Source organism: Meriones unguiculatus, chromosome 7 (genome assembly GCF_030254825.1).
Source record: "Meriones unguiculatus strain TT.TT164.6M chromosome 7, Bangor_MerUng_6.1, whole genome shotgun sequence".
Taxonomy (NCBI): domain Eukaryota; kingdom Metazoa; phylum Chordata; class Mammalia; order Rodentia; family Muridae; genus Meriones; species Meriones unguiculatus.
The window spans coordinates 65,212,667-65,284,755 of record NC_083355.1 but is presented as its reverse complement, the minus strand read 5'-3'; the positions used below and the strand labels follow the sequence as shown (position 1 = coordinate 65,284,755).

The following is a 72,089-nucleotide window of genomic DNA, read 5'->3' as shown; positions in this document are numbered from 1 at the left end:
GCAAGAGTGTTGTGCTCACCTGCAATAGGTTACCACTTGGGCACAGGGATACACAGCTGCAACCTCAGACCTACAAAAGCCTGAGAGCCATTAGAGCAGCCCTCATACACTACTCCATGGTGCGACCAGTTAACCCCAGCTAAACTGATAAACTGTGGGACTCCCTGGTTCTTCAAGAGGGCTGCACCCTCAAGAGCAACAGCTGCAGCTCACTAAATTCAGAGCAAGAAAGTTGGAAGCAGGATAGCCATCTCTAGGACTTCTCCTGATGAGAGGAGAGCCTTCCTGAATACCACAGTTATCACATAGGTCCATATGCCTGAGGTGAACTGTGACAATTTTTGAAAAGCACAACCATTCACTTGGCCATATCCAAATAGCTGAGGAGATCTCCTTCAGAACCCTGCCATGGGGATTCTCCCCACCCCAAGACCCAGCAGGCAACAGAAATTAACAGACAACACCTGAGATAGCCATAAGGGTAGAGGCCAGTGTAAAACACAACCAACAAAAGGCAAAGCAGTATGGCATTCCCAGAGCCCAGTTACTAAGGCGCAAGTAACCCTGGACACCCTAACATAAGTGAAATTCAAGAAGATGATCTTATATCTATTCTTATGAAGAGGTTAATGGAGGAAACAAATAAATTGCATAAAGAATTAGAGGAAGATACCTTAAAACAGATTACAGCCATCCCTAAAGAAATACAGAAAGATGCAGGCAAACACTTTGTGGCTTTCAGAGAGGAAATGATTAAATCACTGAAAGAAATAAAAGAAACAGAAAAATATTCAAACAAACAGGTGAAGGATTTGAAGAAAAAACAGGAAAGTATAGTCACAGAGGTGAAGGAAATCAACAAAACGGTTCAAGATCTCATGATAGAATTGAAAAAATTAAAGAAAACATAAACGCAGGAAATCATGGAGAGGGAGAAAATGGCAGGGAAAAAAGGAACTACAGAGGGAAGCATAACCAACAGACTATGAGCGATGGAAGAAAAAAATTTAAGGTATGGAAGATACAATGGAAGAATTCAATGTATCCATGAAAGAAAATAATAAATCTAAAAAATTTCTGACATAAATCATCCCAGAAATCCAAGACAACATGAAAAGGCAAAACCTAAGAATTATAGGAATAGAAGGAAAAGAACAGTCCTTCCTCCAAAGCCCAGAAAATACTTTCAACAAAATCATAGAAGTTAATTTCCCCAACTTAAAGGAGAGGCCTATAAAAATACAAGAGGCCTACACAACACCTAATAAATTAGGCCAGAGAAGAAAATCCTCCTACCACATAATAATCAAAACAGTAAGTATACAGAACAAAGAAAAAATACTAAAAGCTGCAAGGGAAAAAAGCCAAGTAACATTAATGGCAAACCCATCAGTATCACACCTGACTTCTCAACAAAGACTATGAAAGCAAGAGGGCCTGGAAGGATATCACACAGACCCTAATAGAACAAAGATGTCAGCCGAGGATACTATACCCAGCAAAACTCTCACTCCTCATAGATGGAGAAAACAAGATACCCAATGACAAAAACAAATTTCAACAATACCTACACACAAATCCAGCATTACAGAAGATACTAGAAGGAAAAATACAGCCCAAGAAAACTAACTATTTTTAAGAAAACACAGGAAATAAATAACTTCACCACAGGAAAACAAAAAGTAGCCAAACACACAAAAATACTACCATAGCCAACATCAAAATCAAAGAATCTAACAGCCACTGGTCATTAATCTCTTTAAACATTAATGGAATCATTTCTCCAATAAAAAGACACAGACTAACAGATTGGGTGTGTAAACAACACCTAACAATTTGTTGCATTCAAGAAACACACCTAAGTCATAAAGAGAGACATTACCTGAGTGTAAAGGGCTAGACGATATTTTTCCAAGCAAATAGACCTGAGAAGCAAGCAGGCATAGCCATTCTAATTTCTAATAAAATAGACTTTCAATCAAAATCAATCAAAAGAGATGGAGAAGGACACTACATACTCATCAAGCAAAAATTAAACAAAGAAGACATCACAATCCTGAACATCTATGCCCAAAATACAAGCGCTCGACCTCAACAACAGAAAGAGTAAATAGCCTACATACACATGGAAACTGAACAACTTGCTACTAAATGACAGCTGGGTCAAAGAAGAAAAAAGAATGGAATTAAGGACTTCCTAGCATTCAATGAAAATGAAGGCACAACAAACCCAAACTTATGGGACACAATGAAAGCAGTGCTAAGAAGAAAGTTCATGGCACTAAGTGCCTTCAAGAAGAAATTCAAAACATCTCATTTAAGAAACTTAATGGCTCACTTTAAAGCCCTAGGGAAAAAAAAAAGAAGCAGACCCACGAAAGAGGAGTAGATGGCTGGAAATAATCAAACTCAGGACTGAAATCAATAAATTAGAAACAAATAAAACAATTCAAAGAATCAATGAAACCAAGAGTTGCTTCTTTGAGAAAATCAACAAGATAGACAAACCCTTAGCCAAACTAACTAAAAGGCAGAGAGACACTATCCAAATCAACAAAATCAGAAATGAAAAGGGGGGCATAACTACAGACACTGAGGAAATCCAAACAATAACTAGGTCTTACTTCAAAACCCTATATGCCACAAAATGTGAATATCTAAGTGAAATGGACAATTTTCTTGACCGATTCCACTTGCCAAAGCTAAATCAAGAACAGATTATCAATTAAATAGTCCTCTATCCCCTATGGAAATAAAAGCTGTCATCAAAAGTCTCCCATCCAAAAAAAGCCCAGAGCCAGATGGTTTCAGTGTAGAATTCTACCAGACCTTCAACAAAGAGCTAACAGCAATCCTTTTCAAACTATTCCACAAAATAGAAACTGAAGGAACACTACCACACTCATTCTATGAAGCCACAGTCACCTTGGTACCTAAACCTCACAAAAAGCCAACAAAGAAAGAATTTCAGGCCAATCTCCCTTATGAAGATCGATGCAAAAATACTCAACAAAACACTTGCAAACCGAATACAAGAACACATCAAAGACATTATCTACTACGACCATGTAGGCTTCACCCCAGGCGTGCAAGAGTGGTTCAGTATCCGGAAATCCATCAATGTGATCCACCACATATGCAAACTGAAGGAGAAAAACCACATGATTGTCTCCTTAGATGCTGAAAACTCATTTGACAAAATCCAACATCCATACATGTTTAAAGTCTTGGAAAGATCAGGGACACAAGGCACATACCTAAACATAGTAAAGGCAATATACAGCAAGCCTATAGGAAACATCAAACTAAATGGAGAGAAATTTAATGCAATTACACTGAAATCAGTGACAAGGTAAGGCTGCCCACTCTTTGCATATCTCTTCAATATAATACTTGAAGTCCTTGCCAGAGCAATAAGACAATTAAAGGAAATCAAGGAGATACAAATTGTAAAGGAAGAAGTCAAAATATCATTATTTGCAGATGATATGATAGTATACCTGAGTGACCCCAAAAATTCTAACAGGGAACTCATACAGCTGAGAAACACCTTTATCAAAGTGGCTGGATACAAAATTAACTAAAAAAAAAAATCAGTAGCCCTCTTGTGTACAAAAAAACAAAAGGCTGAGAAAGAAATTAGGGAAACAACACCCTTCAAAATAACCACAAATGACATAAAATTCCTTGGTGTGACCCTAACCAGGCAAGTTAGAGACTTGTATAAAAAAATTTCCAGTATCTGAAGAAATAATTAGAAGAATATATCAGAAAATTAAAAGATCTCCCATGCTTGTGACTTGGCAGGATTAATATAGTAAAAATGGCTATCCTACCAAAAGCAATCTACAGATTCAATGCAATTCCCATCAACACAATTTTTTACAGATCTTGAAATAAAAATTCTCTACTTCATATGGAATAACAAGAAACTCAGAATTGCTAAAACAATTCTGTAAAATAAAAGATCTTCTGGAGGTATCTCCATTTCTGATCTCAAGCTGTACTATATTCCAGTACATGGTACTGGCATAGAAACAGAATGGTGGATCAATGGAATCCAATAAAAGACCCTGAAAGAAATCCACAAACTTATGGACACCTGATTTTTGACAAAGATGCCAAAACCATTCAGTAGAAAAAACAACAACTACAAAAAACAGCATCTTCAACAAATGGTTCTGATCTAACTGGATGTCTACATATAGAAAAATGGAAATAGATCCATACTTATCACCCTGCACAAAACTAAAGTCCAAATGGATCAAAGATCTCAATATAAAACCAGACACACTAAACCGCTTAGAAGAAAAGGTGGGAAAGAACCTTGAACTCATTGGCACAGGAGACAACTTCCTGAACAGAACACCAACAGGACAGGTTCTAAGAGCAACAATCAATAACTGGGACCTCATGAAACTGAAAAACTTCTGTAAAGCAAAGGACATTGTCTTCAGAACAAAATGACTGCCCAGAAATTTAAAAAGGATCTTCACCAACCCTATATCTCACAAAAGGCTAATATTCAGTATATATAAAGAGCTCAAGAAGTTAAACAGCCAAAAATCAAGAAATCCAATTAAAAAGTTGGGTTCAGAGGTGGGACCTGGGGCATCAACCCGCATGCAATCAGACATGCTCTTCTCTGGGTCGAAAGTGGCTGACCCTGAGTGCAGTGCTTAGCCTCACATCCTGAGCGTAACATTTTAGCTTTTTATGGTAGCCAACCATGCTTGGGGAGACTGTCCTGCTTCAATGGCTGTAAAGGCCTGAATGGTCATGGCTACATATCGGACGGGTTTGATGCTCTTTGGGTGGATGACACCTAAATGAACATTGGTACAAAGTCCCAATTTATTTCTAATATCAGAGATCAGACCTCTACTCTTGCCTGATGTGTCTAAAACAAAAAGGGGGAACTGCAGAGAGCTGCGTAATGCCGCACCTTAAAGATGGAGCTGGTTTCTGCCTTCCACCTTCCCGATGGTGAGTGCTCTCTGTCACGAACAACTCCACATTTGGCTAAGGCTGAGGATCTGGCTTGCTTCCATGTATATGGACCTATCTGCATTGCCCACATGGCATGCTGGGGTTGGCTACCCAGAGGCTATTTAAGCTGTGGGCTGGCTTTCCCCAGGGTCAGATGATTGTTCAAGGTTCCTGAATAAACTGCATTGAAAAAACAAAGTTGGGTTCAGAGCTAAATGGAGAATTTTCAATAGAGGAATATGGAATGGCTGAAAAACACTTAAAGAAATGCTCAGTGTTCTTAGTCATCAGGGAAATGCAAATCAAAATGACCCTAAGATTTCACCTTACACCCATCAGTTTGGCTAAGATAAAAAACACAAGTAACAACACATGCTAGAGAGGATGTGGATAAAGGGGAACCCTTCTCCACAACTGGTGGGAATGTAAATTTGTACAACCACTCTGGAAATCAATAAGGTGCTTTCTCAAACAAAGAGGAATAGCACTTCCTCATGATACAGGTTTACCACTCCTAGGCATATATCCAAAAGATGTTCATGTGCACAGTAAGGACAGTTGCTTCACCATGTTTCTAGCAGCTGTATTTTTAATAAACAGAAGCTGGAAACAAGCCAGATGCCCCTCAACTGAGGAATGGATATAGAAATTGTGGAACATCTCTACAATGGAATATTACTCAGCAATAAAAAACAAGGAAATCATGAAATTTGCAGGTAAATGGTGGGAAGTAGAAATGATCATCTTGAATAGCTATTCGAGAAGCAGAAAGACACACAGGGTATATACTCACACATTAGTGGACATTAGACATATAATATAGGATAAACCTACTAAAATCTCTACATCTAAAGAAAACAATCAAGAAAGAGGACTCTAGCTATAATGCTCAATCCCCATTCAGAAAGGCAAAGAGGACAGACATCAGCAGAAGGAGAAAAGAGAGAACAGTACAGAAGCCTGCCTCACAGGGACTCTGAAAGTCTCTACCCAGCATCAAAGCAGATGCTGAGACTTATGATGAACCTATGGGCCGAGTGCAGGCAATATTGTGAATGATGTGGGAAACAGACTTCAAGACGACAGGAGCTACAAAAGGAGAGCAACAGAACCAAAAAATCTGGGCACAGGAGTCTTTTCTGAGACTGATACACCAACCAAGTACCATGTATGGAGATAACCTAGAACCCCTGTGCAGATGTAGCCCATGGCAGTTCAGTGTCCAAGCAGGTTCCATAGTAATGGGACAGGGACTATCTCTGCCATGATCTGATTGGCCTACTCTTTGATCACCTCCCCTGAGGGGGGTGCAAGCATATCAGGCCACAGAGGTAGACAATGCAACCGCTCCTGATGAGACCTGATAGACTAGGATCAGAAGGAAGAGGAGGAAGAACACCCCTGTAAGTGGACTTGCGGAAGGGCATGGGTGGAGAAGGGGGGTGGGGAGGTGGGATTGAGAGGGGAGAAGGGAGGAGGCTACGGGGGGATACAAATCAAGTGTAATTAATAAGAAAAGTTTAAAAAAGCTAATAAAAACTAAAAATATTAAAAGCGAAAAAGAAAACAACATGACATCCACATGTGGCAATGTAAATCAATAGGATGGATAACACAGTACTTAAGCCATTGCAAAGCCATGGATAATTGCAGAAAAAGTCAGTTTTCAGTTAGACATGTCTTTCTGAATTATGTCTTCTGCTTTGTTGACAGATGTATGGACCATCACATGCTCAATGTGTTCATATGCATGAAAACAACTGAGGTAGTCATTGATCTGAATTAGTTCTTGAAATTGAAGATCCCCTTTATTAAACTTGGAGCAGTTTAGCAAGGACCTGCATTTGTTAACCTTATGTTTCCTGGGACAGTTTCTCCACTGTGCTATTGTGTGGATTTTTAGCATCAGAGTATAATAGTTATGTTGATATCTTGTAGATAAATGTAGGGACTTAGTACAGTAGGCAGGCCTTCAGAAATTCAAATAAAGTCCAAGCTGTCACTTTACATTTTCTCTTTACTTCTTAGTCTAGAGGTTAAAGCTGCCAAAATTGGCATAACAGCCTTAACCTTAGGCATGCTATGGAATTCTAGTCATGTTGTTTGGGAGTGAAGACCACATTTCTGTGGCACCTAGGGTAGAGAAGACATTCCTAAGAACAAGTTTAGAAGAATCAGCCCTGAGCAGGCAAATGTTTATACTAGTTACAGTTTATTCATTCTATATGCCAGCTGTAGCTCCTTCTCTCATTCCCTCCCAACTCCACCCTTTCTCTCTCCATTCCTCCCATGTCCCTCTCCAAGTACACTGATAGGGTGGTTCTCCTCTCCTTCCATCTGACCCTAGCTTATCTGGTCTCACCAGGACTGGATGCATTGTTTTCCTCTGTGGCCTGGTAAGGCTGTTCCCCCATCAGGGGGAGGTGATCCAAGAGCTAGCCACTGAGTTCATGTTAGAGACAGTCCCTGTTCCCCTTACTAGGGTACCCACTTGGATACTGAGCTGCCATGGGCAACACCCTGGTTGGAATATCAGTCTCAGAGAACACCCCTGTGCCTAGATTTTGTTGTTGTTGTTTCTGTTGCTCTCCTTGTGGAGTTCCTGTCTTCTCCAGCTCTTACTGTCTTTCCCTTCTTTCATAAGATTCCTTGCACTCTGCCTGAAGCTTGGTTATTAGTCTCAGCATTTGCTTTGATACACTGCTATGCTTCTGATCTTAATCAAGTCAGAGAGTAGGGCTGGGGAACAAATTAGAGTTACTTTCATTAACTACAGTAGAAAGAAGTAGAAAAGGTGCTGAGTATGAGCAATTGTGTCCAGGGAGGTGAGAACCTGTGGGGACACTTCAGCAACCAGAGAATTCCTTCCCACAATAGCAGGGACCCTTGATCCCAGAAGACCCCTGAATAATTTCTCTGGATATTTCTGTATCTCTTTCTTCTTTAATTTCCAGGATAGTAAAACTATAATAAAAATCTTCTGCCAGGGCTGCCAAAATGGAGCTAAACCAGGTGCATTTGACACCATCTCCTATTTCAGCAGTTTTGTAATAATGGACACCAACAATGAATACTAGAGTTTTTGTTTTTTGTTTTGAGTACACTTGTGGCTTTATGGGTGCAATTGGCTCCACTCATGTGTCAACAACAATCACCTTATTTAATAGAGAAAATATGTTGCAATAACTATTGACTAGGCTATTTTTGTTACATTATTTGATCTGTTGCCACTGAAGAGCAATTTCATAGTAAGTCAATTACAGCACTCCTAAAAAAAATAGGTGGTTGCACTTTTCCTTCTGCCATCATCACGGCATGGAATGATCTTACTTCTTTTAATATTTCAGGTCATATAAACATTTTTTTCTTATCTTGATTAAGTTCACTATTCCAATGGAGATACCTTTTAATTATTTTATTCAATTGAGAGGACAAGGTAATTTATGCTAATAAAAACTCATATTGTAGTTAACAGCATAGCTGAAGTTGTTCATAGGGCTCATTTAGTTGAATGTTATTTGCTTTAATCTTTAAATAAGACAGTTTGGATGGTTTTGTTTGTACTTGGGGTCTGTCTATAATCTATACGTATCCTTTATATCTTTACAATGGAAAGAAGTTGGAGGAGTAAGTAGTTTTAATTTTTGGGAGCATAATTTTCTTTTATGTCTTTAGGACTATTGCTACTTAGGAGAAAGGGGAAGGTTAATAGTTGATCTGGTTTGTAGAATTTCCTGAATAAATAAAAAGAATTTCCTGAAAAAATAAAAGAAGCCTAATTTTGGAAATAGGCTGGATGTTTAGTAGCACTTTTCCCATTATTGTCTTTGTGTAAAAACTCTATATATTTTGCTAATTTAAAATTTTACTACTGCTGTTCCAAATGGTGCTGAGACAGAAAGTAATAATAGTCATCACAAAACAATTAGACTTGGCTTGATGTCAAAATTTACTACAGAAAAATCATTTTAGTTATTTAAAAAAATGCAACTACCTTAGTAAAAATCATCCTCTTTTTAGTCCATACATAATTGTTGATTACTTGCTGTTGCATCCCAAGAATTCCATTTGTTACTTCCTACCCCTAAAAGCAACAGAACATGATGAGTGGTTAATTTTATAAAATTTATGTGTACTATAAGATTTACACAAACCCAGCTGACCATTTTGTATATAAAATGGGAGGGTTTTTAACAAATGAATTGTCAAGTAACCTCTACACCAAGATGCAGAAAAGATTGTTTCCCCAAACCATCCCTCTCCCATCTCTCCCTCACCACTTCTACCCTTAACCCTGACAACAATACCATATTCTTCATTGTCACAGAAGCTGACTTGTCCATGATGTGGAGCCATATATCATTTTGGGTTTGGCTTCCTTCACCACCATGTTTTTCAGATTTATCTGTGCTGCAGTGTGTTTTAGTATCTTGTGGCTCCACTTCATTGCTGATGTGCTGTCCTGCCTTTCCATTTAACATGTTAAATACATTTGGGTTTTATCTTACAAGTGATCACAAATGAGCTGACTGTAAATGCTGGCATACAAGTTTTGGTATGAGCAGGCTTTTAGTGTTCTTGCATAAATACCTAGAAGTGGGATGGCTCTGTTATACCGTAGTATAATTTTCACTTTATTGGAAATTTGTAGACTTTCTTTTAAGGCCAACACACCATTTTTCAGTCCTGTAACTGAGGCGTGAACATTATAGCATCTCTGTATTCTCATCAACACAAAACTGTTGAAGCAGCTTTCCATTCCTTTCACTTTCAAGTAGGTGAACAGTATATCTCATCTTTTTTTTTTTTTTTTCAATGCAGTTTATTCAGGAACCTTGAACAATCATCTGACCCTGGGGAAAGCCAACCCACAGCTTAAATAGCCTCTGGGTAGCCAACCCCAGCATGCCATGTGGGCAATGCAGATAGGTCCACATACATGGAAGCAAGCCAGATCCTTAGCCTTAGCCAAATGTGGAGTTGTTTGTAATAGAGAGCACTCACCATCGGGAAGGTGGAAGGCGGAAACCAGCTCCATCTTTAAGGTGCGGCATTATGCAGCTCTCTACAGTTCCCCCTTTTGTTTTAGACGCATCAGGCAAGAGTAGAGGTCTGATCTCTGATATTAAAAATAAATTGGGACTTTGTACCAATGTTCATTTAGGTGTCATCCACCCAAAGAGCATCAGACCTGTCTGATACCTTTTTCTCAGAGGCAGGACCTGGGGCATCAACCCACATGCAAACAGACTTGCTCTTCTCTGGGTTGAAAGTGGCTGACCCTGAGTGCAGAGTAACATTTTAGCTCCCATGCTTGGGGAAACTGTCCTGCTTCAATGGCTGTAAAGGCCTGAATGGTCATAGCTGCATTATGCTGTTATGAGACTCTAATCTTGCATATATACCACAGGCAAACCAAGGAGACCAACACCAGAAGGCCTGCTAACGCTCCCATGCCCGCCCATTCCTTCAGATGATTCATGGCTGCAGCAATCCATGATGATAATCCTGTGGCTAGTCTTGAGTCCACTCTGGTAGAATTTACTGTGACAATGGCCACTCTCAGCTGCTCCATCGTAGTATCGAATTCTCCAGTCCAATTACCTAAAATATAGCTAAACAATTGTTTAGACAGATTTGCAGCACAGGAAAAATTCTCATGTTGTATGCTAGTGACACAAAGTCCAGCATACTTCCATTGGCAGCCAAGTTGAGCGATTTGCCATAGGGTATCAATTTGCTCCTGCACGAGGTCAATCCTCTGATTGAACATCATCAAGCCTCCTTTTAGCTGAGCATTAATTCCTTTTTGTACATCTAAGGCATGAGCTACATTGGCTAAAAGATTATTCAGGGTCTGAGCAGTCTGCACAGTATGACTCATGGCTAATGGCCCGGTGATAGCTCCAACAGCCGCCAATGAAATGGCAGTAACAATGGCGGCTGTACTTCCAAGATCCCTTTTCTGTCTGAACAGAGTCATAGCGTGAGGGGAGTATCTCTCATCTTAAATTGCATTCTCTAATGAATTGTGTTGCATTTCTTTTTGTTTTACACATTTCCTGTCTGTGTGCTTACTTTGAAACAGTTTTTCAAAAATTTTTCTTAGTGACTTCATTTTCATTTATTATTTGAATTTAGAGATTGCTTCTAGTTTGGATAAGTCATTTGTCAGATATTTGATTGGCAAATGCCTTTCCCAGTCCCCCCACTTATCTGTTCATTCTCTGAGCATGGTCCTTTACAGAGCAAAGTTTTCATTTTGATGTTGAACTTACACTGTTTTCTTTGACAGATCATAACTTACTGTCATATTGATGTCCATAACACATCATCATAAATAAATTTATTTTTGTTTTCTTTGCAAGGGCTACAAAGTTAGGTTTTAAATTTACGTATGCTACATTTTTTTTTTTTCAATGCAGTTTATTCAGGAACCTTGAACAATCATCTGACCCTAGGGAAAGCCAGCCCACAGCTTAAATAGCCTCTGGGTAGCCAACCCCAGCGTGCTACGTGGGCAATGCAGATAGGTCCACATACATGGAAGCAAGCCAGATCCTCAGCCTTAGCCAAATGTGGAGTTGTTTGTGACAGAGAGCACTCACCATCGGGAAGGTGGAAGGCGGAAACCAGCTCCATCTTTAAGGTGCGGCATTATGCAGCTCTCTACAGTTCCCCCTTTTTGTTTTAGATGCATCAGGCAAGAGTAGAGGTCTGATCTCTGATATTAGAAATAAATTGGGACTTTGTACCGATGTTCATTTAGGTGTCATCCACCCAAAGAACATCAGACCCGTCCGATACCTTTTTCTCAGAGGCGGGACCTGGGGCATCAACCCACATGCAATCAGACATGCTCTTCTCTGGGTCTACAGCGGCTGACCCTGAGTGCAGTACTTAGCCTCGCATCCTGAGCATAACATTTTAGCTTGTTATGGTAGCCAACCATGCTTGGGGAGACTGTCCTGCTTAAATGGCTGTAAAGGCCTGAATGATCATGGCTGCATTACGCTGTTGTGACACCCTAATCTTGCATATACACCACAGGCAAACCAAGGAGACCAACACCAGAAGGCCTGCTAACGCTCCCATGCCCGCCCATTCCTTCAGATGATTCATGACTGCAGTAATCCATGGTGATAATCCTGTGGCTAGTCCTGTGTCCACTCTGGTAGAATTTACTGTGATAATGGCCACTCTCAGCTGCTCCATCGTAGTATCGAATTCTCCAGTCCAATTACCTAAAATATAGCTAAACAATTGTTTAGACAGATTTGCAGCACAGGAAAAATTCTCATGTTGTATGCTAGTGACACAAAGTCCAGCATACTTTCATTGACAACCCAGTTGAGCCATTTGCCATAGGGTATCAATTTGCTCCTGCACGAGGTCAATCCTCTGATTGAACATCATCAAGCCTCCTTTTAGTTGAGCATTAATTCCTTTTTGTACATCTAAGGCATGAGCTACATTGGCTAAAAGATTATTCAGGGTCTGAGCAGTCTGCACAGTATGACTCATGGCTAATGCCACAGTGGTACCTCCAACAGCCGCCAATGAGATGGCAGTAACAGTGGCAGCTGTAGTTCCAAGATCCCTTTTCTGCCTGAAGAGAGTCATAGCGTGAGGGGCATCAATGGGCACAGGCACCCAGCGAGGCATGTGAGTAACCAGGGCATACCTAAATTCACTAGCATTCCAGCATTGGGCAAAAAAGCAAGTATCATCACCACAATTACTTGGCTCTATCTGGCTAATAATGAATAAAAATGGGGGATATAAACAAACAGGTGTGGGCTTATAGGAAATATTATGAGAAGCCTTAACCCCCTCGTTGGAACATCTTGCATCAGTTCTAGAACTAGCAGTGGTGGTGTCTGAGGTCTGAGTAGGTTCAGGATACCATTGCCCCCAGGGGCGAGACATGCTCCATGTAAATTGACTAGCTCCATGTTTTGCTCCACTTTTGAAAGTCATTTAAGGTTCTTAAATTATTTCTCCCCCCCTTTTTTTTAAAAATTTTTCCTCAATTACACTTTATTCATTCTGCATCCCCCTAAAAGCCCCTCCCTCCTCCCCTCCCAATCCCACCCTCACTCCTCCCTCTGCATGCATGCCACTCCCCAAGTCCACTGATAGGGGAGGTTCTCCTCTCCTTTCTGATCTTAGTCCATCAGTTCACATCAAAAGTGGCTGCATTGTCCTCTACTATGGCCTGGTAAGGCTGCTCCCCCCCAGAGGGAGGTGAGCAAAGAGCAGTCCAATCAGATTATGTCAAAGGCAGTCCCTCTTCACATTACCATGTAACCCAATTGGACTCTGAACTGCCCTGGGCTACATCTGTGCAGGGGTTCTGGGTTATCTCCAAGAATAGACCTTGGTTGGAGTATGAGTCTCTGGGAAGTTCCCTGTGTTCAAATTTTCTTGTTCTGTTGCTCTCCTTGTGGAGACCCTGTCCTCTCCAGCTCTTACTATTTCCCAGTTCTTACATAAAATTCCATTCACTCTGCCCAACACTTGCCCATCAGGCTCAGCATCTGCTTTGATAGTCTGAAGGGCAGAGGCTTTCAGAGGCCCTCTGTGGTAGGTTCCTAGTTTGTTTCCTGTTTTCTTCTTCTTCTGATGTCCATCCTCTTTGCCTTTCCGGATGGGGATTGGACATTTTAGTTAGGGTCCTCTCTCTTGCTTAGTTTCTTTAGATGCACAGGTTATAGTGGGTTTGTCCTATGTTGTATGTCTATATGAATGAGTATATACCATGTGTGTCTTTTTGCTTCTGGGACAACTCACTCAGGATGATCCTTTCCATATCCCACCATTTACCTGCAAATTTCATGATTTCCTTATTTTTCATTGCTGAGTAATATTCCATTGTGTAGATGTACCACAATTTCTGCATCCATTCTTCAGTTGAGGGGCATCTGGGTTGTTTCCAGCTTCTGGCTATTACAAATAAAGCTGCTACAAACATGGTTGAGCAAATGTCTTTTTTGTGTACTTGAGCCTCTTTTGGATATATGCCTAGGAGTGGTATGGCTGGATCATGGGGAGGCACTATTCCTAGTTGTCTGAGAAAGCGCCAGATTGATTTCCAGAGTGGTTGTACAAGTTTACATTCCCACCAGCAGTGGAGAAGGGTTCCCCTTTCTCCACAACCTCTCCAACATGTGTTGTCACTTGAGTTTTTGATCTTGGCTATTCTCATGGGTGTAAGGTGAAATCTCAGGGTTGTTTTGATTTGCATTTCCCTAATGGCTAGTGAGGTTGAGCATTTCTTTAAGTGCTTCTCTGCCATTCGGTATTCCTCTACAGAGAATTCTCTGTTTAGCTCTGTTCCCCATTTTTTAAGTGGATTACTTGGTTTGCTGCTTTTCAGCTTCTTTAGTTCTTTATATATACTGGATATGAGTCCTCTTTCAGATAAAGGGTTGGTGAAGATTCTTTCCCAATCTGTAGGCAGTCGCTTTGTTTTGGTGATGGTCTCCTTTGCTTTGCAGAAGCTTTTCAGTTTCATGAGGTCCCATTTATTGATTGTTGCTCTTAGAGCCTGTGTTGTTGGTGTTCTGTTCAGGAAGTTTTCTCCTGTACCAATGAGTTCTAGGGTATTCCCCACTTTTTTTTCTAGCCGATTTAATGTTTTAAGGTTTTATGTTGAGGTCTTTGATACACTTGGACTTCACTTTTGTGCAGGGTGATAAGTATGGATCTATTTGCATTTTTCTACATGTAGACATCCAGTTGGACCAGCACCATTTGTTGAAGATGCTGTCTTTTTTTCATTGTATGGTTTTGGCGCCTTTGTCAAAGATCAGGTGTCCATAAGTGTGTGGGTTTATTTCTGGGTCCTCTTTTCAGTTCCATTGATCCAGTATTCTGTTATTATGTCAGTACCATGCAGTTTTTAAAAGTGTTGCTCTATAATACAACTTAAGATCAGGGATGGATATACCTCCAGAAGATTTTTTATTGTAGAGGATTGTTTTAGCAATTCTGGGCTTCTTGTTATTCCATATGAAGTTGAGAATTTTTCTTTCCAGGTCTGTAAAGAATTGTGTTGGTAATTTGATGGGAATTGCATTGAATCTGTAGATTGCTTTTGGTAAAATGGCCATTTTTACTATGTTAATCCTGCCAAGCCATGAACATGGGAGATCTTTCCATCTTCTCATATCTTCTTCTAATTCTTTCTTCAGAGACTTGAAATTTTTTTCATACAAGTCTTTGACTTCCTTGGTTAGGGTTACTCCGAGGTACCTTATGTCATTTGTGGCTATTGTGAAGGGTGTTGTTTCCCTAATTTATTTCTCAGCCCTTTTGTCTTTTGTATATAGGAGGGCTACTGATTTTTTTGAGTTAATTTTGTATCCAGCCACTTTGCTAAAGGTGTTTATCAGCTGTAGGAGTTCCTTGGTAGAGTTTTTGGGGTCACTCACGTATACTATCCTATCATCTGCAAATAGTGATAATTTTACTTCTTCCTTTCCAATTTGTATCCCCTTGATCTCCTTCAATTGTCTTAATGCTCTAGCAAGGACTTCCAGAACTATGTTGAAGAGATATGGAGAGAGTGGGCAGCCTTGTGTTGTCCCTGATTTCAGTGGGATTGCTTTAACTTTCTCTCCATTCAGTTTGATGTTGGCTATAGGTTTGCTGCATATCACCTTTACTATGTTTAGATATGTGCCTTGTATCCCCGATCTCTCCAATACTTTAAACATGAATGGATGTTGGATTTTGTCAAATGCTTTTTCAGCATCTAGGGAGATTATCATGTGGTTTTTTTCTTTCAGTTTGTTAATATGGTGGATCATGTTGATGGATTTCCATATATTGAACCACCCCTGCATACCTGGGATGAAGCCTACTTGGTCATGGTGGATGATATCTTTGATGTGTTCTTGTATTCGGTTTGCAAGTATTTTGTTGAGTATTTTTGCAGCAATCTTCATAAGGGAGATTGGCCTGAAGTTCTCTTTTTTTGTTGGGTCTTTGTAAGGTTTAGGTACCAAGGTGACTGTGGCTTCATAGAATGAGTTTGGTAATGTTGCTTCTGTTTCGATTTTGTGGAATAATTTGAAGAGAACTGGAGTTAGCTCTTTTTGAATGTTTGGTAGAATTCTGCGCTGAAACCATCAGGTCCTGGGCTTTTTTTGGATGGGAGACTTTCGATGACTGCTTCTATTTCCTTGGGAGATATAGGACTATTTAATTGATTTACCTGGTCCTGATTTAGCTTTGGTAAGTGGAATCGATCAAGAAAATTGTCCATTTCATTTAAATTTTCAAATTTTGTTGCATATAGACTTTTGAAGTAAGTCCTAATGATTGCTTGGATTTCCTCAGTGTCTGTAGTTATGTCCCCCTTTTCATTTCTGATTTTGTTGATTTGGATGGTGTCTCGCTGCCTTTTAGTTAGCTTGGGTAAGGGTTTGTCTATCTTGTTGATTTTCTCAAAGAACCAGCTCTTGGTTTCATTGATTCTTTGAATTGTTTTATTTGTTTCTAATTGATTGATTTCAGCCCTGAGTTTGATTATTTCCAGCCGTCTCCTCCTTCTTGGTGTGTCTTCTTTTTTTTCTAGGGTTTTTAAGTGAACCATTAAGTTGCTTGAATGCGCTGTCTCAAATTTCTTCTTGAAGGCACTTAGTGCTATGAACTTTCCTCTTAGCACTGCTTTCATTGTGTCCCACAAGTATGGGTATGTTGTGTCTTCATTTTCATTGAGTTCTAGGAATATTTTAATTTCTTTCTTTATTTCTTCCCTGACCCAGCTGTCTTTTAGTAGCAAGTTGTTCAGTTTCCATGTATGTGTAGGCTTTTTGCTATTTTTGTTATTACTGAAGTCCAGCTTTATTCCATGGTGATCAGACAGGATACAAAGGATTATTTCAATCTTCTTGTATCTGTTGAGGCTTGCTTTGTGACCAACTATGTGGTCTATTTTGGAGAAGGTTCCATGAGGTGCTGAGAAGAAGGTAAATTCTTTTGTGTTTGTGTGTAAGGTTCTGTAAATGTCTGTTAGGTCCATTTGATTCATGACCTCTGTTAGAGATATTGTTTCTTTGTTTAATTTCTGTTTGGTTGACCTGTCCTTTGTTGAGAGTGGGGTGTTGAAGTCTCCCACTATTAGTGTGTGGGGATCCATGTGTGGTTTAAGTTTTATCAATGTTTCTTTCACAAATGTGGGTGCTCTTGTATTTGGGGCATAGATGTTCAGGACTGTGATGTCTTCTTGGTGGAATTTTCCCTTGATGAGTATGAAGTGTCCTTCCCCATCTCTTTTGATTAATTTTGGTTGAAAGACTATTTTATCAGATATTAGAATGGCTACTCCTGCTTGCTTCTTGTGTCCATTTGCTTGAAAAGCCGTCTTCCATCCCTTTACCCTCAGGTAATGTGTATCTTTGTGACTTAGGTGTGTTTCTTGTATACAACAGATTGCTGGGTTTTGTTTACGCATCCATTCTGTTAGTCTGTGTGTTTTTATTGGAGAAATAAGTCCATTGATATTGAGAGAGATTAATGACCAGTGGCTGTTAGATCCTTTGAATTTGATGTTGGCCGTGGTCATATGGTTATGTGCTTGGTTGCTTTTTGTTTTACTCTAGTGGGGTTATTTACTTTCTGTGTTTTCTTGAATGTAGCTAGCTTTCTTGGGTTGTATTTTCCCTTCCAGTGTCTTCTGTAATGCTGGATTTGTTTGTAGGTATTTTTGAAATTTGTTTTTGTCAATGAATATCTTGTTTTCTCCGTCTATGAGGACTGAGAGTTTTGCAGGGTATAGTAGCCTGGGCTGACATCTGTGTTCTCTTAGGGTCTGCATGATATCAGTCCAGGCCCTTCTGGCTTTTATAGTCTCTGTTGAAAAGTCAGGTGTGATTCTAATGGGTTTGCCGTTATATGTTACTTGGCCTTTTTCTCTTGCAGCCTCTAGTATTTTTTCTTTGTTCTGTATACTTATGGTTTTGATTATTATGTGACGGGAGGATTTTCTTTTCTGGTCTAATTTATTGGGTGTTCTATAGGCCTCTTGTATTCTTATTGGCCTCTCCTTTATGTTGGGGAAATTTTCTTCCATGATTTTGTTGAAAATATTTTCTGGGCCTTGGTGCAGGGAATCTTCTTTTTCCTCTATTCCTATTATTCTTAGGTTTTGTCTTTTTATGTTGTCTTGAATTTCTTGGATGGTCTGTGTCAGGAATTTTTTAGATTTAACATTTTCTTTGACAGATACATCTATTTCTTCCATTGTATCTTCCATACCTGAGATTCTTTCTTCCATTCCTTGTATCCTATTGGTTATGCTAACCTCTGTAGTTCCTGCTTTCTTCCCTAAGTTCTTTCTCTCCACAATTTCTTCCATTTGTGTTTTTTTTTTAAATTTTTCCAATTCTATCTTCAGGTCTTGAGCTATTTTGTTGGTTTTCTTCCCCTGTCTGACTGTATTATTATGTTTTTCCATCAATTCCTTCAGCTGTTTGTTTGAACAATCCACTGTTTCTTTTATTTCATTCAGTGATTTAAGCATTTCCTCTCTAAAGGCCACAGACTGTTTGGCTGCAGCTTTCCATATTTCTTCACGGATGGCCATAATCTCCTTGTCTTTAATTTCCTCCATTTCTTTATGGATAGCCATGATCTGTTTGTTTTTATCTTCTTCTAATTCTTTTCGTATTTTATTTGTTTCCTCTTTTATCTTCTTCATGAGCATAGATGTTAGGTCATCTCCTTGAATTTCATTTATGCTGGGGTGTCTAGGGCTATTTGCCCCTGGATAACTGGATAGCTGGGTTCTGGAGATGCCATATTGCTCTGGCTTTTGTTGGTTGGACTTTTACACTGTCCTCTACCCATTGAGCTATCTTAGTTGTTTGAATTTAGTTTCTGGTTGTTCCTGGACTCTTGTAGTGGAGAGAATCCCTTTGGCAGGAAGATGGTTTTTCCTGAAGGAAGGCTTTCCAGCTTTTTGGGTATAGTCACTGGATGTCCGGTGTTTTTCAGGAGTTGCTACAGCTCACCTCAGGCATAGAGACCTGGGTAGTAACTGTGGTCCTGATTAGTCGAGAGGGCTCTCCTCTCACTGGGAGAAGTCCTGGAGACAGTTGCCCTCCTTCTGGGTTTCTTGCTGTAAATTTAGTGATCAACTGCTGTAACCTGTGTGTCCCGTGGTTTGGTCGGTTTTGTTAGGGATAACTGGTTGCCCCTTGGAGCAGTATCTGGGGGGTTGATCTCAGGGTTCCCGGTCTTTTGTAGGTCTGAGTTTGGGGCTCTGTGCCCCAGAACCCAAGAGGTAATTTGTGGCGGGTGAGTACTGCTCTGGTGTCTTGCGGCGCACAGTTCTGCCTGTAAGGTGTATTTGGTACAATGCAGGCCTCTGGGCTGGTGGAGCGTGCGCCCGCCTGCTAGTCTGCTGAAGCTGAGTTTCCGATCACTCTGTGCTCCCTGTTTGGGCCCAGATCTGTGATGGCTGGGTGTACTCACCTGTCTGCGATCTGCAGGCTGCTAGACTTTCCCTAGGTGACCCCAGCAGCACGGTTTCTTCCTTCCCTGTGGGGTCCTCTTTGGACAGGGGTTCCCAGTCCCTGTTGTACTGTGGCGCACAGGTTGTCCGTATCTCTGAGCTGAGCGCGCAGATCTCTGCGTGGCAGGAGCTCAGTTGTGTTGGCGGTGGGTACCCGCCGTCCTAGCGACCTTCCGGGGATAGACTGGGTGACCTGTGATCAGTCTGGCAACTTTGCTTCCCAGTGGGGTCCCCCCACGGCTGGGACTCTCAGCCTCAGGCACCCTTGTGCTGATGGATCAGCCTGGGAAAGTGATTGGGACAGGGATGCTTGTGGCTCTAGCCCGGAGACACAAAGCCCGCGTTACCCGGGATTTCTTCCGTGTTCTGGCTGGGTAGCCATGAGTGGACCCCACCAATTCCCACACCGTGGGAGCCTCCCCTCACCTGGGAAACACGATTGATGTAGTTTCAGGGCCCAGAGTTCTGTCTCCTGGTCTCTGCATGGCGAGTGCTGTCCTGCTTCTCAAAAGCGGTGCTCTCCCGGCGACGCCATCTTGGCTCCCCAAGTATGCTACATTTTAAGTTATGTTTTCTATATGATTTTAAGTCCTTTTTTCTTATATAAATCTCTTTTTCCCCCTCAGAAAGTATTTTAAAAGGCATAGTAATTTTCTTTTGAATTGTGTCTGTGTTTTCAATCGAATGTGATTGTCTGCATGTGCTAAGTTTTTAGATGGGTCCATTACACTGAATGAACAACGTACCTTTCTATCAATACCATACCATTTTCTTTTTAAAAATTTTATATTAATTATAGTTTATTCATTTTTGTATCCCAGCTGCAGTAATCCCCCTCATTCCCTTCCAAACCCACCCTCCTTTCCTCATCTCCCCCCATGCCTTTCTCCAAGTACACTGTTAGGGGAGGTTTACCTCCACTTCCATCTGACCCTAGCCTAACAGGTCTCATCATCACAGTCTTCATTGTCTTCCTCTATGGCCTAGAAAGGCTTCTTCCCCATTAGGGCGAGGTGATCAAAGAGCCAGGCCAATAAGTTCATGTCAGAGACAGGCCCTGTTCCTCCTGTACCTACTAGTCGGTACTAGGGTACCGACTTTGATACTGAGCTACCATGGGCTACATCTGTGCAGGGGTTCTAGGTTGTCTCCATGCGTGGTCCTTGGTTAGAATATCAGTCTTAAAAAGACCACTGGTCCCAGATTTCTTGGTTCTGTTGCTCTCCTTGCGGAGCTCCTGTCCCCTCCAGTTCTTTCTATCTCCCCCTTCTTTCTTAAGATTCCCTGCAGTCTGCCCAAAGTTTGGCTATGATTCTCAGCATCTGCTTTGATACCCTAATGTGTAGAGTCTTTCAGAGTCCCTCTGTGGTAGGCTCCTGTCCTGTTCCCTCTTTTCTCCCTTTTCCAATGTCCATTCAGTTTGCCTTTCTGAGAGAGGATTGATCATCTTGCTAAGGATCCTCCTTCTTGCTTAGCTTCTTTAGGTGTACACATTTTTTGGTATGATTATCCTATATTATATGTCTAATACCCACTTATAAGTGAGTATATACCATCTGTGTCTTTCAGCTTCTGGGATGCTTCACTCATGATGATGATCTTTCCAGTTCCCACCTTTTGCCTGCAAATTTCATGATTTCCTTGTTTTTAATTACTGACTGCTATTCCATTGTGTAAATATACCACAATTTCTGTATCTATTACTCAGTTGAGGGGCATCTGGGTTATGTCCCGGTTCTGACTGTTACTAATAAAGCTGTTACAAACATGGTTGAACAAATGTCTTTGTTGTGTGAGCATCTTTTGGATATATGCCTAGAAGTGGGATAGCTGGATCTTGAGGAAGCACTATTCCTAATTGTCTGAGAGAGCATCAGATTGATTTCCAGAGTGGTTGTACAAGTTTACATTCCCAGAAGCAGTTGAGGAGGGTTACCCTTGCTCCATATCCTCTCCAGCATTTATTGTCACTGAGTTTTTTGTTTTGTCTATTCTGATGGGTGTAAAGTGAAATCTCAGGGTCATTATGATTTGCATTTCTCTAATGACTAAGGATGTTGAACATTTCTCTAAGTGTTCTCTGCCATTCGATATTCCTCTATAGAGAATTTTTTGTTTAGTTCTGTACTCCATTTTTTAATTGGATTATTTGTTTTGTTGCTTTTAACTTATTGAGTTCTTTGTATATTCTGGAAATTAGCCCTCTGCCACATATAGGGTGGTTGAAGATCCTTTCCCAGTCTGTAGGCTGTCATCTTGTTCTGATGACAGTATCCTTTGGTTTATAGGAGCTTTCCAGTTTCATGAGTTTCCATTTATTGATTATTTTTATATTTTTTAACTTTTTTATTAATTACAGTTTATTCATTTTGTATCCTCCCATAAGCCCCTCCCTCCTCCCCTCCCTATCTCACCCTCTCTCCCTTTTCAGCATGCATGCCCCTCCCCAAGTCCACTTATAGGGGAGGTTCTCCTCTCCTTCTTTCTGATCTTAGTCTATCAGTTCTCATCAAAAGTGGCTGCATTGTCCTCTTCTGTGGCCTGGTAAGGCTGCTCCCCGCTCAGGGGGAGGTGATCAAAGAACAAGCCAATCAGATTATATCAGAGGCAGTCCCTCTTCCCATTACTATGTAACCCACTTGGATACTGAACTGCCATGAGCTACATCTGTGCAGGGGTTCTAGGTTATCTCCATGAATAGTCCTTGGTTGGAGTATGAGTCTCTGGGAAGTTCTCTGTGTTCAAATTTTCTTGTTCTGTTGCTCTCCTTGTGGATTTCCTGTGCTCTCCAGCTCTTACTATTTCCCACTTCTTACATAAAATTCCATTCACTCTGCCCAACAGTTGGCCATCAGGCTCAGCATCTGCTTTGATAGTCTGCAGGGACTATCAGAGGTTCACAGGAACCTCAGTGGCACGTTCCTAGGTTGTTTCCTGTTTTCTTCTTCTTCTGATGTCCATTCTCTTTGCCTTTCAGAATGGGAATTGAGTGTTTTAGTTAGGGTCTTCTCTCTTTCTTAGTTTCTTTAGATGCACAGATTTTAGTGGGTTTGTCCTATGTTGTATGTCTATATGAGTGAGTATATACCGTGTGTGTCTTTCTGCTTCTGGGACAGCTCACTCAGGATGATCCTTTCTAGGTCTCACCATTTACCTGCAAATTTCATGATTTCCTTATTTTTCATTTCTGAGTAATACTCCATTGTATAGATGTACCACAATTTTTGCATCCATTCTTCAGTTGAGGGGTATCTGGGTTGTTTCCAGTTCCTGGCTATTACAAATAAAGCTGCTACAAACATGGTTGAGCAAATGTCCTTTTTGTGTACTTGAGCCTCTTTTGGATATATGCCAAGGAGTGGTATGGCTGGATCTTGAGGAAGCACTGTTCCTAGTTGTCTGAGAAACCCCAGATTGATTTCCAGAGTGGTTGTACAAGTTTACATTCCCACCAGCAGTGGAGAAGGGTTCCCCTTTCTCCACAACCTCTCCAGCATGTGTTGTCACTTGAGTTTTTGATCTTGGCCATTCTGATGGGTGTAAGGTTACATCTCAGAGTTGTTTTAATTTGCATTTCACTAATGGCTAATGAGGTTGAGCATTTCTTTAAGTGCTTCTCTGCCAATCGATATTCCTCTATTGAGAATTCTCTGTTTAGCTCTGTTTCCCATTTTTTAAGTGGATTACTTGGTTTGCTGCTTTTCAGCTTCTTTTTTTTTATTTTATTTTATTTTATTTTTTTTAATAAATGAATTCCTTTACTCTTGACAATCTCCAGAGAAAAGACACTTAAAATTTTTTTTTTAAATGTATCACAGTTTCTTTTTTTTTATTTCTTTTTTTTATTTTATTTTTATCAGTTACATTTTATTAACTCTGTATCCCAACTGTGTCCCGATCCCTCATTCCCTCCCAGTCCCTCCCTCCCTCCCTTCCTCCCTCCCTCATCTCCACCGTGCCCCTTTCCAAGTCCACTGATAGGGGGGACCTCCTCCCCATTCATCTGATCCTGTTTTATCAGGTATCTTCAGGACTGGCTGCAAAGCCCTCCTCTGTGGCCTAACAGGACTGCTCCTCCCTTCGGGGGTGGGGAGACCAAAGAGCCAGTCATTGAGTTCCTGTTAGAAATAGTCCCTGTTCCCCTCACTTTGGGAAACCAATTGGTTACTGAGCTACCACAGGCTACATCTGAGTGGAGGTTCTAGGTTATATCCATACATGGTCCTTGGTTGAATGTCAGTCTCAGAAAAGACCCTGTGCCCAGATATATTTGGTCCTTGTGGAGCTCCTATCCTTTCCCCATCAGACTAACTCCCCTTCTTTCTTATGATTCCCTGTACTCTGCCAAAGGTTTGGTCATGAGTCTTTGCTTTGAAAACACTGCTAGTTAGAGTCTTTCAGATGCGCTCAGTAGACTCCTGTCATACGTTCAATGCACATCCCATCTGTCTTTCTAAATGAGGATTGATCATCTTACCCCATGTCCGCTCAATGGCCAAGATGAAAAACTCAAGCGAGAACACATGCTGGAGAGGTTGTGGAGAAAGGGGAACCCTCCTCCACTGCTGGTGGGAATGTAAACTGGTACAACCACTCTGGAAAGCTATCTGGCGCTTTCTAAGACAAATAGGAATAGTGCTTCCTCCAGACCCAGCTATACCACTGCTAGGTATATACCCAAAGTTTGTTCAAGTACACAAAAAGGACACTTGCTCAACCATGTTTATAGCAGCTCTATTTGTAATAGCCAGAACCTGGAAACAACCCAGATGTCCATCAACGGTGGAATGGGTACAGAAATTGTGGTATTTTTATACAATGGAATACTACTCAGCAATCAAAATGAGGAAATCATGAAATTTGCAGGCAAATGGTGGGATCTAGAAAAGATCATTCTGAGTGAAATATCCCAGAAGGAGAAAGACAAACATGGGATATACTCACTTATATAGACCTATAAGATATGATAAACATAATGAAATCTATACACCTAAAAAAGCTTTTCAGCTTCTTTAGTTCTTTATATATACTGGATATGAGTCCTCTGTCAGATAAAGGGTTGGTGAAAATTCCTTCCCAATCTATAGGGAGTTGCTTTGTTTTTATGACAGTATCCTTTGGTTTATAGGAACTTTTCAATTTCCTGAGGTTCCATTTATTGATTGTTAATCTTAAAACCTCAACTGTTTTCTTCTAAGAGTTTTATTGTGTTCGGTTTTATGTTCGGGTCTCTGATCCACTCAGAATTTAGTTTTGTGCAGGGTGATAAGGATGGATCTATTTGCATTTTCTATATGTAGACATCCAGTTAGACCAGCACCATTTGTTGAAGATGCTGTCTTTTTTCCAGTGTATGATTTTAGTTTGTTTTTCAAAAGTAAGTATCTGCAGGTTTATTGCTGGGTCTTCAATTTGATTCCATTGATATACTATTTTGTTTCTATGCCAGTAAAATGCAGGTTTTATTACTATTGTCCTGTAGTACAACTGGAGATCAGGGATGGAGATACTTCCAGATAATCTGTTGTTTTACAGGACTGTTTTGGCAATTCTGTTTTTTGTTTGTTTGTTTGTTTTTGTTTTTCCATCTGAAGTTGAGAATTATTCTTTCAATGTCTGTAAAGAATTGTGTTGGTATTTTGATGGGAATTTCATTGTATCTGCTAGGAGTCCTAATCGTAAAGCACAGAGGTTCCCCCTGTTCTCTACTCTCAGATATGGGCTTGGGGTAGCAGATTGTGTTGTCGCAGTCAAGGAGCATGGAGGCTCCTTTTAGAGCTAATAGTCAGCTCACTACAGCAGACCTGGGAGCTGATACTACAGCCCACTGAGAGGCCATGGGAATCATGGACAGCTCCCTGCAGACCTGAGAGGACTGTACAGTGTTCTTCTGCTGCTGCAGAACTAATAGGCCTGCCACTACTGTGTCAATTACAGAGCAGGGAGTCCAGTGCTTAGAGCAGAGGGTGCTGTGGCTCCCCTCTGCTGAGGAGAGAGGCCTGTTCTTGGGTTAAGTGGAAGTGATGGGTGATTGAATATTCATCACTCTTAGTCCTCAGACATGTCTATGGGCAATCTGGATCCAAATGGTCTCAGCTCATGGGTTTTCTCTTTTCTCCTAGGAAGCCCTAATGTCAATGTTCTGGCTTCAGCTGCCCCTCCACTCACCAGTTTCAGAGTTTGGGATCCTGTGCTCCTCAGATATAGTGCATGCTGGTTGCTACCATCTGGATCTTCTCTACAGTATATTGCAAATAAGAGTTTAAATGTTGTAACAAATTAACATTACCTATGTATAGATTTTTAAATATGAGACTTTTATAAGTTTTGAGCTCAATTTTATTGCAGATTTCTTTTTAATGTTTTATTTATTTATTTACTCACATTTCATTCTGTTTGTAGCTCCATTCCTCTTCACTCCATCCTCTTCCCCTATTTCTCAGAAAGGAGAGACACCCCAAATCAACCCAGCAAAGCACATCAAGTCTTAAGAGAGCATATCCTCTTCCTCTGTAGACTGGCAAGGCAGCCTTGCTAGAGAAATGTAACAAAAAGGCAGGCAATCACGTCCATGTCAGAGATAGACCTTTCTTCCCTTATTAGGGTCCCTGTATGAAGCAGAGCTGCCCATTGGCTACATCTGTGTAGAGGGCCTATCTCCATACCGTGCATGGTCTTTGGCTATAGCTTCAGTACTTGTAAGCCCCCCAACACTGGTTCATTTTAGTTGGCACTATTTGTCTTTTTGTGGAGATACTGGTTGTCCAGTTCCTTCTATTTTCCCCCTGATTCTCCCACAAGATTCCCCATTCTCCACTTGATGTTTGGCTGTGAGTCTTAACATTTGTTTGGATCCTCTGCTCTGTGGAGCCTCTAAGGGGGAGCTATCCTAGGCTCTTGTTTTCAAGCATAGCAAAGTATCATTAATAGAATCAGGGTTTGGCTCTCTCCCATGGAGTGGGTCTCAGACATTGGTTGGGCATTCCCTCAATATCTGCCTTATTTTTATCTCAGCAAATCTTATAGGTGAAGTCAATTGTTGATCGAAGTTGTTAAGGGTGTGTTGATATTTTCCTTCCTCCACTAGCAGCTCTTTTTTGTTAGAGCTTAGGCTCTTCAGTCTTCATGAGCTCTGTTGCTGGAATTCTTATGTAGAGTCATCCCCACATCCTTCCAGGAGCCGAGCCCCTTTTAGTTATGAAACTGGTCAAAGAAATGCCCCCTCCCAGGGTTTCTCTTTTATCTGCAAGCCATCTGTCTTCCCCACCCAAGTGTGCCCATGTCTGATCTCCATGTTCATTTCTCTCCAGGATCCCTCTCCTAACCTGTTTTGTCTCTCTTCAAATACTTCTGCTGTATATTCTATTTTTCCTTGTGATGAGGTTTAAGCATCTTTCCCTAGGTCCTCCTTGTTACTTAGCTTCATTATATTTGTGAATTATAGTATGATTATATTGTATAGTATGGTCAAAAATCCCATTATAAGTGATTACATACCGTACATATCTTTTGGAGATTGTGTTACCTGACAAAAGAAGATCTATCCATCTATTTGCCTGAAAATTACAAGATGTCTGTGGTTTTTTCAATTGTTTTTTTTTTAATTTTTTAAAATTAATTCAATGTACATCTTGGTCCAGGCCCGTTTCTCTTCCCATCCATTCCTACCCTCCTTCCTACATCCCCTCTTCCCTGAACTCCCATACCCAGACAACTTAACTCATTGATTCATTTGAGGATTGAGTTCATCTTCTTTCCTTGTGGCCTGGTAGGGAAGTCTTATCAATGGGAAGTGATCGAAAAGCAGAAGGCATAGTCCATGTCAGAGAGCTCCCCACTCTCCTAACTATTGGGTGTACAAGAAACCTAAGATGCCTATTGGACTTTTCTTCTTGGGGTCTCGGCATTGTAGTATGCCTATCCTGTACTATATGACTAAAATCTGCTTATAAGTGAATGTATATAGCCTGTGTGTCTATCTAGGTCTGTGTTACCTCACTGTTGATAATTATTAACATTTAATATTGATTTATCTTTTAGTTAAGTAGCAGTTATTCCTAAATCAGCTGTATAACCAAAACACTACACAGAGACTAAGACTTATTGAATTAACGTAGAGCACAAGGATGGGAAATAATTACTCCATTCTAAACCTCCAAATCTGCATGGCTTTCACACATTGGGATTCACATTATACATGCTTTTTAGTCATATGTTAGGACTGGTTCATTTCTCCTGATGTTTTCCAGTCCTCTCCTCTCAGGTCTCTCTTCTCCTTCACTTCTTTCTCCTCCCCTCCAGACCATGATATCCCACCCTAATTTCACCATTGCTCAGCATTGCCTGGTTGTTTTTATTGACAATCCAGAGGAACATGGTAGTATGTTTTCACAAACTTGAGATAGGTGATGCATCACAATGCAATATCTGTATTGAAACCAGGTAATAGGGTAGAGAAATCAGCATTTGAATGAACAAGGGTAAATTATATACATTCCGTGAGAACATTATACAATCATTTCCCCCTCTATGTCCAATGAAAGGCTTCTTTTATTCCAATATAATAATAATTATAGAATAGTTATGAAAACTATTAGGTGAGATTTACATGAGCAATGTCCAGTCCATTTGGCAACCTAGGAGGAAGTAATTGATTATCTATCCTATCTTGTCAAGTTTAGAATTCTATACTTAAATTATTTTATATCCTTATTGGTATTACCTGTATAAAAACAGTTCTTTTAAATTCCAAAGAACTTTAGCTTAATTGTGAAAATATAACTATTTTGTCATCATTCCCACCAGAGACTTGAGGAGGAATAAAATTAGTTACTTAAACAAATAGAAAGTGCATGTTAGCAGCTTCCAAAAGTTAGAAAATTGACAGAGACAGTTTGCTGCCTGAACAGTCACTCAAAACTCTCTACAACATTGGAGCATAATCTTCAGCCTGTGGCTCAGTATCATTGACTGACATATATATGAAGCAGGGAATGTTTAGGACTTGCTTACCCTGTCTTGGCAGACTTTGACAGTAGACTTGTCATGCATTTAAGCTTGCCCATTCTTGTCAGAATTCTGTCTGTTATGAAGTGAGGGCATTTTATTTACCCATGTGGCTGGTTTGCCAAATTTGAAGCCATCTCCATATAGAGGTTTTTTGATACACATCATCTTATTTGAGGTAGGCTGGGTGCTGCCAGGAGATGACATCTTTTTGCAATATCTATCTGTTAAACCTAGAATGTGTACTCCTGTGCTAAATTAGACTAGTGTCCTGACTGATAAACCTGACTGTGAGTTGATTAAAAATTAACTTGCATTACCTAATACCTTAACCTTTTTTTCTGAATAGAATCATAAATAACTTATAACCAATTCCCAATAAAAATACACATTCCTACCCCAGAAAAATCCAAAAACCTACTTAACCCTCTTTAATCAAAATTGATGTCCTTCTCATGAATATCTTCTAGATGATTTTTTGGATATGTAGTAATCCTGTTAAGGGGGCAAAGGAAATTGGGAAAAATGGTTAATTAAGCAAAAATTAATATTCATTGTTCAGTCTATGAATGTTGAGAAATTTCACACTTAAAAGACATCTTGCTTGGAACAGTCTGAGATGTTAGACCAGTTGAGATTAGTAGCTTTCTTCAAAGTTCTCTTGGGAGCTGGCTTTGATATGAAACAGCAGTTGAAACACTTGAAGCTGGAACAAGCAAAATACTGGAACGTGCAACATGCTAGAACACATATGTCAATTTCTCAGCATGCTGAATGGATGAATTTTGTCAGGGTTGTTCCAGCATCTCTGGTGTCCAGTTTTTTGTTGTGAAAAATGTGATTTCTCATAAGCATTATTTGGTCCTAATATTATAACTAAAATTATGAGATGTGTAGGATGAAACCAAACAGTAAACCAATTTTATCTATGTCATTTAAGAGAGTGGCATAATAAAATTTGAGGATATTGTAGACAAGAATTTATTGGCATGTATTGTTGAAGTTTTGCCTGGAGACATTTTTATGTCAATTTCACAGTTGTTTCCATATGAAGAGATCAGCAATTTATGTTACCTGTTCTGTTTAGTTGTTGCGCGCAGCCTTCGCCGATAAGGATGACGCGGCAACCGAAGATTTGTCCAGCAGAATCTTTATTATGAAGCTCTTGCAGGTAGATGGAGAAGGACCTCAAGCCTTGTGAGTGCTCTGCTTAAATAGCCCGCAGGGCTACGTGCTCGTCTGTAATTGGTGCTCCGCACAATACCCAATTAGCATGTGTTCTCTGATAGGGAGAGCACTCAAATCCGTATTAGCATCATGTGGCGCATGCGCCGCTGTAAGGCGAGTTCTGGCAAGAAGAACCAGGAAGCAGGAAGCCAGCGCCATCTTGTAATGGCGAATGCGGCTCCCGACATTTAGTCTTCTTGATTTCTCTTTTCCTATGGGTAGCCAAAATCTTCAGGGGAACTTCCTTTTTCATATCTGATTTTTTATTAGTTTTGATAGAACCCATAATTTCTCTCTTGTATGAACACATGCAAACCCCCTTTCCCAGCTTGACATATTCCATGCTCTCCATTTTGAAATTAGGACCTTTATATGCTGCTCTAATTCAGCAGTCTTTTTAAAATTCCATTGTGTCTTAGCAGGTGTGCTATTTATCTCATTTAAACATTTTCAAATTGATAAATCATTATTTAACCTCTTTTGGGAAGATATTATATTCCATTTCTGTTTTATGAGCATTTATTTAAAATTATTGTCAGATATTTTCATAGTTGTTAAACCTATAGGTTTCTAATTGATATCTGTTACAGGTTTCAGGTGTCATGTCAAGCAGAGAGCAGGAAGCCCTGCTGGAGAAAGGGTGCCCTGCACCTTAATGCTGATTTCAGATTGGGTATCCAGCCTGGGAGGGCTATAACCTCTAACAGTAGGGTCTTTCTAAAAGGTTGTATCTACAGATTTTTAGTTTTCTCCATTAAGATGAGAAAATAAAATATTTACATGTTGAAAGTCCTCAAAGTCAGAAGAACTCTCCTTTCACTTGACTAGGTAAAGGGGACAGGGTAGAAGAGGGAGGGAGAGTGGGACCAGGAGAAGCTGAAGGAAGGAGCTACAATAAAAAATATCATCCTCAGAGTCTTATTCACATTATGTTCCTGAGTCTAGGTCCCTCGTATGTTATCGCAGTGAACTCTAACACAGTTCTGGATTGAAAACATGTTCTGAGCATCGTTCCCTGGAAGTTACAGTTTTATACTATGGAGACACTATATAGCCTTTTGCTATAAAGTGGAAATGAAGGTAGATATGTACGTCATAGTTCATTCTCTTAAAAAGCAGCATTTGCCATCAGTAAGTAACTATAAACACTTCTTATCTGACATTGAAGTGAGTACAATCAGCAATGTTTGTCAATGACAAAACCATCCGTATATAACCGTAGAATGCACACTCTGGTTTAGAATTAGATTCACATGACACCAGGCTCACAGACATTTAGAAAATGATATGTATGGTTCTGCGCATATTTGTACAAAGTGAACACACAGGACGAAAAACAGAGTGGGAAATACATTATTTTGTTACCAAAGGTAGCATTGGTGATTGGTGGAAATGGAATTTATTATTTAATCAAGACCTCTGGACAGCATATTCTGATCTGAACTATGTCCAAATTAATCAATGTTAAAAAAAATTGTGTAAACCCTGTGGTTTACTTCAAACCTAGGGAATCACTCCAAGAGTTTTTGATGTATAAGGTAAATCTATCATGATTGAGCTACAGCCTCCAAAATTCTCTATATGCCCACTTTAAATAATAAGTTTATTTTACATTGCCCCTCTATTTAAAATAGATTCTTTTCTAATTGAATATGCCCACATTGCTCTTTCCCCCTCTGTCAACTCCACCCAGTTCCTCCCCACTTTCATCCCATCCAGGAACTTCTTTACTGTTCATCATTATTTAACAAAAAAACAATCTTGTAACAGATAATAAAAATAAAATACAACATAATGAAACAAAACTATCATATCAAAAAGGAGCAAGCCCAAACAAAAGATGGAAAAAAGCCCAAGAGAAATCCAAAAAAAAGACACACGTTTGGTCCCACATTTAAGAGTCCCATAAAATACTAAATATGCTTGCAAAGGACCTGGTGTGGACTGTGTAGGCGCAATACTAATTGTTTCAGACTCTGTAAGCTCATGAGTTTTCACCTCCTGATTCAGAGGGCTTTGTTTCCTTGTGTCCTCCATTCCCTCTACATCTGACACTCTTCCTGCCTCCTCTTCTGCAAGGTTCCCAGAGTTTTGAGGGGAGGGAAAATTTCATAGGGAAATCCCATTTAGAGATGTGTATTTTCAGGTCTCTCTCTACATAATACCTGGTTGTGGGTCTTTGTTTTCAATCCCATTTAATGCAGAAGGAAGCATCTATGTGGATGGAAGAATATGGCACTGGCCTATCAGTTAGCAGAGAGCAATATATTTTTTATAACAACAGCCTGGTTGATTGAAAAATTCCCTAGGATGTCCTGGCCCAACAACACAATTAACTGCATCCCTGTCCCACAAGTGGAAGACTGGTTTGGTCACAGTAGGTGGCTTATTGGAACTTCAGTTCCCATTATTAGGAGACCTCCTTAGGATCTCCTTCTATTATTTCAGGAAGTTTCCACCTCAGTAGTTTTCCAAATCAACTCTCAGATGACCCTCTATTGCAGCTTTATCTTGCAGGATTTTCTTCCTCTACACTATCTTTCTTGCTATTCATCACCATATCCACCCATTCCCTTCCCCAACAGTTCCCAGACCACCTGTAAAATGTTTTTTTATTTCCCCATCTCAGGGATTTCCAAGTGTCACCAACCAGCTAATTGCTCTATAGCTAACCTCTCTTCATGTATGGATTTTAAGTTGGTTTTATTTATCTAATGAATAAAACAACAGAAAAGTGAATACGTATCATATTTATCATTCTGCATTTTATTTATTTCATGCAGGATGGTTTTTAATGTTTCCATCCTTTAGGCTGAACAAATAATGAGGTCATTTTTTAAACGAATAATACTCCATTATGTAAATATTCCACATTTTCCCCAAAGAGGATTGTCAGTCCTGTCATTTGGTCCTTGAAAGTTGCTGTGATTTTAATCATTATATTGAATGACAAACTATCAGGATGACTATTTTCATTCAGCCTAGAGGTTTCCCTCCATCTTCTTCCATTTACTAGTGATTTGAATTGGATTGTTCCCATGAAGTTCACATATTTACATGTTTAGCACCCAATGAGGACCTGACTGGGAAGGGTTAAGAGGGTTGGCCTTGTTAGAAAATAAAATTCCTATTGGAGTTGTATTATAGGAGTGTGTGCTTTGAGTGTGTGCCAATGGAAGTGACCAGACAGAATTTGGTCTTTGATCCCTTGTCTTTGATTCTGTTTGTTTCTGCCATTGTTTTGGGCTATCTCTCTCTCTTTCTCTCTGCCTGCCTATTGTGGTTCAGTATGAAAAGATCTCAGCTCTGATGAAGAACAACAACAAGATGACTGCTTGCTGACATGATATCATGGATGAACTCTGTAAAAGTATAAGTAAGGTCCCAATGAAATGCCTTTTGTTCAAAGTGTTGTCTTGGTCAGGGGGCATTCTTATAGTAAATACTACACTGAAAAAGGAAATATCTGTGCATTTAATAAATTCTAATGAAATATGTGATAATGTGAAAGTCACATATCACTGACACGTAACATTATTAATGACTACTTAAAAGAAATATGTGACACTTTTCCTGAACTAAGAGTCTTGGAAACAGGAACTGTCCTCTCTGGGTTGTGTGCTTTCAACTGCCCAGATTGAGGCATGTAGGGCTGCTCAACCTTTCTCTCAAGAAGGGTGTCCACTTGTCCCTTTTAATACATGCCTCCTGAAACTATCACTGGTTTTTACCTGTTTCATGAAATCATTCTCCCTCTCAGCCAATCAGCACCTGATAGAATCTTTAGGTTTCCATGGAGACGAGTAAACAAATTTTCCTCAGTGTCCAGTATCTCTGATCCTGTGCACACACAATTTTTTTTTCTTGTGAAACCCAACAAATCTTTATCTCATCCCTTTATCCAGATCTATCGCTTTATTCCTGTTCACCTCTGTGACAATGTCAGGTAGGAAATGAATCTTTTATGTTTATTGAATTGGACATCTTCCTAAGTTGGGAAGCTTCAAAATGATGTGGGATTAAGGAATGTACAGAATGAAAAGATGGTCTCCTACTGTGGTCTTGGATCTGAAATTCCTTAGGGTTGTGACTTTTGACTCAGCAGTTACTCATGTACTCACTAAATGTACCTTTACATTCTTTTCACATTCTGGCAGGGCCTAGGGTTACCTGGGGAATTGATTCTTTAAGAGCAGGTAAAATGTCCTTATTGTGCACTTGAACCTCTTTTGGGTATATGCCTAGGAGTTTACATGTTTACATATTACAAGATACATGCTGTATCTTGAGGAAGTGCTGTTTCTAGTTTTCTGAGGAAGCCCCAGATTGCTTTCCAGGGTGGTTGTACAAGTTTACATTCCCACTAGCAGTGAAGGAGGGTTCCCCTTTCTCCACAACCACTCCAGCATGTGTTGTCACTTGATTTTTTGATCTTAGCGATTCTGATGGGTGTAAGGTGAAATCTTAGGATTGTCTAGGCATATACCCAAAAGAGGCTTAAGCACACAATAAGTACATTTGCTCAACCATGTTTGTAGCAGCCTTATTTGTAATAGCCAGAAGCTGGAAACAGCCCGGATGCCCCTCAGTGGAGGAATAGATACAGAAATTGTGGTACATCTACACAATGGCATATTACTCAGCAATTAAAAAACAAGGAAATCATGAAATTTGCACGTAAATGGTGGGATCTGGAAAAGATCATTCTGAATAAGCTATCCCAGAAGGAGAAAGATGCACATGGTATATATTCATTCATATAGACCTATAATATAAGATAAACCTACTAAAATGTGTACACCTAAAGAAACTAATCAAGAGGGAGGACTCTTGCTAAAATGCTCAATTCTTATCCAGAAAGGCAAAGAGGCTGGACATCAGAAGAAGGAGCAAAGAGGGAACAAGTCAGGAGCCTGACTCAGGGGACCTCTGAAAGGCTCTGCGTTGCAGACTATCAATGCAGATGCTGAGACTTATGGGCAATCTTTGGGCAGAGTACAGGGAATCTTAGGAAAGAAGTGGGAAACAGTAAGATTTGGAGAGGATGGGAACTCCACAAGGAGAGCAACAGAACCAAAAAATCTGCGCACAGTGGTCTTTCCTGAGACTGATACTTCATCAAGGTTATGCATGGAGATAACCTAAGACCCCTGCACAGATGTAGCTCATGGCAGTTCAGTATCCAAGTGGGTTCCATTGTAATAGGAAGAGGGACTGCCTCTGACATGAACTGATTGGCCTGCTCTTTAATTACCTTCTCTTGAGGGGGAAGCAGCATTAGCAGGCCACAGAAGAAGACAATGTAGCCACTCCTCATGAGGCATAATGGACTAGGATCAGAAGGAAGGAAAAGGAGACCTCCCCTATCAGTGAACTTGGGGAGGGACATGCATGCAGGGGGTGGAGGAAGGGAAGGATTGGGACTGGAAGAGGGAGGAAACCCCAGTGGTGATGCAAAGTAAATAAAGTGTAATTAATAAAAAATTTAAAACAATTAAAAAAAGAGGATGGAAAAGTGAAGGAAACCAGAGAATTTCTGGGACTGTTTTAGCTGAAACAGAGGGATGGGGAGAGAGGTGTAAGTCAAAGGAGAACTGAGGGGCAAGGAGCTATTTGACTGCTAGTGCTGTTCCACACCAGTGCTGCCAACCCTCTGTGAGGAGGGTTGCCTTGATGACCTGGCTAGATAGGCAGCTGTGTCCTACTCAATGTTCAGTGAGAAACCCTCCTGGTCCTGGTGTTTACAGTTAAACCTGGGTGTTCAGGACAGAAAAAAAGGTCTGTGTTACATGTCCAAGATTCAGAGTAGCAGTGTTTCCTGCTCTGGTCCTCCAGACAAAGTCTCTAAAAGAGGTGCTAGTGCCAGGATTGCTTATTCAGAGGTTCCACCTGAGCTCATGGAGTCTGGGTCTGAGGTAGCTGGTTAACTACTATTTCATGGCTAGAATTCTCTGCTACATAATGAGATCCTGGAAAGCATGGCTTATAAAGTAAGGCTCTGCACTCCCTTGAATAAAGGAATCTTTTTTTTCACTGTTAAAAGTGATTTTAGATATTGTCAACAAATTACTTTTATTGTTTATTTGGAAATTTTATTAAAAAATACATTACACTCCTTTTCTATTGTTCCAAGGTTCACATTCCTACCCATGTGTCATACTCAAAACAAAGTAAAAAAAAATGAATTCAGATATGTGTTGTTCATACACTGCTTTGAACATGGTCAAAGTCTCAGTGCCGAGGCCCTTAAAGATAACTTAGTTCAACCTTGCCCAACTCTGGCCCCACTCCCAAGCAGAAGCCATCAATCCTGAAGATCTCTAAACTTTAACACCTTGATCACATTGTTTCTTATTGATATATTTGTTGATTGATTACAATTTATTCACTTTTTATTCCCTCTCTTGCCACCTCCCTCTTCTCCCAGTAAAGCCCACCCTCTGTCTTCTACCCCTATGCTCTTTCTCTAAGTTTTCTAGGGGGGAATTATTTGTTGGTATAAGAAACATGCAAATAAATTGTCATTAGAGATTACGATGGTTTAATAAAGTGGTAGTTGAAGGTTCTGCTCTAAGATCCAAGATTTCCCTAGCACCAAAGAGGTAGCCATATTTCCAGTCCCAGACATGGTTTCCCTCTTGTGGAGTGGGTCTGAAGTCCAATTACTGAGCATTTGGTTATTTCAAAATTATTCATGCCACTACTCCACATTTAGGGATACCATGCCAGGTGGGTCACTGTTGTGGTTCATAGTTTTATGGATGTTTACTTGCCTCTTTCCTTTGGAAGCTTACAAGGTACTTTGTGATACCATGCCAGCTAATCTTGAGTGAGGGAGGCATTCAGATCAGTTTCAGCTTGGGGACATGTAGGCCTTTTTTCTGGAATGCCTAGGGTCTTCAGCAATAGCAATTCTTACCTTGCATCTTTAGCAAGTAACCAAAGCATAAAAATAGGCTGTATGGTTTTTGATTCCTTTCGTCACCCCTGAACAATGACTGTAAAGAGGGAATGGCTGCTCTTCTTCTTCTTCTTCTTCTTCTTCTTCTTCTTCTTCTTCTTCTTCTTCTTCTTCTTCTTCTTTTTCTTCTTCTTCTTCTTCTTGTTCTTTTTGGGCTTTGGCTCCTAGAGGGTGCATTCTCATCCCAGATGACATAAGTTCACTTAAACTGTATGTTTATATTTATGCACTGAATTACGTACATCATACGTTTTTTTTTAATTTTTTATTAATTACACTTTATTCATTTTGTATCCCCCCATAAGCCCCACTCTCCTCCCTTGTGTATCCCAGCCTCCCTCCCCTTTCTGCATGCATGCCACTCTTTTTTCTTTATTTTAAGGCATGGTTTCTCTGTGTAGCCTTGGCTGTCATGGACTCACTTTGTCCAAGAGTACAGCCTCAAACTCACAGCAATTTTCTGCCTTTCTGTTTTTGGGTTAAAAGGCGTGAGGCACCAAACCTCAATCTTCATAGATTTTTATAAAGACAACCAGTTAGTAGTAATGTTCCTTATGACCTTCAGGTATACTTTCACTATTTTATCCTCCTTCCTTCTTCTGAAATTACCTCCTTTCCTCCTCCTAAGATGACACTCTTTTATCCATTTTCCCATCCAGGTCATGTGTACCCTGCTATTTCCTCTATTGCTCCCCACACCCATTACCCTGGACATGGTCCCTTTTCCAGGTCTGATTTCTACAGTTCTTCTTGAGTATTTCTCCAACCTGAATATTTGGAGCTAGGAACCTCCAGTTAGAGAGAACATATGTCATTTGTGAGTTTCGGTTACCTTTCTTTCTCAGTTTGTTCTTCTCTTGTTTCATCAATTTACCTGGAAAGCTCAGGATTTAAAGCAAATATAACTGAATAATATTCAATAGTGAATCTGTATCGCACATTCATTATCCATTTTTGGTTGATGGATGTTTTGATTGCTTCTGCTTCCCAGCTATTGTGAGCAGAGCACAAAAGAATATGGCAGAGTAGGTATTATAATTAGGATGATGTTGAGATCTTTTGGTATATGCCAAAAAGTAATGGAGGTGGATCATGTGGTAGATGTACTTTTAGCCTTTTTGAGAGTTCTCCACACTGATTGATTTAGTTGCTTTACTAGTTTGCAATCCCACCAACAGTGTGTGAGGGCTCTTTTTTTCCCTAAATCCCCTTCCTAAAAATAAAATTTCTCAATACAGCTGAGGAAACAATCATTTAAGGGAAAAAAAAGAAAGAAAGGACCCTAACTAGTGGGGGAGAACCTTTGCTTGCAGCACACAGGATAGAGGATTTATATTCAGATTATAAAAATATCCCCAAAGCAAAGACAAAATACCAAAAATGATACATTAAGAATTGGATTACAGATCTAAATACAGAGCTTTCAGCAGAAGTAAAAAATGGCTAAGAAATATTTGGTAACATGCTTAGCAATTAAAGAAACAAAATTTAAATTACTATGAGAGTTAAATTTAATCACAATGAGAATGGCCAACATCAACAAAACATGTCATGACAGTGGATGGTAAGGATGGGGAAAGAAGGATCTCATTTACTCTTTGTGGCAGTTGCAAACTGGAGAAGTCACTCCAGTAGAACAAATACCCAAAAAGTCACAACTCCTCCTTTCCTCCCTTGCTTCTTCTATCCCTCCATTCCTCCCTCTCTTTCTCATGATGCCTGAGAACTGTTTCCAATAAACCTGCCTTTCTATAGAACTTTGTCTCGCCAGTAGCTCATTTCCTTATTTCAGTCATCTGGTGCTCTGATTAAGAGGAAGTTGATTCCCACCCAGCTCTGCAGGTCACTCCTGTCCTTTGGGCCTTTAAAGATGCTGTGACTATAATCATTATATTGAATGACAAACTATCAGGATGAGTATCTTCATTCAGCTTAGAGGTCTCCCTCCATCTTCTTCCACATCCTGGTGACTTGAATAGGAATGTCCCCATGAAGTTAACGTATATACATGTTTAGTCCACAATGAGGAACTGACTGGGAAGAGTTAGGAGGGTTGGGCTTGTTAGATAATAAACTTGTTATTGGCATTGTATTATAGGAGCATGTGCTTTGAGATTTAATATGTCAACTTAAGCGACAAGACAGAATGGAGTCTCTGTATCTCTGTATTTGTTTCTGTCTTTGTTTCTGTCTCTCTCTGTGTCTGTGTCTCTCTACCTGTCTCTTGTAGTTCAGTATGAAAAGTTCTCAGTTCTGCTGATTAATAAGAACAAGATGACTGCTTGTTGGCATGATATCATGGATGAACTCTGTAAAAGTATAATTAATGTCCTGATTAAATGCTTTTTGTTCAAAGAATTGCCTTGGTCAGGGGGCATTTTCACAGTAACCAATTCTCTGAGTAACGACATATCTATGCATTTAACAAATACTAATGAAATCTGTGAAAATGTGAAAGTCACCTGTCAATGACACAAGACTTTATTAATGATTACTTGAAAGAAAAATGGGACACTTTTCCTGAACTAAGAGTCTTGGAAACAGGAACTGTCATCTGTGGGTAGTGTGCTTTCAGCTGCCCAGATTGAGGTAGGTAGGGCTGCTCAGCCTTTCTCTCAATTAGAGTGTCCACTTTTCCCTTTTAATACCTGGTTCATGAAACTGTTACTGGCTTTTACCTGTTTCATGACATCATTCTCCCTCTCAGCCAATCAGCACCTGATAGAACCTTGAGGTTTCTATGGAGACAAGTAAACAAACTTTCCTCAGTGTCCAGTATCTCTGATCCTGTACACATGCGATTTTTTCTTGTGAAACCCAACAGGCTTTTATCTCATCGCTTTATCAAGACCCTATCCCTTTACTACTATTTTCCTCTGTGACAATGTCGGGTAGGAAATGAATCTTTAATGTTTATTGAATTGGACATCTTCCTAAGTTTGGAAGCCTGAAAATGATGTGGGAATAAGGGGAATGTACAGAATGACAAGATGGTCTCCTATTGTGGTCTTGGATCTGAAATTCCCTAGGGTTGTGAATTTTGACTCAGCAGTTACTCCTGTACTCACTAAATGTACCTTCACATTCTTTTGATATCATAAACTGGCAGTGTCTAGGGTTCCCTGGAGTACTGAATCTTATGAAAAGGAAAACAGAAAGAAACCAGAGAATTCCTGGCACTGTTTTGGCTGAAAAAGATGGGGGAGGGAAGAGGTGTGTGTAAAAGGTGAACCGAGGGGCAAGATACTATTTGAAAGCTGGTGCAGTTCTACACCAGTGTTGCCAACCCTCTATGAGGAAGGTTGCCTTGCTGACCTGGCTAGATAGGCAACTGTGTCCCACTCAGGGGTCAGTGAGTAACCCTCCTGGTCCTGGTATTTACAGTTAAAACTGGGCCTTCAGGAAAGTGAAATGGGTCTCTGTTTCATGTGTGGAACTCAAGAACAGCTGTGTTTCCTGCTCTGGTCCTCCAGACATACTCTCTAAAAGTAATTTTAATGCCAGGACTGCTTGTTGAGAGGTGTCACCTGAGCTCATGTTGGTCTGAGGTAGCTGGGTAACTACTAATTCATGGCTAGAATTCTCTGCTACATAATGAGAACCTGGAAAGCATGCCTTACAAAGTAAAACTCAGCCCTCCTTTCAAGGAATCTTTTCTCCATGTTAAAGGTCATTGTAAGAATTGTCAACATATTATTTTATTATTTATGTGGGAATTTCATACAATCTACATTACACTCCTGCTCCATTGCTCCCAGATTTACATTCCTACCCATGTGTCACACTCAAAATAAATTAAAAAAATACATCCATTCAAATATGTGTTGGTCATCCACTCATTGAAACATGGTCAAATTCTCAGTGCCAAGACCCTTAAAGATAACTGAGTTCATCCTTTCCCCATCCTGACCCCACCCCCAAGCAGAAGCCACTAATCCTGAAGAGCTGTATACTTCATCACCTTGGTCACATTTTTTTTTCTTATTGATATTTTTGGGTGAGTGTTTAAAGTTTATTCACTTTGTATCTCCTCTGCAGCCCCCTCACTCTTCTCCTCCCAGTGTCACCCACCCTCCCTCTTCTACCCCTATGCCCTTTCCTTATTGCCCTATAGGAAAGTCTGTTTTACCTCTATCTGACTCTAGCTGATCAGGTCTTATCAAGGTTGGCTGCATCATCTTCCTCTGTGTCCTCACATGGCTGAACCTCACAGGGGAGGTGATCAAAGAGCTAGCCACTGATATCATGTCCTAGGCATATCTCCTGTACCCCTTAGTAGGGAACCTATGTGGAAACTGAACAGCATATTGGCTCTCTTTGAACAGGGGTTCTAGGTCTACTCCATGCATGGTCCTTGGTTGGAATACTGGTCTTTGCATGCCCCCTCCCTGCTCCCCGAGCTCAGGTTTTGTGGCTCTGTTGTTCTCCTTGTGGAGTTCCTGTCCCTTCCAGTCTTTTCAATCTCCTTCTTCTTTCATACAGATTCCAGCATTCTGCCCCAAGTCTGGCTATGTGTCTCAGCATCTGCTTCCATAACCTGGTGGGTAGAGTCTTTCAGAGGTCCTCTGTGGAAGGCCTCTGTCCTTTTCCTTGTCTTCTCCTAATTCTGATATCTATCTATTTTTCCTTTTGAATGTGGATTAAGCATCTTCCCTAGGGTCCTCCTTATTGTTTAGATTTATTTTTTTTCTTTTTGCATTTCTCAATTTTATTTTTTTTAATTCTTTATTAATTACACTTTATTCACTTTGTATCCCCGCTGTGGTTCCCTCCCTCCTCCAGTCCCAATCCCTCCCTTCCTCCACCCTCTGCCTGTATGCCGCTCCCCAAGTCCACTGATAGGGGAGGTCTTCTTTTCCTTCCTTCTGATCTTAGTCAATTAGGTCTCATCAGGAGTAGTTGCATTGTCTTCGTCTGCAAGTATAGATTTTAATTTGTTTATCCTATCCTAAATGGCAAATATCCATTAAAGGTAATGTGGTAGGAATGTAACCTTGTATAACCACTTTGAAAATCAATCTGGTGCTTTCTCAGAAAAAGTAGAAATAGTGCTACCTCAAGCTCCAGCTATACCACGACCCATAACATGCTCCACCATTCATAAGGACATTTGTTCAACTATGTTCATAGAAGCTTTATTTGTTATGGCCAGAATCTGGACAAAGACCTAGGTGTCCTTTAGTGGAGGAATGGATACAGAAAGTGTGGTACATTTATACAATGGAATAACTCAGCAATTAAAAAGAAGGAAAAAATGAAATTTGCAGGCAAATGGTGGGAACTAGAAAAGATCATCTTGAGTGAGGAAACTCAGAAAGACACATATGGTATATACTCAATTCCAGTTTCTAAGAACTCTCTTCAGTGGTATCCTGCCTAAACTGTATCTTCTTTTTGGCATAGAGGCTAAGAGAACATGCACTGCCACATGGTTTCTGAATGAAGCAAGCACCATGGGTACCACCATGGCCTCCAGCTACAACACTGACAGTGGAGGTCTTTTGAGGAGGCCCTATCCAGAAAAATGAACCCTTATCCATCTCCACCACTGCCAGCTACTGTGGCTCTAGATTCGCTTTTCTTTGCCCGATGCATGGGGCTCTGGTCAGCCATCTTTATTTTCTCCATTTTTATGTCACCACATTTTCAAAACATAATCTCCATAGACATGGCATTTTTAGTTGTTCTGAAGATAGTGTGTTCTCTGTATACTTGTGCTCTCCTGCAGTGTATCTCCTCTGAGCCTTCATAGGTCTCCTAGGCGTCTTATAGCTGCTCCAACCTTCTTAGGATGCAGGCAGCTGATGCCATCTTGAATCCAACTTCATTGTAATGAGTTCATCATTTTGAAAAGCAATGACTTACTCCTGTTTTTTTCAATTAAAATTGTTTTTAAGTGTTCACTCTTCAATGGAGGCTGTGACTACCATCCTGCCTCAGTCAATAAATTGCAGAATAAAAACCTGTATTTTCGTGGCTATAGCTGTCATTACTTCAACAAGTTAAATATAGTTTAATGTATATTAACATTAATTCCCAGAGAAGCAAAGGTCTCCTTTCCTAAATTTTTTTTCATCTGTTGACAGGAGGGAACTTTGTGATACCTAGGCAATCAGACCACCAGAGTTGTCTAGATAATAAAGGACCTTTCACTACTGGAACAACAAACGTGGTAAGTCTCATTGCACTTTACCATAAAGGTAATTTACATGAAATCATATTTGGCAAATTTAAAACCCTAGTTTCTTTGTCTGTATTTAAACTAAAGAGCTAGAGTGATAATATATCACCTTTTCTTTACACTGTCAGTGGGAGAGAGAAAGGAGGTCAATACTGTAAATAGGTAGTTGGGAGTCTACCATAGATGCCCTCTGAAAGACTACACCAGCAGGGATTGAAGTAGATGCTGAGACTTGCAGCCAAACTTTGCCTAGAGGGTAGGGAGTCTTATGGAAGAGTCGGGGGATAGAAGGACCTGTAAGGGTCAGGAGCTCCACAGAAATAGGAACAGACTCAACAAATCTTGGCCCCGGAGGATCTCTGGAGACTGATGCACCAACCAACAACCATGCATGGAGAAGAATTAGGGCCCTGCTCAGAGGTAGTCCATAGGCAGCTCAATCTCCATATGGGATCCCTAGTAAAGGGAGCAGAGGCTGTCTCTGACATGTACTCTGTGGCCAGACCCACAAAGAAATAGGATGTAGCCCATCCTGATGAGACATGATTGGCTGGGGTCAGTTGGTAGGGGAGGATGGCTCCCCCTTTCTGAGGACTAGGGGAGGGAGATGGAAAGAAGAGGGAGTGAGGGTGAGTCTGGGATGTGAAGAGGGAGGGGGCTATGTTTGAAATATAAAGAGAATTTATTAAAAACATATACAACTATAAAAAAAAAGAATTCTTTGCTTTTCTGCTCTCAATCACCCTGACTCCCCTCAAAGCATTCAGGATAGGATTGTGCAAAGCTGTAGTCCAAAGTGCTGACAGTTCTCAAAGGTGTATTTCTTTCTGCTGCTTCTCAGCATGAAAAAAGGGTAAATGGTATACATTTCAAAAGAACATTATATCAACAGCTTTGTAAAGTCATGGTGCAAATCTCAATACACAGTCTGTTCTTAAGGACCCGTTTTTAAGTTACATGCTGGTTCTGTTGCTCCTTTGCATTGTGTTTTCAAGGGGCACAAAGATCCTAGGTCCGGAGTCTTCCACTTTACTACCATATTAAGGCAATCCCATGCTATGCCTGTTTACTAAATTTGTTGAGGTGAGTCACAACAAATGATGTTTTATTTGCTCAAATTTCTTTAGGGAGCAGTTTGTCATACAAGCTGGCACACATAGATGTGGCACAAACACACACACACACACACACAAGCACATACAAGCAAACATTGTGTACTAGCTAGCTGGAACAGCAGGAGGATGGATGGCAGGAGATGGGTTTTGATGTTTCCTGTCTTCTCTTTTGTCTTAGACAATCCTCAGACACGATGATGTCAGTCTATCTCCCCAAGAACGGTTCCAGATCTTAAGCGCTCTAGGGCAGGACATCAAAATCAACAAAAAATTTTCCAAGGCTTCTTACATGAGCCTTAGAGACGACTTCTTCCAAATGGCAGCTGACCTGGATGAATGTGGAAAAGAAGAAGCAGCCTTTATTCTCTATCATAAATTCCTCACGTGAGAACCTGCAGTTTCTATCTCCTTTTCTGGGACTGTTGTCTAATTTATGCTCCTCTCCTGTTCATGTTTGTCACATTTGCTGACAGTTACTGAAATTGACAATGTCAGGTTTTAATCATATTTCTGGCAGTTCATACACAATTTTTTTCTTCCCTATTCAAAGACACAAAGATGAAAGGTTCTATGGTCAGAAATAAAGAACTTCATGAATATGAGTTCTTTAAATTTTTTTAATTAATTACATTTTATTCACTTTGATTTCCAGCTGTAGCCCCCTCTCTGGTCCCTTTCCAATCTCACCCTCCCTCCCTCTTCTCCACCCATGCCCCTCCTCCAGTCCGCTGAATGGGGAGGTCCTCCTCCCCTTCCATTTGATCCAACTCAATTAGGTCTCATCAGGAGTAGTTGCATTGGCTTCCTCTGTGGCCTGGTAAGGCTGCACGCCCCTCATGGGGAGGTCATCAAAGGCCAGCCACTGAGTTCACGTCAGAGGCAGTTCCTGTTTCCATGACTAGGGAACCCACTTGGTCACTGAGCTGCAATGGGATACATCTGAACAGGGTTTGTAGGTTATCTCCATGAATGGTCCTTGGCTGGAGCATCCCTCTCAGAAAAGAACCATATTCCCAGATATTTTCTCTCTCCTTGAGCTCCTGTCTCCTCTTGGTCTTTCTATCTCCCCCTTCTTTTTCAATATTTCCTACACTCTGCCCATAGTTTGGCTATGAATATCAGCCTCTTCTTTGATACCCTGTAGGGTGTCCTCAAGGATCTGAGAGTCTTTTAACCCTAATTATGTGCTGTCTCCTGATTGCCAGGATGACAAACCATTTAGCTATTCTTCTCAACAGCTGATATTTGTTGGATGTGCCATTTTAAAATTACAGTAATGGCACATATCTTTCCACACACTGGGATGGAAACTGATATTGGCTTTCCAGGTGCCCTTCTGTGAACTCTAGGATCTTCTGAAATCCTGCATGCAGAAACCAATTTTCCTCTGGGCCTAATTTAAACATGTCAACATTTTCTGTACTTCTCATTCACTCTCCTTTATTCCTTTAGATTATATTTGGAAAAAATGAACATTGGCCCAAAACTCCGAAAAAGGGATGCGCACGGAAGAAGATCAAACTTCATCAAGGTGAGTCTTTGTTGCCTAAGCTGATGAACAAATATCTCCAGAGCAACCTGGAGCTACTCAAAGAAAATCCACAGATCCTGACACTTGGTGGAAAGGGGTCAGATGCTGCCTCAGACAATCAGTAAAGAGGAGAGGGATGAATGGGAATAACGTTCAAGCTGTGCATGAGTTACTGCTGCTTTTCCCAACTTATTTTATTCCACTTTATTCTCACATTAGAACTATTCTAATTCTCCATTTTGATTTTGTATTTCAGATCCTAAACATCGTTTTTGACAGGGCCGAGACTCTAAAGAGGAAACTACTAAACCAATATAACAGGGAATATGAAAAATACCTAATGGAGATGGTCAGTATGAGGAGCACAGAGACAGTGGGAGTATATGGCAGCTATTCAGCCTTTTGGATTGTCTTGTTATGTTCCATTGCAGTCTGAGAGTTAATGATTAATATCCACAATCACTTGCACATAAATGCACTTGCATCCATACCAGCCAACACACACACACACACACACACACACACACACACACACACTTACACACAATAATGGGTGGAGTGTAGAGAAGAGTGAGACTTAGCTATTACTAGAGACAGTCATATAGGAACTGAGTGGGGGGCTGCTGGCTGATTTCCACCACATCAGATTTATTGATCTGATTATGAGATATCAGACATGAACATATCTAGGTTTTGTTCATCTCTGTGATGACAAGACTTCTGAGATTTCAAGTATTTGCCTAAATCTTTTCCCTGTAGAAGCAGAAGGAGGAGGAAGCAGCAGAGCGAGCAGCCTTCGGGGAGGACATAAAATCAGGATGTTCCAGTTCTTGCACTATTTCATTTGATCCATTGTATGGACTTAAAGAAAAGAAAATTGGAGAAGTGGGACCTGGCATAACATCAACAGTAAAGGAGGCTCAACCTTCCTCACTACCAATCAAAACCTCCAGCCCACCACAGCAGTGTGCAGTAGAGGATAACACCAAGTTTGTCACCCCAAGCACATCATCATCTGCCAAAGAGCCTGGGGTAAATGACCCAGAGAAAAGCACAGGTAAGTGGCTGGCTCTTTGACCTCCTACCTCTGCCCCGAGGGAAGAGTAGTCTTGCTAGGTAGCAGAGGAGGACACTGCAGCCAGTCTTGATGAGACCTGATAAGCTGGGTCAGATGGAAGGGGAGTAGGCCCTCCCCTATCAGTGGACTTATAGAGGGGCAGGGACACATGAGGGAGGGAGAGTGGGATTTGGAGGAAATGAGGAAGGCTACAGCTAGGATATAAAATAAATAAACTGTAATTAACATTAAAAATAAATAAATAAATACATAAATAAACATGCTATTTCATTTTTTCCATTGTATGGACGTAAAGAAAACAGAAGTTGGGAAGAAGGACCTAGAACAGTAACAGCAAAGGATGCTCAACCTTCCTCAGTACCAACCCAAACCTCCAGCCCACCACAGCAGTGTGCAATAGAGGAGAATGCTAAGGTCGTCACCCCAAGCACATCAACATCTGCCGAGCAGCCTGGGGAAAATGGCCCAGAGGAAAGCACAGGCAAGTAACCACAGTTTCTGACTTGGAGAAGGCTTGTGTGGAATTGGTTCCCCATTTAAACCCAGGAATGAGCTAATTGCAAGATGAAGTTATAGTATAGAAATGCAGATTTATTGGGAGAAGCTTTTGGATACAATACTAGGGAAGAAGGGAGAGAGAAAGGGAAAAGCATGCACAGAGAGGGAATGAAGAAAGAGTGAGGAGAAGAAGAGGAGGAAAGATGCACAGAGAGTAGAGTTAGAGGAGAAAGAGAGATAAGGGAACCTAAATGTCTGGATTATATAATGAGGGGAAGCCTCTATCCCTGGGCTGGGAAGCACAGGGTAGTTGAACAGAGCTTTTCCTAACCATGCCCAGCAGCAGGTAGGGACCAAGGGATGCTGGGAAAACCTGGAGGGCAGGTGCACTTTGGTATGGTCTGAAACCTAACTATCCCCATTGCATCTGGCTCAGCCACACAGGTGTGAGTCTAGGGCTCACTAGGAAAGTTTGCACATGCTGGTGGACAGGTGTCTGAAGTTTGGAGCACTGAGCACCACCACAGAGAATGTTGCATTTCCTTGTCCATGTCCTCAGTCTTTGGCTTCCGTGGTCCAATTACACTCATCTCACAGTCACATCCAAAACTATTGCTCCATCCACTCAAGTTGGCTATATAGTCCATGGTGCCAGCTCCCAATCAGCTGTACCCAGAGCCTGGAGAAAGAAAACCGAGCTCACTTTGTGATTCCATCATGGGGAAGGACTCATGGAGAGAATCCCAATGACATTTCCTTTCTCTCCCAGACTCTCAAGATGAATTTTGCTAATGAACAGCAGGCCCTGTTTCCTAAGACTTTTCTCTCTTTTTCACTGCAGTTCAGAAAGTCGGAAGTCTACGTCCTGTGATCCTCCCTCACAATTTATGTGAGAAATTTCTAAAGTCTGCAAGGAAGAACACTAAGAAGAAAATTGAGACCTGTGGTGTTTTGTGCGGATCCATGGTAAAATTATGAAAAGTCCTTCCTGATCTGAGGTTGTTTCTTCCCCTTATCTTCCCATGACTGTCAGAGAACATATCTAGTGTCTTTGTTCATAGACTTCACCAGAAAGTAGGAACTGTGGGTGACAAGCCCTGGAAACCTTGAATTTGATGACTTTGTATTTGTTTGCTTTTCAGAATCCCTTGAACCATTTGTTTCAATGTTATAGTTAGAAATTTTCATTGTAATGGTTGCTAATGCTCTTAATTCCTGTTATTGCCAAACTGAGGCTGGAGGCTTCCTACAAGTTCAAGCCAGCTTCACAGGGAGAATGAGACATTGTCTTGAAGGACAAGGAAGCAGGCCAGCATACAAACAGACAGATAGGCAGGAATGGGGCATATAGACATGCGTGGTGACTAACTATAAAAGGAAAAGTAGGACTTAATTCCTTTTGGTACCTGCTCTGAAAACTTACTCTGGTAAGCCTTGGAATGTAAATTATAAACACCTCAGCTTCCTGAGCAGACATGTTGAGTTCTGCAGGCAGGAGTCTAGGCCTAGGATGTGCCAAGAGGGATATCTCAGGGTCATCTCAGCATCTGTTCCTTTATACAGAACCTACAAGAGCTCCCAAGATTGTGAAACACTGAGGGGAGGGAGAACAGTAAAGGTCATTCACTTGGGTGAGGGATTCACTTACTTGTGTTATGAACTAGTGGGATTGAGACTTCTAGGATATTTTAATAAGTTATTTTGTCTTGGCAGGTAGGAGAGGAATACCATATCACGCACGTAGTCATACCCCTCCAGGTAGGAGGCCCTGATTATTGCTATGCCACCAATGAAGAGGAACTGTTTTTTATCCAGGAAGAACTGGGGCTTCTCACCTTAGGGTGGATTCATGTAAGCAAATAACCTCCCTGTTGACAAGGGTCTCTTTTTTCTCTCTTAGAAACCTCCTACCTAAATCTTTCTCTGCACAGAGTCTATACACTCCACTTCATTCTTCTGTTTAAACATGCAGTCAGTAGTGTTCAGGGTGAGTCATAGGACCATTTCCTATTGTATTTATTCATTTTTTTAAATTTTACCTTTTAATCAAAGCAAGTCTACAAAGTCCCTATACCTTGAGAGTCTGGGTCAAGAAAAGTACCTTGCTTAGGATGTAAGGGAACATGGTATAGGGATCATGTCCCCACAAAATTATAAATTACAGTATTTTAAATAATACAAAGGAGTTATTTGTAATGATTGTATTTTGTATTTATGAAGAAGTACTTTCTTTTAACACACCCAAAGAGATCATACCTGTGAAGTTTTCAAGTGTTTACACTTGCTGAACATACTTCTGTTGATTTTCAAGCAAACACATCAACTTGCCTAGAGATTTCTTCTTAATGATTCTCTCATTATCAAGTACTGAAGCTCAGAGAACAAGAAGCTTTTCTTGGAATATTGAAAGGTGTAAGCCACAATCACATGGTTTATTTCTAGGTTTTAAGCTATCACATATACTCACACTCAGAACGTGAGAAGTTGAGATTTCTGAAGCAGTCTCCTGTGGCTTCATGATTTTCATACAAATTCTTACTCTTTTGCCTAACTCAATAAAATAATATGTAATAATCAAAATTTGTCTGCAAGAGAATCCATTCCCTGCCAGCTGAGGTGGAGGTCTAATAAGGAGAACAAGGAACATAGTGGGTGATGAAACAGCAACAATGTTGCAGGAATACTGGTTAGGAGGTACTCCAAAGCCACACAGCAAGGAGAGTTGAAGAATAAATCCTGCATGTGACTCACAGACAGGCTCCAGCAGGCAGATTATTCATATCTCCTCCAGGGATTTTGACCATATTGGCTAATGAATTTTACGCCATGGTAGGTAGAGACTTCAAGGTTTAGCAGATTCTTAGAAATCTGAGTACGTTGGCACCCTCATGGAATATTACCACTCAGGATGATGAGGCTACTGGATGGTGACTTCAGAACCAACCTGAGCTGAGAATAAGAATGTGCCTCAAAACAAAAGTCATCTGATGAAGTTCATGGGTATTTTTAAAATCTGTTATTAATATCATACTAAGGTGTGCATCTGATTCCTAGATTCTTGGAGAATTATGAGTCTGTTCTTGACAGAACTTGGTTAAGAGAGTACTAACACTTGAGGGAACTGTCGGATGGTATGAACATGGTTTTATCTTATTGATGTTGATTTTCTTGATTTTACTTTTTGTTTGACTTCACTTTAGATTTTCAAATGAGTGATATTTAAAATATAGCTAACTTGTGAGTGTACATACATGAATAGCACAGTTTAATAGCTCCTTGAATAAATATGATGTACATACACAACTTAAAGAAGGAAACAGGAACCTACCAGGAGTCTAGTTCCAATTCCTTCCTTCCTTCATCCAGATTGAATTTCACTTTCACCATCTATATCTGGATTTCAATAGTGGTCACATCCTACATGTGACTCCCACCATGCCAACATTTCCTGAAATGCAATGTCTAGATACATAACTTTTACCTCTGCTTTCCTTGGCTTACTATCTACAGGATTTATCCCCACTCTGCCCTGCAGTTGCCTGATGTGTTTTTACACTCTTGATCCAGTTAAAAAAGGGAGGGAAGAAAAGCAAAGAGGTGTAAATCAAGGGACATTAGTACAGTACCACATCTGAAGGGCAGAAGGGACTCCTCTTCACATAGGGGGTAATCACACGGGGTTCAGATCAGGAGTGAAGGCAGACACCTGAAGACCCAGAGAGATTGTTGAACCAATATTATTAGTGTTCATACCGAAGGTTGATGAGGAAAGACTCTCTCTGCTATTTGCAGCAGAGAAACAGATGTGGGTTAGAAGCTGACTGTCAAAACTTGAAATGGTTACCCTTTAGACATTCAGTATGAATAAGCATGGATGAATAAAAGAGTCTTGTTCTCAATAACGGAGCAGATAAAAGTGATAGAGAGATACTTAGAGTCTTTTGGGTTTTATGTGTTAGGACAAAGCAGATTGTCCCTTCTTCCTTCTCCACCTAGCAGATGAGTGTTTCTCTGGAATGATTTGAGGAATCTTAGTAGGGGCCACTTGTTGAAGTTGGTTGAGCTTGCCATTCTTGGTGGATCAGACCTGACTGACTATGCTTACTTTCAATTCTTGTCTTCTTTCATAGACCCATCCAACCCAGAGAGCATTCTTATCAAGTGTGGACCTACACACCCACTTTTGCTACCAGCAGATGCTGCCTGAGTCCATCGCAGTTGTGTGTGCCCCCAAATACAAAGAGTGAGTGTGTAAGATTCAGATCTGTAAGAGCAAAATGCTTCCATGCTGAAATTTATTTAAAATTTATCTATAGAAGGTCTTAACTGATTGCCATTCAATTAAGAGCAACATTCTAATTAATGCTAGATGCTCCTAAAAATATGTGGATATCACTGCTGATTTTCTAGGACAAACTATCAAGAAGTAACCTCAAAGACTGAGGATGAAATTCTAAACCAAACATTCTACATGAGTGTCCTCTCCTTTCATTCCTAATGTCAAGTTTTTGTGAATTCCTCAGCAGATAGAGTATTGGAAAAGCATTAAATTATCCTGTTTCCCTTGGTAAAAAAAAATACTCAGGCACACACATATATATATGTACACATACCCTGGATGTTTTCCCACAGTGATAAGAAGACTCTGAATTTAACATTTTTGTCCCTTGTTCCTCACATTATTGATCTAAATAGAACTAATATTTTTCCTGGTTCTTCTTCCTACTCATTTCTACTATTGAATCACTCTGCCCACTGTAGTTAAGGTAAATAACAATATTCAGAATGAGAGAGAGATAGACAGAGGGGGACATAGACATACAAAGGCAAGAGTAGTAAAATGAGAAATAGCATAAAAAAGAAAAAGAAAAAAGAAAGAAGAACGAGTAAAGGAGAAAGGAAAAAAGAAAAAGGAAGAAGAGAATAATGATTAGGAATAGCACCAGGAGGACAATGTCTAGGAGAAGGATAAAGATGACAGTGATGGCTTTGAATTGAAGTAGGAGGAGGTTCACAGGTTCTAAAAATGGGAAGAAGAGTTGTACAGAGAAAAGAGATAGGAGGAGGGTTGAGAAGAGAGAGTAAAAGAGTAAAAGGGAGAGAGATCTAAGAAAGGAGAGGAAACAGAAAACTAAAATTAAAGAAGGAAGAAAAGATGAGAAAAAGGTGGACAGAAGAGAGGGAAGACACCTAGGGGCATATCTAGGTTACTGAGTCTGCTTTTTCATTTCAGAATTGGAATTTTCTCACTGACACCTACTGGGATAAATGAAATTTCCTGCTGCTCCATGAGGGGGTTCCATCCTCATAGAGAGGACACTCCTCTCTTCAGCGTATGTATCTTAGTACAATGGATCAAGACCTTGGTCTGAGCCAGGACATAGAGCTGATAAGGTTTTTCATCTTTTCTGATCTACTTGGAAGTTCAGCATCATTGGTCACATTCCTAAACAACCATAATAACTATGTAATTAGAAATCAGTGGGCAGTGAAGATAAGCTTTCTCCCATTTACAACCTGGTCATTTATGTTCTATTTGGGTATTGACCCTTACTGATCCTTTTATCTCATATCTGTTGATTTTAATATAACCTACTTTCCAGGGTTCTTGAGAGAAAAATGGAAGGAAGACTGGGGTGTACATCAGGGTCAGAATGTGAGGTCAGCATGAGTGAGACCCTGGATTCTATCTCCAGTATCATGGGGAAAAGAAGTAACAGACAGAGTATGGAATCCATTAGTTTAAGCAATGCTTATTACATGTTACCTTGTTCTTCACCAGTATCAGTTACTAAGTTTCAGTTAGAGATCTGTAGAAAGGAAAGGCCATGTAAGATAGATAAATTAAGCATCTTTTATCCTGGGATCCTGCCTAGGTATTAGGGTTCTCACCTGCCTAGGGAGGTGTTTTCTTCTCTCATGTTGTGTTTAGTGATATCACACTCAGTATGATCAGATTTATCTCCATGTCAGATCAGCCTCAAGTCAATGAGATTCTGGCACTTTGTATCAGCCTGGACCCTTCCACAGAGTTTACATTTATAGGAAATGAAGCAACATAGTGAAAGGACAAGAACCTGCCTCATGAAGTATAAAAGGTCTAGAGATGAAGCCGTAGAGATCCAATGAGGTTTAAGATTCTGGGGTCGTATTGATTAATCCTTGTGACTTTGTTTTACATATGAATACCCTCAAGGACTATTATATGGTTATCTCCACAGCTCCAAGATTACTGGTTCCTTTTAATAAAGATATTTTTGACAACATGCTCTGGAAAACATGTCCAAAGATATATGGGTAGACACTGACTCTGTCTATAAGGAGTACTGTTTCCCAGACCTTTGTCCATGTATCTCACTGACCTCACAATCTCACCTCTAAGCTACGAACTACTGACCTTCAGAGAGGCTCTCATATTATAGGCTTATGTCTGGGGACATGGCTCAGTTGGGGAAGAGCTTGTGTTTCAAGCAGAAGGTCCTGGATTCAACTTGCAGCATTTCTGAAATATGCCATGATGGCACAGCTCTGGGAGCAAATGGCAGGAGGATAAGTTCAGAATTCTCCATGACTACTACCAAGGTTACATGGTCTAGACTAGGTCACAAGAGCCATTCTTTGGTATAAAATTAGAAGTATAAGTTGTTTCAAACAGGACTTTTCCATTTTTTGACCCTTTTTACGTTTCTTCAATTGCAGGATTGTGGCCATGTCACCACCAAGAACACCACAGTGATGATCACTGATTTACGATGAGTATAATCCCACTAACCAACATCTGTTGGAACCTGTTTGTCTGTGTGTGTGTGTGTGTGTGTGTGCCTGCATGTATTTTGTGTATGTGAGGAGCACACAGATATGTATTCATAGAGTGGTTACATATCTGTGTGTGTGTTCAACTTATGTCATGTACGTTACTTGTATGTAGTGTATGTTACATCTGTGTCCTATAAGTTCACAATGTGTGTATGGATGAACACTGTGTTCATTCTTTGTTCTGTAGATTTATTGTTTTGACTTATATGACATGAGGAGTTTATTTTCTGGTCTAGTCTATTTGTTGTTCTGTAGACCTTCTGTATGTTTATGGACACCTATTTCTTAAGTTAGGAAAAATTTCTTCTATGATTTTCTTGAAAATATTTTCTGGACCTTGGAGCCTGGAATCTCCTTTTTCATCTACTCCTATTTTTCTTAGCTTTTGTCTTTTCATGGCATCCTTGATTTCTTGTCTCTTTTGTGTTTGAAACTTTTCTGATTTTACTTTTTCTTTGAGAGATGTATCAACTTCTGCAAGTGTATCTTCAGCACCTGAGATTATCTCTTCCATCTCTTGTATTCTGTTGGTGATGCTCACCTTTGTGCTTTGATCTTTTCTCTATGTTCTCCAGCTACAGGGTTTTCTCTGTGTTTTCTTTATTGAGTCTAATTCTGTTTTCATGTCTTCACCATTTCCTTCATCTGTGTGAATGTGGATTCCTGTCTTTCCAGGATGCCTCTATTTGTTGTTGTTGTTTAATCCTTTTTATATACCGCTACATGTGCCTCTCCTTGTTTGGCTATATTTTCCTCTATTTCTTTGAGAGCTCCATTCTTTTCCTATTTATGTGCCTCTAATAACTGGATAAGGATAGATTTGATATCATTTTCCTGTGTTTCTGATGAATTAGCATATCCTTTGACATTTGGGGTTGCTCTTGAAGCCATGATGTCATGATATTGGTTGGATGTGTTCTTATACTGGCCTCTAGCCATCTGCTTATCTGGCAACTTCCCTGTTTCTTCCTGGAGTCTGTACTTCAGACTGGGTTCATATGTTCCTGATGTCTGGAATATCACTCAGGAAGATGAGAGAGGTTCACCTTTTAATAGTGGATGGTGATGTTTCAGCTATAGCTAAGGGAAGATTGTTGCAGGTGCATGTGTGCAAGTGCAGGTATGTGCATGGAAATGTGCCCTGAAGAACAGGGTTTTAGGGTGGGTACATGTCTGGAAGCTTTAGTACAGGAGGGGGTGCATGTGCTGGCACTGCTCACAGACTCAACACATATGGGCAGGTATTCTGAATACCTCAATGGCCTACAGGCCTGTCTTACTGACCTCCTGGTATTCAAATCTGTCTGGGCTCAAGGAATCATTTGCCTGGACTCCACTGATAGACCCAGAGTACATAGGCTTCAATGGTGAGAATGCTGTCCAAGAATCTCTCTGTTGCCCACAGTGTGGGTGTGGTTGGGAGGGATCCCATGTCTGGCTTCTAGAGTACATAGACCTTGGATCTAGGGCTCTGCATGCACTCACTTGAAGGCACAAACACTCTCTTGAAGGCATAATCGGAAAGGACAGGTTTTCCCCCTGTTCTCTACTCTCAGATTTGGGCCTGTATGGGCAAATGAGATTGTAGGAGATCTGTCAGCTCAGTGCTGTCCACTGTTTGTCTTCCAGGCAGGGAGACCCATAATTGGGGTAGCCACCTCTGAGTTATCAGCCACCTGGAGGCATCTGTTTGGGGCAACTACTGCTGCCTCTGACAAGCAGAGAGGCCTCTGCTTGGGACAAGAAGTGCAGGGGGTTGAATATTCACCACTCTCAGTCCCTGGAGACAACCATGTGTGACTTGATCAAAACTGTCTGTGCTCAAGGGTTGTTCCCTCTTGCCCAGGAAGCCTCAATGTTGATGTTATGTCTTCAGTTGCCCCTCCACTCATCAATTTCAAAGTATTGGATCCTGTGGTGGCAGGTGGCTGTATGTGCCACCCAATTCTGCAGTCAGTTGTACAGGCTATACAGACTCCCCTTGCAGAAGACTGTAACAGCCTCCCAATTCTGCTGCAAGGCACGCAGTTGTGCGGGTCTCCCAGTGGACACTGTAAGGGCCTCCCTGGTCTTCAGCAGAGGTGGGATGGTGGAAGCTAGCCTTCCAGGAACCTCCATGCTCTGTGACTGAGACAACAGAAGTGGCTACAACAAGTAAGGGTCTCCCAGACCAGTGGACAAACAGTGGACACCACTGAGCTGACAGATCTGCTGCACTCTCAGTCTCAACAGACCCAAATCTGAGAGGAGAGAACAGGGGGAACCCCTGTGCTTTCTGATTAGGCCTGAATTAGTGAGTGTGCCTTCAAGTGAGTGCATGCAGAGCCCCAGATCCAGGGTCCCTCTACGATAGAAGCCAGATATCAGATCCCTGCCACCCACAACCCAATGTTTACATGTGTGTTCTTGGGACAGCATTCTCCACATTGAAGCCTCTATTCTATGGGCCTAACATGGGAGTTGAGGCAAACAATTCCTGGAGCCCAGACTCATCTAAATAGCAGTAGGACTATTAAACAGGCCTATAAATCATTGAGGTATTCAGGGCACCTGCCCATGTGCATTGTATCTGTGAACAGCGCCAGCATCCACACCTCCTCCTGTGCTTACAACCCACAGTCCAGGCATCTACACACTTTAGCATCGTGTCCTTCAAGGCACACTTCCATTCACATGAACGGAATTCACCCTCCTTCACTTGTGCACCTGACCCTGTGACCTTCCTCCATTAGCTACAGCTGAAATACCAACATCCACTCCCATATGGTGGGCCACTCTCATTCTTCCTGAAGAATACTACAGACACTGGAGAAAGATGGAACCAATCTGAAGTACAGACTCCAGGAACAAACAACAAAGAATTTAAATAATCAGATGTCAAGAAGTCAGCGTAAGTACACATCCCAACAAAAATCTGGACATCAAGGCTTCACCAGTAACTCCCAAAATCAATGGACATTCTAATTCATTGGGAACACAGGAAAATGTTCTCAATTCTAGGCTTATCCAGATATTAGAGGCACATAAAGAAGAAACAAACAAAGCTCTCAAAGAAATACAGGCAAATACAGCCAAACAAATAGAGGCACAAGTAGAGGTACTTGTAGTGGCATATAGAGAGGAATCGAACAACAACAAAAAAATAGAGGCCATCATGGAAAGACAGAAATTCACATTTAAACAGATGAAGGAAATGGTGCAAGAAATGAAAACAGAATTAGAATCAAGAAAGAAAACATGGAGAAAACCCTGGAGATGGAGAATTAGAGAAAATATCAGAAAGCACAAAGGTGAGCATCACCAACAGAATACAAGAGATGGAAGAGAGAATCTCAGGTGCTGAAGATGCACTTACAGAAATTGATATGTCTCTCAAAGAAAAAGTAAAACTGGAAAAGTTCTAACCACAAACATCTAAGAAATCAAGGATGCCATGGAAAGACAAAATCAGGCAATAATAGGAATAGACAAAAAAGAAGATTCCAGGCTCCAAGGTCCGGAAAATATTTTTAAGAAAATCATAGGAAAAAAGTTCCCCAAGTTAAAGAAAGAAATGTCCATAAACATAGAAAAGGCCTACAGAACATCAAATAGACTAGACCAGAAAATAAACTCAAGTCACGTAATAGTTAAAACACTAACTCTACAGAACAAAAGAAAAATATTAAAAGCAGCAAAGGATAAAGTCTAAGTACCATATAAAGGCAGACCTATCGGAATCACACCAGACTTCTCAACAGAAACTATGAAAGACAGAAGAGCCTGGGAAGATATTATGCAGATTCTAAGAGACCACAGATTCCTACCCAGACTGATATACCCAGCAAAGCTTTCAATCAGCATTGATGGAAAAAACAAAATATTACATTGCAAAAATTAACTTATACAGTATCTACACAGCAACCCACCTCTATAGAAGTTAATACAAGGAAAACTCCAATCCAACAAAAACTTCTATGCCCAAGAAAACACAGGATATAGACAACTTCACAACAAAACAATAAAGGAAAACAAGCCTTAAAACACAAAAACACAGTAACACCACCAACTCCACAATAAAAGGAAATAGTATTCATTGGTCACTATTTTCTATCACCATCAACGGACTTAAGTCTCCAAAAAACAAACAAACAAACAAACAAACAAACAAAGAAACAAACAAAAAACCCACAGACTAAGAGAATGTTTTTGTAAACAGGATCCAACATTCTCCTCCATCCAAGAAACAGAACTCTGTAACAAAGATCAACACTACCTCAGAGTAGCAGGCTGGAAAAAAATGTTTTTCAACCAAATGTATCCAGAATATAAGCTGGGGTTGTTATCCTAATATGTATTAAAATAGACTTTCAATCCAAATTAATCAAAAAAGATGAGAAGTGGCACTTCATTCTCATCAAAGGAAAAATCCACCAGGAGGATTTTGATGTTCAGAATCACAATTCTGAACATCTGTGCCCCAAATATAAGACCACTTACATTTGTAAATGAAACATTATAAAATCTTACATTACACATTGATCTCAACACCCTGATAGTGGGAGACTTCAATACTCCATTCTCACCAAGGGACAGATCATCTAGACTGAAGGTATATAGGGAAATAATGACACAGATTTCCTAAATCAAATGGACCTAATAGAGGTCTACAGAACTTTCACTCAAACTCAAAGGAGTATATATTCTTTTCAGCACTTCATGGAACTTTCTTAAAAATTAACCATATATTCGGTCACAAAGGAAGCATCAACAGATACACAGAGATCCAAATAATCCCTTGTATCTCTTTAGACCACCATGGACTAAAACTAGACCTCAACAACAGAAATAACAAAAATCCTACATGCCCATTGAAACTAAACAATTCTCTACTCAGTGACAGCTTGGTCAGGGATGAAATAAAAGAAGAAATTAGAGATTTCCTAAAATTCAATGAAAATGAAGGCACAACTTACCCAAACATATGGGACATAATGAAAGCAGTGCTGAGAGAAAAGCTCATAGCACTAAGTGTCTCCAGAAAGAAGTTTGAGAAGAAGCTTGAGACAGCATACAAGCAACTGAGGGCACACCTAAAAGCCCTCAGGGGAAAAAAGACGCAGTCACACCGAAGAGTAGTAGACTGTTTGAAATAAACTCAGAGCTGAAATCATTGATTTAGAAACAAAGAAAACAATACAAAGAATCAGTGACACCAAGAGCTGGCTCTTTCAGAAAATCAACAAGATAGACAAACCCTTAGTCAAACTAACTAAAAGGCAGAGACTCTACAAATCAGCAAAATCAGAAATGAAAAGGGTTACATAAGAGATAGTGAGGAAATCCAAATAATAATTTGGTCTTACTACAAAAGCCCATATGCCATAACATTTGAAAACCACACCATTTTCATCACTGTCAATCTGCATTAAGTTTTCAAATTAATTTCTACATGGTACAAAAAATTTTTCTGCAAGATTTTTTTTAACCATTTTAGTTCTTTGTTTTTCCACACTCATTTTTGAATTAGTTTGTCAATATTTATGATTATTTTAAGTTTTTATTGGTTATGTTAAACCTATAAATCAATTTGGTGAATACTGAATTGTTAAGATTATCAGTCTTCTAGTTAACATGTTCAACTCTCATTTCTGTGTGCTTTTCATAGTCTTTTTCATTTGAATAATTTTTGATACATGTAGCCTGGACATAATTGTCAGATTCTAAGACATGTGATATTTGTTTTGTTGTTGTTTATTGGGTCCTTCCCTGGATGGCCATATAGTTGGTCCTCCTTGACAGGTTAGTCTGCAGAGGAAATAAGGAGTCTGAAGAGTAGAAGGAAAAGTGAGTTAGGCAATGATCAAGGGAATCTCATAGCTCTGACTGACTAGCAACCAGGTGTTTATTTATTTATGCATATTTCACAGAACAAAGAAAGACATTATTATCAAATGAATACAGATTATGTGTTTGATTTTTCATTATGTGTCCAAGGTTCTAAGTTCAGTCACCATTAGAAAATACAAACAAAATAGATTTTGTTGTTATTATCAGCCTTTTAACTCCAGTTTAAAGAATCTAAAAAATAACTTCTTCAAAGCAAACACATTTATTATAATGCAGCCTGTTTTGAGTTTGGTAGTCTTTGCAGTTTTAAAGCCCTCCAGATAAACAGAAATGATCTGAACTGGTCTTGCAAATACTAATACCTAACTTGTTTTACTGTATGTTTCATCATCTTCGCTTTAAAGTAGGAACAGTTTAATTTAGTTAATCAACCTTAATTACTGTGTTCTATTCTTCCAGCGATGTATCCTGTATGGCCTCCTATATTTAAACTACATTTTCAGAGAGCTCTAAGCTTCTAATAACATAAAAAGTGCCTTGAATCTGTAAGCTATTCTCCTGGCTAGTCAGAGGGTCTCTCTTTATCCTGCACCAAGTACACTGTTTGAATTTGCTCACGGGCAAATAACCCAGGAAGATTCCTGGAAAAATGGCTTTATCTATCTGCTGATCTGTGCTTAATAATCTTAAATTCTCTACAAGAAAGACTTCAAAGTAGTGGACAGATAAAGGTAACTTTAGAATTGTCCTAAAAAGACAATCATATTTTTTTCATAAAGAGACATAAAATGAATCATGCAGAAAGTCCCCAAGAACGCAACACACAGAGACCACAACTCAAAAGTTAGAAATAGAATGACAGTAAAAGGTACATTCAGCTCAGCTTTGCTGGAATTGTGCCAAGCATCTGTGCTGGGTTCATGACTCCCACAGTTTTTTGATAAATGGTCTGACTGTGCTGGTTTTGCTGATCATGAATTGGTAATTTTTTTAATACTTCAGCTTTTCTATTCCTGGATTATAGGCATGGACTGCCATGCCAACCTGTGTTTTATTCTTTTTGATATGCATTGTACTGCTTTTAATTTTGACTTCCATTTTGTTGTAGTCGATAGAAACAGATTTCTATGCATAGGTCTTATGTTGAAGCCTATATCCAAAACTTGTATGTTAGTTTTAGAAAATCTTCTTTTTATGAAATTCATTTTTGTTTTATACATGGGAGTGATTTGTCTGCATGTTTCTTTATGCACCATTTGCATGACTGGTGCTGGCAGAAGCCAGAAGAGGGCACTAAATCTCCTTGAACCTGAGTTATAGTTGATTGTGTCCTGCTATGTAGATGCTGGGAACAGAACCTGGATCATTTTGAAGAGCAGCAAGTGCTCTTAACCACTGAGCCATTCCTCAAGTCCTCAGAATTTTTTCAGGTTTTTTTTTAATGTTCTGCACAGATAATTTTTAGTTCTTTAGGGTATTTTAACAAAGTATAGCAGTTTTGGATGGCCCAATCATAATTCATTTCTCATGTTCTGGGAAAAGTCTGAGATCATGACCTTGGAATTAACTATTTCTTTCCTTGGTTGTAAAATGGTCAATCTAAAAGTGTCTTCATGCCATCTTTTGTCCTGTGTCCTAAATGTTTCATTCAAGGATACTTTATATTATAAGAATCTGGATCAACTAAGTTACTTCATTTACTATTTTCTTTAAAGACTTTATCTCTAAAAAGAGTAACTTTCTTGGAAAATAAAACTTTATGTGAATTTTGAAGACCATCATACAGGGAGTCCCAGCATACTCACCATTGAACTGTTATTTCTTCAGTATATCTATTATTGTTTTTTCTTTCAGACTATTAATTTATTAATCCAGGATGGACTTGAACTTAAGATTTTCTCACTTCTGCTTCCCAAGGGCTAGAATTGTAACTGTCACCATACTCAATTATCTCATACATTTTGATTGGCTCTTTTATTTCTATTGATAGGAGAAGAGATGGGTTATAGCTCGGTTTGTAGAGAGTTTACCTAGCATGAAAATCCCTGGGATTGGTACTCAGTGCTTTATGAACTCCTAGCATTTAGGAGTTGTAATTTGGAAGATTGACAATTCAAGGCTATCTTTGTGTATGAGTGATTTTGAGCCTCGTCTGTGCTTGAACAGTTCAGTAGAGAAATGCTAATACTTTGTTAGTTAGTAAAGGACTCTAATAAATATATTTTATGAATGTAACTTTAATAAAAAATAAGAACTATTCTTTTTAGTTTTGTACTAATATTTGTAAGGTGCAAGCTGTGGAGGTGGTCAGAATGTAGTCAGACTTGATATGAGAATTAGGGTAGAAATCTACTTGAATCAGAATTTGAATCCATTAGAGGGGGCAATCCCGTGGGCGGGGCAATCCTTATGTTGGTCTTTGAAACATTCTTGACTGTCAACAAGTCTGTAGCTTCTTCCTGTGGTGTATCGGTATTGAATATTTTGGTGATAAGATTTTGACCATGAAATTATTACTTGAAGAATAATCTCAATATTTCTTTAAATAGCTAACATTTATGATAATACCTATTCTTTTGATCTTATATTAATTTATTGATTTCTGAAACTACAGGAAAATGCTGGAAGTGATAGTCACAGAATAGAAAAGGAGTCAGAAATATCAGTTGTAAATGTTTTTATTTCCTCAGATGAGGGGATAAAATAAGAATGATTCCCAAGCCTTTCTATTGCTTTTTGACCTCTCCCTGTCTGGATCAACTCAGCTGTTCTGACCTAAACTTTTCTCCAAGCTGACTGATTGAAATTGGCCTCTCTTGACTTCTGACTGAATTACCCTCCTGGCTTCACAGTAATTCTTCTGACTTTTCCTCCTTCTCTGGCTTATTCTTTTGTCACTCTTGTCCAGCTTGTTCTCTCTGCAAGCTGTGTCTGTAAAACTGGTTTAGTAAGAAACTCCCCTCCCCTCCTTTTCTCTCCTCTCCTCTCCTCTCCTCTCCTCTCCTCTCCTCTCCTCTCCTCTCCTCTCCTCTCCTCTCCTCTCCCTCTCCCTCTCCCTCTCCCTCTCCCTCTCCCTCTCCCTCTCCCTCTCCCTCTCCCTCTCCCTCTCCCTCTCCCTCTCCCTCTCCCTCTCCCTCTCCCTCTCCCTCTCCCTCTCCCTCTCCCTCTCCCTCTCCCTCTCCCTCTCCCTCTCCCTCTCCCTCTCCCTCTCCCTCTCCCTCTCCCTCTTCTCTTCTCTTCTCTTCTCTTCTCTTCTCTTCTGCCTCGCCTCGCCTCGCCTCGCCTCGCCTCGCCTCGCCTCTTCTCCCTACACTGCTTTTAAGTAGCATTGCCTTCCTGTCCTGTTCTTGTGAGAGTTGTAGGTATCTTATCTCTCATTCATTTTGTCATTTTTTTCTGATTTATCACTTTGTCTACCTTTCAATTAGATAACACAAACAAATTTGGCTGCTTCCTCCTATAAACTAACCTTACATTTATTGTTTGGGATTAAAGATGTGTACTAAGTAAATGTCAGTATTACAGCCAGAACATACTGTAATTTAGAGTGTGTCTGCATTCCAATCAAATCACATAGACCGAGAAGGCCTTTGGATATGGTCTTTGGCCAGGGCAGCCATGTTGCTGGATTAAAATTCCTCTACAGTCAGTGTATAGTGTTCTCTTGATATTCTCACTGTTAATGCTATGGCAGGAGGAACTGTGAAGGCACACAGTGGGCAGGGAATCAAGTCAAATTGGTAATGCTTAACCTACTACAAAAGAAAAAGGTCTCACTGATGGGGAAAAGGGAGGCACCAGACAAAGGATGTCTAGACAAAACAATATTTCCTATGCAAATAAAGCTATAATATAAGTGTCGTTGAAGGATCATTAGAAGCAAATTTTCTTAGAAATGATCCTTATTGAAAAGCATTAAAATTTTTTTTTGTGCATTGATCTGAGAATGATCAACTAGGATAAAATAAAGACTCTTTGAGAATAAATTTTTACCAAACCCTCTGTAGAGTGCAGGGAATCATATGAAAGAAGGGGAGTTAGTATGATATGGAAAGGATAGGAGCTCTACAAGGACCAAATATATCCGGGCACAGGGTCTTTTCTGAGACTGACACTCAACCCAGGACCATCTATGGATATAACATAGAACTTCTGCTTGGATGTGGCCCGGGGTAGCTCAGTAACCCGTAGTTTTCCAAAGTAGGGGGAATGAGGACTATTTCTAACAGGATCTCAAGGGCAGGCTCTTTGACCCCCCCCCCCCCCCACAGTGGAGGAGCAGTCCTGTTAGGCCACAGAGGAGGACTTTGCAGCCAGCCCTGAATATGCCTGATAAAACAGGGTCAAATGAAAGGGGAGGAAGTCCTCCCCTATCAGTGGACTTGGAAAGGGGCAGGGAGGAGACCAGGGAGGGAGTGTGGGGTTGGGTAGGGAATGAGGGAGTGGGATACAGCTGGGACACAGAGTTAACAAAATGTAACTAAAAAGAAAAATAAAATTAAAAAAAAGAGAGAATAAATTTTTATCCCCACAGGCATTTTTTTTCTTCATTATGCTCAATAATCCAGAAAGGTTCCTTCACAGTTTGATCTGATCATAATAAGGCAGAGTAGGGGATGGAATTTATAAATGCCACCCAAACATAGGTAGTGCCTTGAAGCCTTTTGCTGTAAATCTTGTTTTGAAGTTAATTGAAGAAAAGTGCTGGACAAGACAGCAAAGAAAGGATTAAGTTTCTATGAAAATGTGCAGTTTTCTCTTATCATTTATCATCGAATACAACTGAAGTGATATCTCTCTACTATATAATTATCTGCTAGTAGGGATATTTGGACTGATTAGTATTCTACTTTTTAGCAGGTTTTATATTACCTGAGTAGGCACAGTATTAGAAAGCATGCACAAAGACATTGTGACAAAAATCATGTTTCCCTCAAGGAACTTAATGGCTCACTTAAAAACCCTAGAAAAACAAGAAGCAGACACACCAAAAATGAGTAGACAGCTGGAAATAATCAAACTCAGGGTTGAAATCAATCAATGAGAAAGAAAAAAAATTCAAAGAATCAATGAAAGCAAAAGCTGATTCTTTGAGAAAATCAACAAGATAGACAACCCTTAGCCAAGCTAACTAAAAGGCAGAGAGACTGCATCAAAATCAACAAAATCAGAAATGAAAAGGGGGACATAACTACAGACACTGAGGAAATCCAAACAATCATTAGGACTTAGTTCAAAAGCCTATATGCCACAAAATTTGAAAATCTAAATGAAATGGACAATTTTCTTGATCAATTAGACTTACCAAAGCTGAATAAGGACCAGGTAAATCAATCAAATATTCCTATATCCCCCAAGGAAATGGAAGTGGCCTTTGAAAGTCTCCCGTCCAAAAAAAGCCAAGGACCAGATGGTTTCAGTGCAGAATTCTACCAGACCTTCAAAGAAGAGCTAACTCTGGTTCTCTTCAAGCTATTCCACAGAATAGAAAAAGAAAGAACATTAAAAAACTCATTATATGAAGCCACAGTCACCTTGGTACCTAAACCACACAAAGATCCAACAAAGAAAGAGAATTTTAAGTCAATCTCCCTTATGAACATTGATGCAACAATACACAACAAAATACTTGCAAACTGAATACAAGAACACATCAAAGATATCATCCACTATGACCAAGTAGGCTTCAACCCAGATATGCAGGGGTGTTTCAATATATGGAAATCCATCAATGTGATCCACCATATTAACAAACTGAAAGAAAAAAACCACATGATAATCTCCCTAGATGCTGAAAAAGCCTTTGACAAAATCCAACATCCATTCATGTTCAAAGTATTGGAGAGATCAGGGGTACAAGGCACATATCTAAACATAGTAAAGGCGATATACAGCAAGCCTATAGCCAACATCAAACTGAACTGAGAGAAACTTAAAGCAATCCCACTGAAATCAGGGACAAGACAAGGCTGCCCGCTCTCTCCATATCTCTTAAACATAGTGCTGGAAGTCCTTGCTAGAGCAATAAGACAGTTGAAGGAGATCAAGGGGATACAAATTGGAAAGGAAGAAGTCAAATTATCACTATTTGCAGATGATATGATAGTATACGTGAGTGACCCCAAAAACTCTACCAGGGAACTCCTACAGCTGATAAACACCGTCAGCAAAGTGTCCGGATACAAAATTAACTCAAAAAAATCAGTAGCCCTCCTGTATACAAAAGACAAAAGGGCTGAGAAAGAAATTAGGGAAACAACACCCTTCATGATAGCCACAAATGACATAAAGTAACTTGGAGTAACCCTAACGACGTAAGTCAAAGACTTGTATGAAAAATATTTCCAGTCTCTTAAGAAAGAATTAGAAGTAGATATCAGAAGATGGAAAGATCTCTAATGCTCATGGCTTGGCATGATTAACATAATAAAGATCTTACCAAAAACAAACTACAGATTTAATGCAATTCCCATCAAATTACCAACACAATTTTTACAGACCTTGGAAGAAAACTTCTCAACTTTATATGGAATAACAAGTAACCCAGAATTGCTAAAACAATCCTCTACAATAATATCTTCTGGAGGTATCTCCATCCCTGATCTTAAGCTGTACCATAGAGCAACAGTTATAAAAACTGCACGGTACTGGCATAGAAACAGAATGGTGAATCAATGGAACTGAACAGAGGACCCAGAAATACACCCACACACTTATGGACACCTGATCTTGATAAAGATGCCAAAACCATACAATGGAGAAAAGATAGCATCCTCAACAAATGGTGCTGGTCTAACTGGATGTCTAAATGTAGAAAAATGAAAATAAATCTATACTCATCACCCTGCACAAAACTGAACTCCAAGTGGATCAAAGACCTCAATGTAAAACCAGACATATTAAATCGGTTAGAAAAAAAAAAAGTGGGGAATACCCTTGAAGTCATTGGCACAGGAGACAACTTCCTGACAGAATACCAACTGCGCAGGCTCTCAGATCAACAATCAATAAATGGGACCTCATGAAACTGAAAAGCTTCTGTAAATCAAAGGACACCGTCACCAAAACAAAATGAATGCTAACAGATTGGGAAAGGATCTTCACCAACCCTTTATCTGACAGAGGACTAATATCCAGTATATAGAGAGAACTAAAGAAGCTGAAAAGCAGCAAACCAAGTAATCCAATTAAAAAATTGGGAACAGAGCTAAACAGAGAACTCTTTGTAGAGGAATATCGAATGGCAGAGAAACACTTAAAGAAATGCTCAATGTCATTAGCCATCAGGGAAATGCAAATCAAAATGACCCTGAGATTTCACCTTACACCCATCAGAATGGCCAAGATGAAAAACTCAAGTGACAACACATCCTGGAGATGTGTGGAGGAAGGGGAACTCTTCTCCACTGCTGGTAGGAATGTAAACCTATACAACCACTCTGGATAACAATCTGGCACTTTCTCAAACAACTAGGAATAGTGCTTCCTCAAGATCCAGCCATACCACTCCTAGGCATATATCCAAAAGAGCCTCAAGTACACAATAAGGACATTTGCTCAACCATGTTTGTAGCAGCTTTATTTGTAATAGCCAGAAGCTGGAAACAGCCCAGATGCCCCTCAACTGAAGAATGGTTGCAGAAATTGTGGTACATCTACACAATGGACTATTACTCAGCAATGAAAAATAAGGAAATCATGAAATTTGCAGGTAAATGGTGGGACCTAGAAAGGATCATCCTGAGTGAGCTTTCCCAGAAGCAGAACGACTCACATGTTATATACTCACTCATGTAGTCATATAACATAGGATAAACCTACTAAAATCTGTCCATCTAAAGAAACTAATCAAGAGTGAGGACCCCGACTAAAATGCTCTATCCCCATCCTGAAAGGCAAAGAGGTTGGGCATCATAAGAAGAAGAAAACAGGAAACAACCTAGGAAACTGCCACAGAGGGCCTCTGAAAGCCTCTGCCCTGCAAACTATCAAAGCAGACGCTGAGACTTATGGGCAACTGTTGGGCAGAGTGCATGGAATCTTATGTAAGGAGTGGGAAATAGTAAGAGCTGAAGAGGACTGGAACCACACAAGGAGAACAACGGAACCAGAAAATTTGAACACAGGGGACTTCCCAGAGACTCATACTCTAACCAATGACTATTCATGGAGATAACTAGAACCCCTGCACAGATGTAGCACATGACAGTTCAGTGTCCAAGTGGATTCCATAGTAATGTGAAGAGGGACTGCCTCTGACGTAATCTGATTGGCCTGCTCTTTGATCACTTCCCTCTAAGGGAGGAGCAGCCTTACCAGGTCACAGAAAATGACAATGCAGCCACTCCTGATGTGATGTGATAGACTAAGATCAGAAGGAAACAGAAGAGGACCTCCCCTCTCAGTGGACTTGGGGAGGAGCATGTGTGAAGAAGGGGAATGGAGGGTGGGATTGGGAAGGGAGGGGGGAGGGACTTATGGGGGGATACAAAGTGAATAAAGTATAATTAATAAAAATAAAAAAAAATTTAAAAAATCATGTTTCCCTCATTTTAGGAGAAAACAAGAGGGTTTTATGGATAGTGTCTGACCAATCTATATTTTGAGGATGATGGGACGGGATAAGAAAAATGGATTTAGGGTTTGAAACAAAGTTACTCATAATCCTTATGATCACTAATTTTAAATTCACTCAAAATCACATAATTTAAAATTTTTCATAGATTTAGAAAATAAATTAGAATTGAACAGTCTAAATATCTATGTGTACCTCTTTAAATTTTAATGTTTATGTATCCATAGCACTTCCTGCTAGGAACACACTCTCTGGATTTACCAATAATTTTTCCAGAAAAATATTTTGTTGTTTATGACTTAGTTTGAATAATTTTTCATCTCTAATATTTTGGTTTCTCAAGGCACAGGTAGTTATTTCTGTTCCATTCCATTCATAAAATCTAATCGAGTTGTAATATGTTTATATTTTTACATAAGTGTGTGGGTTTTTTGGGGGGTTTTCTGTTCGATTCCATTATTCCACCATTCTGTTCCTATGCAAGTACCATGCAGTTTTTTTTTTTACTGTTGCTCTATAGTAGAGCTTAAGATCAGGGATGGAGATACCTCCAGAAGATCTTTTATTGTAGAGGATTGTCTTAGCAATTCTGGGTTTCTTATTATTCCATATGAAGTTGAGAATTTTTCTTTCCACATCTGTAAAGAATCATCTTGGTAATTTGATGGGAATTTATATAGATTGCCTTAGTAAGATGGTCATTTTTACTATGGTAATCCTGCCAAGCCTTGAAGATGGGAGATCTTTCCATCTGCTGATATCCTCTTCTAATTCTTTCTTCAGAGATTTGAAATTCTTTTCATACAAGTCTTTGACTTGCTAGGTTAGGGTTGCACCAAGGTACTTTATGTCATTTGTGGCTATTATGAAGGGTGTTGTTTCCCTAATTTCTTTCTCAGCCCTTTTGTCTTTTGTATATTGGAGGGCTACTGATTTTCTGGAGCTAATTTTGTATCTGGCCACTTTGTTGAAGGTGTTTATCAGCTGTAGGAGTTTCCTGGTAGAATTTTTGGGGCCACTCACCTATACTATCATATTATCTACAAATAGTGATACTTTGACTTCTTATTTTCCAATTTGTATCCCCTTGATCTCCTTCAACTGTCTTATTGCTCTAGCAAGGACTTCCAGCACTATGTTGAAGAGATATGGAGAGAGTGGGCATTCTTGCCTTGTCCCTGATTTCAGTGGGATTGCTTTAAGTTTCTCTCCATTTAGTTTGATGTTGTCTATAGGCTTGTTGTATATTGCCTTTACTATGTTTACATATGTGCCTTGTATCCCTGATCTCTCCAATACTTTAAACATGACTGGATGTTGAGTTTTGTCAAATGCTTTTTCAGCATCTAAGGAGATTATCATGTGGTTTTTTTTCTTTCAGTTTGTTAATATAGTGGATCACATTGATGGGTTTCCATATATTGAAACACCCCTGCATGCTTGGGATGAAGCCTACTTGGTCATAGTGGATGATATCTTTGATCTGTTCTTGTATTCAGTTTGCAAGTATTTTGTTGAGTATTTTTGCATCAATGTTCATAAGGGAGATTGGCCAGACATTCTGTTTCTTTGTTGTGTCTTTGTGATTGTTTAGATACTAAGGTGACTGTGGCTTCATAGAATGAGTTTGGTAGTGTTCTTTCTGTTTCTGTCTTGTGGAATAGTTTGAAGATAACTGGAGTTAGCTCTTCTTTGAAGGTCTGGTAGAATTCTGTTGAAACCATCTGGTCCTGGGATTTTTTCGGATGGGAGACTTTGAAGACTGCTTCTATTAATTTGGGGGATATAGGACTAGTTTATTGATTTACCTGGTCTTGATTCAGCTTTGATAAGTGGAATCGATGAAGAAAATTGTCCATTTCATTTAAATTTTCAAATTTTGTGGCATACAGAATTTTGAAGTAAGTCCTAATGATTGTTTGGATTTCCTCAGTGTCTGTAGTTATGTCCCCCTCTTCATTTCTGAAATTTGTTGATTTGAATGGTGTCTCTCTGCCTTTTAGTTAGCTTGGCTAAGGGTTTGTCTATCTTGTTGATTTTCTCAAAGAACCAGCTCTTGGTTTCATTGATTCTTTGAATTGTTTTATTTGTTTTTGATTTATTGTTTTCAGCTCTGAATTTGATTATTTCCAGCCATCTACTCTTTTTTGGTGTGTCTGCTTCTTCTTTTCCTAGGGTTTTTAGGGGAGCCATTAAGTTGCTTGAATAAGCTGTCTCGAATTTTTCTTGAAGGCACTTAGTGTTTTTATGTTGTCTTGAATTTCTTGTAGCCCTGCTTTCATTGTGTCCCACATTTTGCGTATGTTGTGCCTTTATTTTCATTGAGTTCTAGGAAAACTTTAATTTCATTTTTATTTCTTCCCTGACCCAGCTGTCATTCAGTAGCAAGTTGTTCAGTTTCCATGTGTGTGTAGGCTTTTTGCTAATTCTCTTGTTGTTGAGTTACAGCTTTATTCCATGTTGATCATATATGATAGAAGGGATTATTTCAATCTTCTTGTATCTGTTGAGACTCACTTTGTGACCAACCTTATGGTCTATTTTGGAGAATGATCCATGGGGTGCTGAGAAGAAGGTAAATTCTTTGTGTTTGGGTGTAAAGTTCTGTAAATTTCTTTTAGGTCCATTTGATTCATGACCTCTGTTAGAGACATTGTTTCTGTGTTTAATTTTTGTTTTGTTGACCTGTTCTTTGTTAAGAGTGTGGTGTTGAAGTCTCCCACTATTAATGTGTGGGGATCTATGTGTGGTTTAAGTTTTAACATTTTTTTTTTTACAAATGTGGGTGGGTGCCCATGTATTTGGGGCATAGATGTTCAGAATTGTGATAACTTCCTGGTGGCATTTTCCCTTGATGAGTATGAAGTGTCCTTCCCCATCTCTTTTGATTAATTTTGGTTGAAAGTCTATTTTATCAGATATTTGAATCGCTATTCCTGCTTGCTTCTTGGGTCCATTTGCTTGAAAATCCATCTTCCATCACTTTACCCTCAGGTAATGTCTATCTTTGTGACTTAGGTGGGTTTCTTGGATGCAACAGATTGCTGGGTCTTCTTTAGGCATCCATTCTGTTAGTCTGTGTCTTTTTATTGGAAAATTGAGTTCATTGATGTTGAGAGAGATTAATGATGAGTGTCTGTTAGATCCTTTGATTTTGGTGTTGGCTGTGATCATTAGTTTATGTGCTTGGATGGTTTTTGTTTTACTGTAGTGAGGTTAATTATTTCCTGTATTTTCTTGAAAATAGCTAGTTTTCTTTGTTTGTATCTTCCCTTCTAGTGTCTTCTGTAATGGTGCATTTTTATGTAGGTATCTTTGAAATTTGTTTTTGTCATTGAATACCTTGTTTTTAATGTCCATGTGGACTGAGAGTTTTGCTGGGTATAGTAGCCTGGGCTGACACCTGTGTTTTCTTAGGGTTTGCATTATATCCGTTCAGGCCCTTCTGGCTGTTGTGAAGTTAGGTGTGATTCTGATGGTTTTGCCATTATATGTTACTTGGCCTTTTTCCCTTGCAGGTTTTAGTATTTTTTCTTTGTTGTGTATACTTACTGTTTTGATTATCATGTGGCAGGAGGATTTTCTTATCTGGGTTAATTTATTGGGTGTCCTGTAGGCCTCTTGTATTCTCATTAGCCTCTCCTTTAAGTTGGGAAACTTTTCTTCATTGATTTTGTTGAAAATATTTTCTGGTTCTTGTAGGAGGGAATCTTCTTTTTTCCTCTATTCCCACTCTTAGGTTTTGTCTTTTTATGTTGT

At 39.9% G+C, this 72,089-nt stretch overlaps 1 protein-coding gene across 1 annotated transcript; it reads left to right on the top strand.

Moving 5' to 3' along the window:
* The first annotated feature begins 39,591 nt into the window (after window positions 1-39,591).
* LOC110543420 (STAM-binding protein-like) lies at window positions 39,592-53,866 on the top strand. Its single transcript, XM_060388337.1, has 11 exons — window positions 39,592-39,598; window positions 42,794-42,879; window positions 44,182-44,387; window positions 45,456-45,534; window positions 45,791-45,883; window positions 46,294-46,591; window positions 47,952-48,076; window positions 48,824-48,961; window positions 51,241-51,353; window positions 52,344-52,443; window positions 53,810-53,866. The coding sequence occupies exons 1-11, from the start codon at window positions 39,592-39,594 to the stop codon at window positions 53,864-53,866; spliced, it is 1,302 nt and encodes a 433-aa protein (XP_060244320.1).
* The last annotated feature ends 18,223 nt before the right edge of the window (window positions 53,867-72,089 follow it).

Bases quoted from the DNA above. Each gene is read 5' to 3' on its own strand.
- LOC110543420 (XM_060388337.1), top strand. The intron at 45,884-46,293 runs GTCAGTATGAGG...TTTTCCCTGTAG, and splicing joins AAAAATACCTAATGGAGATG to AAGCAGAAGGAGGAGGAAGC. The intron at 48,077-48,823 runs GTAAAATTATGA...TTGTCTTGGCAG, and splicing joins GTGTTTTGTGCGGATCCATG to GTAGGAGAGGAATACCATAT.